Source organism: Neopsephotus bourkii, unplaced genomic scaffold (genome assembly GCF_033783945.1).
Source record: "Neopsephotus bourkii isolate Nb327-2 ecotype Australia unplaced genomic scaffold, CSIRO-AGI_Nbou_v1 NB_168, whole genome shotgun sequence".
Lineage (NCBI taxonomy): Eukaryota > Metazoa > Chordata > Aves > Psittaciformes > Psittacidae > Neopsephotus > Neopsephotus bourkii.
Window position 1 is genome coordinate 15,188,306 of NW_026900684.1, and position 72,089 is coordinate 15,260,394.

Genomic DNA, 72,089 nt, shown 5'->3' on the forward strand with positions numbered 1-72,089 from the left:
CCATATGTATTTTATCTTGTGTGCTACATCCAGCCTTATGCTGGGCTGCTTCAGAGTAATTTTTGCCCCATCCTTTCTGTGGATATATAAAGGACAGGAAAAGGTTCCCGCACTGTGTTTTATAATTCATGTTCCCTGCCAAGAAAGTAGCAGTAGGATTTTCTTAAAAGAAGAGAAGATCTGAAACCCCAACTGTCATTATGTATCATGAATAAGGTTAGAAAAAACTGAAAACAGAAACAAGGAGGCAGAATGCTGGAGGGAATGAAGCTTTCAAAGGTACAGGCTCAGAAAGAAATTAAATTCACAGACACCACCAGAAAGGGGACAAGAGTGGGACTAAAAGTCATTAAGCTTCTTGGTAGTTATCAGAGGAGGGAAAAAAAAGGCATAGAGGAGAGAAGAAATATTAAAGCAAGCCAATAACAGTGTTTTAAAGAAATTAATTGGAAAACTCAAAGCAGCTTTGATGCTATTGCAAAGAAGAAGAGCGACGCCTGAGACACAACATTCAGATTTGATCTAAAATCCCTCTTTTCATGCTTGATTCCCAAATGACAGTTCAGGAAGTGAATTCCTTGTGTTCACCATTTCTACATACATTTTTAAATCTAGACTATTGTTTGTAAACATCTTTGAGGACATCGCACCTATGAAAGTTGGCTTGCTTCTTTACAGGCAAAATTACATATGAGAGGGGAATTTCAAAGTTAAGTTGATAAATGTCACATACTAATAATTTATGTTTCATAGTAAAAACTGAAATAGTAATAGTGATGCTGAGAATTGCTAGCAAATATCCCAGAACAAATATTGTAAATACTGAAAAATCCATATACAGTATAACTTAAACCAGACAACTTAACCCCCCCAATCCAAATAAACAAAACCACCAAAAACCAACAATCACAGTTGATATACCAGTTGATCACAATGATAACCCCCATTAGTATTTCAGCCAAAATTTTTCAAACCTGCTAAAACCTGAACTTGTAAAAGCAGATGGATTTAGGCAGCACTAACTTCAGTGTCCCATTTCTTTATAACACATGTGGGAAGAACTAAGCACTTTAAAAGAAGGTGTATGTAAACTAGCTCAAAATCTCCAATAGAAAATGCTGAGAAGCTATGTCCTTATGTGTGTTGGACATAAATTGAATCCAGAGTTTATGACTACTGCACTGAATTATATCTTTTCTTACAGAGAAAGAACATTTTCTTAATATCAAATTTCAAATCCCTGCTTTGTAGCAGAAACATAAACCATTATCTTCCAGAGAACTGAGAATCATCTCAGATTATTCCAGATGAAGTCTAGAATGGTGGGATATTTTTTATCTAGAGTATATACTTTATTGAGGCAAAGGGCAGAAGAATGTTATCAATAAATTTTGCAGAGAAGAAAGGATAAAATTTTTACTGAAAAAAACCCATTGTGCCATTCCTCTGTTGTATATGGGCCAATGTATGTGTATATGGACCCAGCAGAATGTGTAGAAACATTGTGGGTAGAAGAACATGATGAGAATTCAGGTAGTTGGAAGAAAAGTCTCCGACATGTTCTTAAACAGACAAATCAGAATGGTTCAAAGAAATCCCGTGAACTGAAAAGAAACAAATACTGGATGAGCATTAGGTCTTCTTTCCCTAACCTTAGTCCCCATTAAGTGTTTGCTTATGGTTGTTTTGGTGGACAGAATACTGAACTGGATGAATCATCCAGTTAAACCAATAAAGCTACTATGGTTTTAAAAGAGGTTTGAAAAAGAACGGTATGAACATATTTCACATATTTACAGGAATCAAACTCCAGGATGGCACCATTGCAGACAAAATTCAGTGCTAAATAAGAGAATTTGTCCTGCCTAGAATCTGCTGAGGATCTTCTGATGACCCATTTTCCATTGTGGAACTCTTAAATAGTTTTTTTTCTAGAAGAAATTAAGTAGAAATAGGACTAATATATTTGGGTTACCTGCTTCCAAACTTGAGCAGTTCATAAGTACAAGCTTCATTTCAAAAACGTTGAAGTAATTTTCTGATGAAGTACCCATACTACAGCAGGTGGAATACTTTTTTTAGGACTGGATAACTGGATCAAAGGTTTTTTCCTGCTTTTCTTTTATTTCCAGGTTCTGATTGGATGGATGGATGGATGGATGGATGGATGGATGGATGTCCCTCAGATCTCTTATTTACTCCCAGGACCACTTCAGCTCTTGCTTAAACATGAATTGAGTTTTTCTGAAGATCAAAGTGTAGGGACTTATTCAATATGCCTGTAGCAAACGACACATAGATTTCATTCTTATTTAAAATATTCAGGCTTCTGCACCATTACTTATCTTGTAATGTGAAATGTATGTATAATTAGGGAGAAGAGTGTATATTTAGGTTCTTAAAGAATGTGGGTTTTTTTGAAAAAGATTTTAGGGCAGAATTCTGAACATTTCCTGCTACTGTTTATGAAATTTCAATTAGAATATTCACCCTGCTTGTAATGCTAAGCACTTTGGGTGATAATTTACATTGGTTCTTCTATATCCATTTATTTAGATTTTCCTCCTGAAGAAATCTGCAAGATGGGAAGTAACGCTTCATGAAGGCAGAAAAGAGTGGATTAACAAGTGAAATTTCATCTGCTGCAAAATGCCTCTACAATCTACCTTTGCCTTTCAGTGGCATAAAATATAATCCTTTATCCTTATTTCTTCATGAACTTTAGTTCTTTCTTTCTCTGTTCCAGTCAAGTTTTATTTGCAAAATTTGAGAAACTACAGCATTCCAGAAGATATTAAAGCAGGCTTGAATTTTTAATTATTGAACTCATTTTAACTTGTGTTGTATTATCTGTGTGTGGGGAAAAAAATAGTGGTGCTCCAAATTGCCATAACAACAGGCTGCATGCACTCTTTAAAACAAGATAAGCTGTGTGTCAAAGAAAAACTGTTGCCATGGTAACCAGTTGCATATTTAAACTGCAGCAGCCTGGTTTAATCAGTCAAATTTCCCCTTTTCAAGAAATCAACTGTAAAGACATTCTTACAGCAGAAATAGTGAAAAGAGGAAATGTAAATTTTAATAATAAAAAAAAATATAAGATCTCCCCTTTATGCTCTTCTGAGTAGTAGCTTTTGATTCAGAAAGGTCACTTATTCTGCTGCTTTCTTGCAAGAGTGCAGTTACTGGATCCAGTCTTTTATCTTAGGTTTCTCAGAAATTCCTCTCAGCTGTTCCTTAAGAGCTTCTCCTAAGCAGGTTAATAAGATATTAGTATCTAGGCATATAGTTGCGAGTTCATAACTACTGACCTGTGAGTTCACCTACTGATAATAATACATGATTATAACCTGTTTGGGAAGACTTTAAAAATGGCCAATGAAATTAAATCAATCCCTTAAATCAGTACCTGCTATTTCTACGAGCCTTAGAGCTAAAAGCTGTTTTATAAATTCTTTTTATTTTTTTTTTCTAATTTAAATACAATGTTTATGCACTGACTATTAGATTATTTCTCTTTGGGACTTTTTTAACAGGTATTTTATTTCAAACATTAAACTTGTTTTATGTCAAAAAACCACAACCATGTTGCAGCATAGATGCCTATTGCACCATAATTAGTTGCATCGTGCTATGTCTGATTCCTGTCCTTTTGGCCCTGAAAGTCAATGAACAATCAAGAAAGTGATACTTCAGCCTCAGAAGAATGCAGAAAAGCCAAAAAACAGCTATTTAAAGGCTACATGTACGACCCACAGTCACTGTATAGTTCTTGTGAGATTCTAGTTGATATGACAGAAGGTGAATAGGGTACATAACCTGTATGCTGCTATTGCACAAACCCTAGCTCACCTCCTAATGTCTCTAGGAAATGTTATTAACCTACCTTTCCTAACAAGGATTTTGAGTCAGAGAGCCTGACTCAGGCTCAGTGGTACAGTTACTTGTCCTATTTATTTTTTAGCTTACAGAACATAGTGGTTGCATAGGGAAAGAGACAGATTCTGCAGATTTGGAATGGTTTCCTTCTCATGAACTGCCAGTCAGTGCTGCAATAGGAATTGTAGCAAAACTTAGAATGAAAATAGCCTCCTTAAAAAACAATATTAATACTTTTATTAGACTAGACTATCACAGATGTCTTATTGCTTTTTCATGAAAAGCTAAAAAAAAAAAATCCCCATGAAATTTAAAGCAATACATTCTTTTTGCATTCCCCACAGAGAAAATATATACTGTTTCTATTATATTACTGTTCTTTCTACCAGTTCTATTAAGCCTTACTGAAAAAGAAAAAGCAGGATTTTAGAGAGTCTTTGCCATTTCCTGACGCAGTATCTCTTTGTAAGATAGTACATATGCTGGCAGAAAAAGAGGAAATATTCCTCAAAAAAATGCTGAAAAGTTATTAATTTCTAACACAGAACAAAGGCAGAAAAAAAACCCTAATAAGATTACATAAAAGGTTTGATTTTACTTTATGCTTGCATATCTTAGTGCTACTGTGCTATGATTATTTGAGGGTGACATAAAAGTTAAGACTTTCAGAAATTAAATATAGCTATCTGCTCTATTTTCTAAGTTGCTGTCAAAACACTTTTTTTTTCCTTGTCATGGTACTAAGCCTCCCTTTCAAAAGGTTTTATACTGCTACTGAGACATTGTTTTGCAATTGATATGTGAGAGAAACTGCTATTGCTGGCTGGCCAAAAAGAAATCAGAAATATCAGAATTAATCACCAGCTTAGGATCAGTCCTAAGGTCATTGATTCAGGCTTTGAAGGTGTTGGCATAACATGGTCTGAAATCCTTTTCCCCCAGCTGCAAAGAGCATTCATCTGTTCACTCCATTGAGAGACTGTCAGCTTTAGAGTTTGAATCAATCACATCAACATCTGCCACGCCACAGCAGATGTGGATTGGCCATCTTGTTGAAGGAGAAATTGGACAAAATGTCAGACTTTTTTTTTGGTAATATAGCAATATGACATTATATCTACATCAGTTTGTAAACCAAAGTAGTCACCATGGCATGAAAATAGCTGCTCTTAAGAACAGTGGTCTCAGGTACTATTTCTCTACTGCAGGAAGCAGATGGTTTCCAAAGGATTACTTGGAGAATATTTTTATATTGCAACCAAGGTACAAGTACAGCTTATGAAGATGACAAGTGAATCTGCAGCAACAGGGAGCTCAATGAGGTCTGTGGGAGGGATCCTTGATCAAGATGCACACAGGTATTTTATCTGAAACTCTCTGCCACAGATAATATGTCTGAAGCTGAATGTGGCTCCATGCTGTACTTGCATCACACCTGAAGGAGAAATCTAACAGTAGTTTGGGGGTGTTGGAATGAGTGGGGGCATCCTTTAACTGTGGTGTAAATTCCATCTCAAGACGGAAAACAAGCTTGCCTGCCGATTGCCTTAGCATTTCCAGAGAAGGACAAAGACCAACACCAGCTTTTCTTCAGACTGAATGCTGCTCAAGTGGAACCACTTTGAAACTATGAATAAAATACTAAGCTCATCCACGTACTGCCTAAAAGCATGGATATAGAAAGCTATCTGGGAATAACATACAATTACTGCAGGCGGCAAGAAGCCAAGCACATTGCCTAAGCTACCAAGGCTTACTCCATGGTGAGCAGCTAAGAGGTGTCTACAGATTCACAGGAACATACATGTCCTCAGGAAAGGTGTCCACTAGATGGTTCCACTGATACTCTGAGTGCATAGTTAGTTGGTTAGATGGTGTCAGTTAAGGAAGGCATCGTTTTGCATTTACCTATTGTAATAATACTGCTGTACTGATGTGATTAGAAATACATATTCAGGCTTAAACTTTTATATTTTCCCAGATTTATATTTCAACAAAATAAGCTCTTACACAAGAGGACCTTTGGTACCTCTGCTCTGTCCAAGTCTCAATTAGCAGCTGAGCTTTGAAAAATAATAAGCAAAGAAGTCCAGCCTTGGGAACAGTTTCATTTGTGCCAAGGACAGAAGTGGCTGTAAGGAGCACTCTGTTGCCTATCTCTTGGGTTTCTTTTACTGACACCAGTCTGGTCTGTTTTTCCTAAGGTGAGTGCTGCATTAATGACTGGCTTACAACTAAGCCTGCTTGTTTCAGCTGGGGCTTCTTCTCTGCTGGTTTAGCAAACAGTTAAACTTGGGCAAGTAGGACTTCTGTTATTGTCCTAGTCTTGCATTCCTCCAGCTGCAACTTCTAGGCCAAAGTCTAGACTGGGGCTGGCTTTGTGGCATGCTACGAGGATAATCGGGGGGCTGGAACACCTCCCATATGAAGACAGGCTGAGAAAGTTGAGGCTGTTCAGCCTGGAGAAGAGAAGGATGCTTGGAGATCTCATAGCAGCCTTCCAGTATCTTAAAGGGGCCTACAAGGATGCTGGGGAGGGATTCTTCATCAGGGACTGTAATGATAAGACAGAGGATAATGGGTTAAAACTTAAACAGGGGAAGTTCAGGTTCGATATAAGGAGGAAGTTCTTTACTGTGAGGATGGTGAAGCACTGGAACAGGCTGCCCAAAGAAGCAGTAAATGCTCCATCCCTGGCAGTGTTCGAGGCCATGTTGGAGAGAGCCTTGGGCAACAGGGTCTAGTGTGAAGCATCCCTGCCCATGGCACTAGATGTTCTTAAGGTCCATTCCAACCCTAACTTTCTGTGATTTTATGATAAGGTACTTTCTGCTGTAGCAGTGCATAGTTGCATGGTATAGTAGCATTTTGTTGGTTTTGCTTTATTTATTATTATTTTTTTAAATCTTTTTAACGTCTCTGGTATTTAAATCTCTCCCTATAATACAAAGTCATTTGTTTGGGATGAGTACAAGATTTCAATCTTTGATTTGCTGCAGCATTTGCTGTTTCTAAATGTAGCTATTACATGTAACCTCTTCACAGCACACATACTTTTATCTTCTTACACAAACTAGTAGCAGTTAGGAATAAAAAAGGAAGTGTCAGTCTCAACATAAATGATTGGTATGACTGGTACAGATTGTTGCTGCATGGCATTCTTCTCATTACAAGCCTAAAGACATACAGGGAGGAACTTGGGTGTTTGTGGTGCTGGACTTAGCACAAATCAGCAGAGAAAATAAAATGGTAATCTGTGGAGACAGTGTTCTCACGGAAGAACACATAATTGGTACATAAACTGAATAATCCTGAAAGATACAGCAAGGCCGTGAGAGGCCTGAGGAAGCTTAAGCAAGCAAGATAAGAAGAAGCTGTAATTCACTGAGTTAATGAGAACTGTTGACTGTTGGCAAGCTTTCGAGGTTAAGTTCTCACACCTGTGCTTAACCAATTGTGTGTTAGTCGCTAAGGGTCTTCAAGACATGTATCCAACCATAATAATCCAAATCACTGTAAGTGCCTGCAAGAAATGGTATATAAGGAGTTAAAGCTTTGTAATAAATTGGCATTCGCTGATCACATTGATTGTTCCTGCGTTGCCCGTGACTCCCACGTCGTATAGCGTGGTCCCAAATTCACTACAAAAACCTGATCTCCTGAAGGCAGATAGTACCATTTGTTGCGAGTAAACCACTATGCTAGTTAGATGTGTAAATGCCATTAAACCTTCTATGCAATGTTTAACATCACTACAACTACTACACAGAATACAGATGCAGTACTTTTTCTCCTCCACTTTTGCTCTTTCTATTGGACATTAATTAAATACAGCATTCAGACGCATGGCCCTTTATGAACGATTGTTCTTTACATATTATGAATCTCAAGCTGTGAATGCATGGGACCATTATATTAATTTCTAATCACCATTTTAACAGGGAGCAGCTAAGCAGCGTCTAACCAGCAATAGGTGTCTTTAGGAATTTAAATACTTCTGTCCATTAGCATGCAAATGTAGAACCAAATAAAATCTTATTGCTAGAATAGAGGATTTTATTTTTTAGAAAATATATGAGTCATCATAAAAAACTCAAAAATTAGGCTATGCTTCTCCTGGAGACAATCATTTATACTTAAAAACAAATGTCTCACATGTGAGAAGTTCAAATAGTGTAAAAAGATACATCTAAATGTGCCTGAAAAGCATATAAACAGTGGGAAACCGATCAGAAATATGTAACATCTCCGTCAGAATGTGACTAGATTACAAATTCTAAAGAAAGAAAACACTGTACTTCTGTAAAAAGAAACTATGTATGCAGTATAGTTAGCATTTCATATTGTATATTTTTACACTCAAACGGAATTGCCATCCTTTTGCTTTCTTTATTATTTTGCCTTCATTGGTGCTTGAAAGCACATAGTTCATTTAGGAAAAAGCACACTCCTTTATGTTAGTAAATTCTGCTACAATCAGTCCTTGACCTAGATTCCCCCAGTTCTCAGAAATTATGTTTCTGAAGTTGTTCAGAGACTCCATTTAAGAGAATGAACTTGTAGAATGTCGTATTTAGTGAAAACTCAGTATGTGAATCAAAATTGGACAAAATTCACATTGTTCTACACTCAAAAGCCATTTTTAGGCTGTTCAATAATTACTTCACAGCTGGCTTTAGTAAAATATGTGCTGGAAGGGAGCCAGGTTCATGCAATATTTAAATGTATGTTTAGCTAGAAAATAAAATGCATTATTGCAAATTAATTTTCAAACTGGTAGTCATGAGGCAGGCAGACCATGATTGTTAGTGCAGCAGTACAGAGCTTGAAGAAATGCGGCTCTTATTGTGAGCATCAAAATAACATAATGAAGTGTGAGTATTAAGAAAACGCCAGTAAATGGAACTGAAATCTCAGACCTAATTTGTAGCTGTGCTTCACTTTCAGAACTTCAGAAAAGAATATGTGATATTAAAGATACTTAAGGAAAAGAGGAAAATAAGAGTATTGTTTACCAACACCCAGTCTCAATAGTTATGGGGCAAATTACTTAGAACAATATTCTAGTGCAAGGTAATAATTTCTGATCTTTTCCCTGTTTTATCACCAAATCAGGAATGAGAGAGAGATGCATAATCAAGCCCAGAGATTAGGTGCGCATGAGGTTCCAGGTCAGGACAGAATCAGTTCTGTCAGTATACATGAGCTAAGATCAAAAACTAGTGTGAGTAGAAAATATTACAGACGAAGGGAAAGCCAGATGACATCAAAAACAGGATGCATTTCAGCGCATCTGTACCTACCACGTCTAGAGGTATTATTTTAGGCTAGAGACAGAAAGGTGGGTAAGAGCATCTGGAGCAGGGAACAAATTCAGGTCTGCAAATCAGGAGCTACTTTCCATATGGAAATGGCAGAAGAAAAGCTGTGGATTCAGAGAAAGGAGAAATAAGAAAGCTGAAATCTTACTCTCAAAGCGTTGAGAGGCTGACATGAGTTGAATTAGTTCTTTTAGTCTACAGACACCTATTCTTTCCTCAGCACCATGCCTAACATGAGCAAGTGAAAGAGTAAAGCACCCATTTGTACTTATGTCATGGTTCAGGGGAACATACAAATTCTATCATGTTTTTAGTTAAGGTAAAAACTTGAATACATGGTCTTTATTTTGTGGATAAGACTTAAGAAGCTGCATTGGCTCAGGGAAAAAGGTATGAATATCTTTGATTATGATATTGGGATTTCTTGATTGAGAGAACAGCATTACTAACAATTGCCATCTGAAGATCACATTAGATTGTTAGTAGCGTTTTGAAAGTTCAGGAAGAAGCTGTAGACAAATACAACTTGATTTTTATTTACACTTGGTCTGACAGATGCAATGCTCACATAGAGGAAGATCCAACTGTGGCGAGTTTACTACCATGAGCAGCACCTACAGATGTATTAGGAATGTCTGCTGGTGTAAACACAGATGCTATTTTGCAAAAGTTTCTAGTTAGCTGCTGAATAATTAGACATTATTTTTTCATTTAAGAGCTGTACAAGGTTTGAGTTGCAGTATTGTGAAATGCATTAGAACAAACATGTAACAGTGTAGGATTCTTTACTCTGAAATTTCATCCTTCCCCTCTAATTTTTGCCACAGTGCTCTCTGCAGTGAGCTATAATGTCTTCTGTGAGATAACATGCATAGCAATAAAAAGGGATAACTGACTTCCTTTTATTTAAATGAAATTTCCTTGAAACATGGTTTTCTTTTTGGATGTGATATGTCACAGACAGTGGATTCCGCAAACTTTTCACAGAATATTGTTTTTCATCCTGAGCCTTCTGTTATCTTTCAATGTTTTAGAAAATGGGAAAAGAGTGTGAGAGCAAATCTAGTAATAGTTCTTCATAGATATTTCAGCATACCTTTGATACTATATTAAGAAGCATTGCCTTGCACTTTAATACAGCTCAAAAGCAAAAAGAACACAACCCAAAACTTGCCATAAAACTGACAGAGCTTTAGTGTTAAGTATACTTAAACAGCTCTGGCTTATTCATCTTTCTATGGAAAGTTAGAGGAACAGATTGCTATCAGGGAACTTAAAGAAATTATCAGATTTGGAATCAAATTACAAGTATAAATACAAAGGACATACAGAATATCTTCTCTGAAATCAGAATCAGTTTCTGAACTTGGAAAGGAGACTGAGCATGAATTTTGTTCACAAGCGTGTACTTTGTTCTTAATTATTGACAGTGGTATTTTCAAGATTAAGGATGAAATAGCTATTAAAAGAGTTCAACATCGTCAATAGTCATTGTGAAAACAGTATGACAGACAAGAATGGTTTCAAAGGAAAACCTGATAGTGGAAACACAGTAATTAAAAATCTACACAAAATGATTCTATGAACTAGAGCTGAACTGTCAAGGCTTCAAAATCTGAAAAAGCTATCAACTGTTTTATTTTATCTAGCAATTTGCTAGCAGCATTTAGTTTACAGCAACTTAGATCCCAGTTCTGCCAATAAGAAAGAGCAAGTAAGATCTTTACTGATCTGTGGTAGGAGCTGCATAATCTTGGTGACACTATAGATGTACTGAATCCAGAAGAGTTAGGCCATGACAGAGAGATATTCTTGTTTTAGTGTTAAGGAAGGGAATTTAAAAGCACAGAAACCTGATCTGGAAGCACACAGGTAAAGATTATAGCAGCTTGAAATTCTTGATTGATACTACTTTAATTTAATTTTAAATTAGTATTTACTTATTTTCACATGCACTGTATTTCTAACACAGAATATACATTTATTAGTTTTGAGAAAATTAATATACATCTTCCAGAGAGATAGCAGCATATATTTGTCTCATGTACATGTATTTTCTTACTTACACATCTATTAAATTTCAATAGGTAAACATCTTAGGAAAAGCCAAACATTTATTTAGTTACAAGTTTGCTTAGTTTTTTGTTTTAAAAGAATGCATGTTAACACAAGTGAGTTCTGTAGTGTGGTTGTCTAGAATTTTCAGCCCATTTCAGATCACTGGTTTTACTAGCATTATTTACCTTTCACTATTTTTATTTATGTCCAAGCTTCTTAATTATGGTGATAATTTTATATAGTAGTTTTCTTGAATATTTCCCATTTTTCCTGTACTTTTAATCTCAGCCCATTTCAGGTGGCTGATATTTTACTGACCCAGACAAACAAAACCTAACAAAAAAATTACATAACTTGATGTAATTTTTGTGAAGTCACTTGAGTCAAAGTACAAAAGAATTCTTACCCAGGGCTTTGTAAGCCTAAGTTTTTAGCTCTCTGAGTCAGGGCATGTTAAATAGCACTTCATAGTCTTTCTGTTTCAGTTGGACTTGACAAGATAATTTCTCCTTTCAGCTCAGAAAAAAAAATACTGTTCTATGTGTAAATCTGTTTCACATTCATCTACATCAACTCTGCATATAGAGATACCAACTGTACTGCCTTAGAAGGGGTAAAGAGTAGCAGACCTAGGACTTAAAAAAGCTTATTGCAATTGTTTCAGAAAAGGACACATGAACTGATTAATGATTAGTCCCCTTGACAATGTAATTAATCCTAGTATTGCTGTTCAGTCTTTCAAAGTGCGTAGTTTACTATGACTTCCAATTTATCCAGCGTATGCTCTTTCAGATGACCTTAAACTGTAACTGAATGGAGTTCTAAATTCAGAAGCTGATAGTAAGTCATTCTAATGAGACTCTTATTTGTCATAGAACATGGCTATAAAAGGAAAAAGAAAGTTACCCCACATTTATATTTTGTTAAGTAGATGTTGGGTTTTTAAGTATTCATCTGACACCATAGGCATGATTTACATGCACAAGGGTTAGGTGCTTTGCTCCTAGTTTTTATCTGCCTCTCTGTCATTCCTTCAAATGTCACACATCATGGGAAGATTAAAAAGCTTTTCAGTGTTCAGATGCACTGCTGTTTTGCAAATACTCAGTCCAGTTAGGGCACTTGGGGTCCTTGTACACTAATGCCAGCAAGCAACTAAAACTTCTGTAAGCATTTTCACCTTGTAGCTACATTGTCTATCTATATTTTAGTAAGTTATCATGGTCCTGCTTGGTTTATCATTAAACAATTTATAGTCAATATATGGAAGCTGAAGAAGATAACAAATAACTGAAGATACATAATCATGACACAGTTATTTGGTTCATAATCACATGAACAAATTAGTCATTAATGTAAGTTCTGAAACTGTAATTGTCAGAACTTTATCCCAAGGTAGTCCATGCCTCTTTCTAGGTTTCACAAATGCCATCAAGTGACTAGAGTACCTGTGCAAAGAGTACACACAGAAAGTAAAGTATCAACCATGTTTCTGTTCAGAAATGAGAAAGTTAAGAAAGCACCAAACAATCAAATTTTCTAATGACCTCATAAATGGCCAAGCAAAATTTTCATATGCCAATAGGGACATCTAGGCAAATGCACATTACGAAAAGCTAAACCTGCATGTTATTTATGTGGTAGATTAAAGTGATCACTTGAGAGCTATTATGGTCTATTATGTAAATAAGCATTCAGGGACTTTCAAAAATTTTTAATTATGATAGTACAGTAACTCTAAATTGATTTTCCATAAATGTTTTAAGAGGCATTTGTTAATAGCACCATTAAGGTAAATCTCTTAGTGTCACTAACTAATGTCTTTACATCACTAACAGATTTTAAACACGCCAGAAGGATAATCTCTTATAAAGTATTTCTCAATTTAGTTTTGGATTCTGACACAGCACTTTAACTGGTTATGCAGTGGAAAAGAGGCAACAGAAAATCATTCTAGTATCAAGACTGAAAGGCTGTTACATGAGCTTTAAAGGTCCAGTAGTTGCCTTGTTTCCCTGTTTCTGTAGGGGAATATGGAAACATCTTTAATTTGTTTTGTGTTGAAATCTCAGGTGGTTTACTGGGTGTGTGTGTGGGAGAGCCAGGAAAGAAGGGGGGGATGACACTGGGAGTGAAGAGACATCCTTTGAATTTCACCTATGTCACCTTCACCTCAAAGATAATTCCCTTCAGGAATAGAGGTCTGAACTGGGGCGTATCCCTGGAAAAGACGTTGCTACAAGACAAAGCCTGGTCTGTAAGGTCTTATGCAAACCAGCTGTCTTGGAAGGTGGCACACAATGGTTTGATTTCTGATGCAGCCAGTGAATAAAAACTAAATTGGGCTTTCTAAATTCTCCCCAAGAAAAATGAACAAGGATACGTTATATTCACATGCTAACACTGGGTATTTCTCATTGAGAGGAAGTTAAAGCGAGGCTCGAGGGCATGAGAAGTGGCATTCTGCAATATGGAGTAAAGGATTCCCCACCACAGTTACAGAAATGTCAGTACTGTTTGAATCCACTCTGATCTTCTGTCTCATTCCATCAGACTAAAGAAAAACTAAAATATTGACCAACTTATTGAAATACATTGTTTGCTTACTTTCCTTCTCTTATCCCTGAACTAATTTTGAGATGATAACCCTTCTGATCATCTGATCACTTATGCATTACGTGAGAGCCATGATACCCCTTTCAATGCAGCCAGGAGATTTTTCTATTTCTCCAATATATGGAAGAGTTTAAGTAGGGAGGAAATACTATTTTATTGAGAGGATATACTATTTATTTATTCTAGAACTTATAATTCTAGGGTGGATCTGATATGAAGCAATCATAGCATCATAAGTTAGTTAGAATTCACCTCTTCAGAAATGGATAAGAGAGTTCCAGAAATAGAGAAAGGATAAATACAGACATCCCAAGAAATCATTACATGGAACAACATATAAGAGTTCACACACGTTAAATCTGATCACATCAGAGAGATACTAAGTAAAATCCTTTCTGCAGTGGAAGTTTATATTTTGTCCAAAGCTAGTAGATGATTATCATCATGTTTTATGTGCTTTACTCATCTTTAACCCTAACATTTAGATTTGAATATTTTCTGAACAAGGTGGCTCTTTCTGCCTGTCCTTTTCTTAAATCTTACAGTACTAGAAAATCATTCTCCCCTTGACCACTAAGGGCTTATCTGCAGCATAAACACTAAATAACTTCTCTGTCCATTTTTTCATGCTCTCATGTGCAGAAAGTAAGAAGATAGAAGACATAAAAGAGCCCCCCCCCCCCTTTTTTTAAAAGCTCATTGACTAAAACAGAGCTGCAGCAATGGTTCTGCCACATCTTCCTTAGAAAACTCTTTGTCACCTTCACTCAAAGTTGCTGACAACTTTAAGTAGATGCTTCTAACTAATTAGTTTCCTATAAACTTTGAGAAAGCAGACAGCAAAGCTGAGGAAGAAGGTCTGCATCATAGTAATGGGAAGCAGTAGTGAGAGGTCAGCTGCGGTTTCAGACAGTAGCGAATCCTCACTGGAAAGACCCACTGTCCATGGAACCACCTTTAAAATTTTGCATATGTTTTTTTGTCATCAGTTTCATGCTTTTAGAAGCCATATCCTTCTGAAAAACAAACCCTCCAAGTCTTACATCAACATAAAAGGCAATTGATAATTTCACAGAGGAGATGGTTAAAAAAAAAAAAGTGAAATAGGTAATACTGGATACTGTATTCTCCAACAGGAATCATACATGTCTGGATAAGGGACACAGACACTATACAGCATTGTATAGTAATGAAGAGAGGATTTTTTTTTCTTTAGCAAATACCATGCCAAAATGATAACAGTTCATGTGTTTTATCTTAAATTGCTGTAATTTAATCACACATTGCCTAAAATGCATAGCTTATCTGTCATTCATCTTTACAGCTTACATACTTTCTGGAAATAAGCAAAAACATTGCTAGAATTCTAATGACTGCTTTGCTACCATGTGTCATGAGAACTGTAAACTGTGGTACATATTGAATCTGCTCTTTGACATTGCTTAACTAGCACACTGGAGACCCTGTACTGTACTGTAATATCTTGAATTAATATATAAGGCTGTAATTCACACCCAGTCTTCTCAGAACAAACAGCTACCAGGAATTGCAACAGAAACTAGTCAACAAAAGCAGATGGGTAATCTGAGAATCTGAAGTGATAAAAATAATATAACAGAACACATTACCAGTGCATATAGATGGTTTATGCAGCTCTGTGATCTTATTGTTGTTAATCTCCTGTCTGCTTTTCCCTCTTCTCTTTAAAATCGCATTTGGTATGGAATTGGTATATTAAGCTATACCCTTCCCCACAGGACATGGAAAATAAAGAAACCTCAAGCACATAAGGAGCAAAGGTGGTTTAAAACACTGGACCTAAATCTAAGCAGAAAGCCAGTAGCTGCAAATCCAGCAAGAACATCCCTTCCAGCATCTGAAGAACAGAACATAACATGCAAGACTTCTATATGAGGCAAAATTTAGAGATTTGAGAATACAGGTGATACAATCACATCTGTGCTTGTGATAGAACCTTGACTGCTTGCATCACTTGTATTCTGAGATTATGACTGCCACTGATTTGAGAATACAAGTGATACTATCACACCCTGTGATCTGAGAACACACAAATCACAGGGTGTAGCAAACATCAGATTCCAACCATGTTTGGCACAGGGCTCTCTCTTCCTCCTGCTCAGCTTTGAACAGAATAATTAAATTCATTAGACCAGAGAGAATACATAGTTTAGTGGTTAGGGCACTCATCTGAGATCAGACTTCATTTCTAGTATTTGCTTCAGTTGATACTGAAGTAATAACTCCATCTAGTTGACTGTTGTCATCCAGAGCCTGCACACTCTTCTGACAAGCATCCCAAATGGCAGTGCTAATCATAAAGTGAAGGGAGGCTTCTCTTCAGAATATATCAGAACACATGGTCAAGTAGGTTTGCTGCAGATACACTTAGTGAATAAGGTCTTGGAAGCCAAAAAAAGATACAGAACTGAGTTACTAAATCCAGCTAAATGAAGCACAAAAACCTACCTATTTAAACTTGAGCAATACTAGGCATGCCCTGAAAAATAATTTTAAGTATAAAACAAGAATTTCTGGTGAAAACATATGTTCCTAAAGTTCTAAAAACTATAAACAAAGAGAGATGAATGAATTTCTGGTTTTGTGATTTCAACTTGAATACCTACTTTCCATTTTACTCTACATAGAATAAAAAAAAAAAAGAAATTTGCCTTAGAAAAAAAATACACCCAAATTTCTGCATACTTAAAGTTCATCAGCAAATAAACTAAATATATTAAGCAAAATTAAAGGTTTAATATTTATAATTTTTATTGTATGAATGATTTAGCATAGCATATGATAAATACTAATTTAATAAAAATATTATTTTAAATATATTCTGTCATTTTGGAGGCAGTAATTGTGTAAATCTTTTGGATGAAAGAGTTTTTGAGCAATTTGAAGTCCTGTTATTAGTTTTTCCTACAGTAGGTTAGCACAATATTTCATATTTGTCTATAATATATAATCTCTCCCTATAATACATAGCAATCTTGCAATAATGAAGAATCCGTAATTTTATTAAAAACAAGGTAAGCACAGTAAAATTTATCTTCCTTTATATCAACAAAGGATAATTAAGAAAGATAAAAGAAAGCAACTCTGCACTATGCTATCAAATTATTGTAATACATGTAATATTTCATCTACTCTTTATCAAAAGAGATGAGCTTTTGTTCATTTTCATCATAACAAAACAACAAATATGTTTCAATTAGTATTGGTACTTAAGCATTTGTTTTAGCAGTCAATTACTGTGGAATGGGAGATACAAAATATTTCAAAACTAAAGGACTACATAATGATATCTGTGACAAAAAATGAGAAGTACACTCGAAAGTGGTTTATTTCCATATTTACATTAAATTTGAACACAGACTTTGAAGTATTAATGTCTCTTCAATTTTTCTTCCTATGCCTGTGTGTATATGTTTTTATATCTTGGAAAATTGCTAAAAACAATAAGGAAATTAAATTTTCTTAGGAAACTGTAGTAGGAATACCCTTCAAGGCAAATTTTGATTTTTTTTTAATATTTTGATACTTTTAGATAATTACCGATCTGGTTTTCATGTTGACTGTCCTCCAGTGCTAGTGTAGCTAAGATTCCCCTTCAGATCACTACATAGTCTAAATGCACAACAACAGCAAGAACACTCAGACTAAAATCAATGTTAGTCTTAATTTGACTTACTAAAATAGTTTAGTGGATTTCGTTTTGTAGTTCATTATAACAAGCTTATGACTATATCAGAATTGCTCAGAGAAAAACAAGGATGAGAAATAAATTAGTATGCTTAAAAAAGCATATATGTGTTAATGTTTGTCTTCCTATTTCCTTGGGGTCTCCTTTCTGCTTAAGGCTGAAATAAAAATGAAACACAAGGAAGAAAGGGAGTTGTATACCATAGTGCTCTTTTTCATCAGTCAATAATCCGTTGATTTTTTTCTTCTGTTACTTGCTCTTTATCCCACTGTTGGATCCCTGGCAGTGAACTCCTCTTGTAAATGCCATTATCTTTTAACTTTGAAGTGATTATATTAATCCATTAATTATCTGCATATTTACACAAATGACAATGGTTACCACTTCACCGTTCTATATTATTTATCCCCAGTACAATTCCTGAACAGTGTTCATACAGCTAGCAATTTAGTATTGAGCACTCTTCACCATTAAAAAAGTAACCACAGTTTCATTCCATCACTGCAGCTGCATCTAGTTTTCACTTGAATATTTAATTTCAGATTAATCCAAGAAAGCAGGAGACAAAGGATAAGGATCAGGGAATTTCTACTCTCATGTCAGTCATGTTTGTGTTGAGCACAAGCCACTGAATAGAATGGGATTCAAGACAGTGCCAGCAAGGTGGAGCAACTGAAGTCTCCATGACCTGACTAACACCATCTGTCTGACAAAGAAATTCTACCTTCCAGACCTGTTCCGAGAACTGTTCCTATGTATTTTTGGATATGTCCCACAGCAAAAATTACCACTTGCCCTCATAATAAAAGCAGCAGAGAAACCCAATTTCAGGATTCTGATTAAATTTATACATAAGGGAGATGTTAATCTAGTCAATCTGGTCAATAGTAAGATGCTGTAGTATGCACTGAAAAACAAAACCATAGATTTGAGGTGCTTGAATTAAGAAATAAAGAATTTAGGAATTGAAGTTATATTTTCCTTTTAAGTGGAAGAGCATCATATGATTTTTTTTTAACGAGGGTAGAAATAAGGTTGTTATTGTTTTGACTGTTAATTCTTTATGCCTTTGTGTGTTACTCTCCATGTCGAACAGAGAAATAGTGGAGATAAAAATAGAGATTGGATGTTTTAGTCACTGAAGTCGATGTTGTAGCTCTCTGATCTGAAGGGTTGAAACTGAAATCCTATAAGCCCTTGGGGTATCATCAATAAAGGTATAATTTCCCATTGATCTAAGAGGATCAGGATGCCTGACAAAAAAAAAAATAAATATATATATAGCACACAAAGTTTTGTCAGTTGTGGGTGCTCAGATAAAACCTTATGGAGAGAATTTTAGAATATTGTAAAGGGGAGGGGAAGCTAGCTGCTCAACAAAGCATGAAAGAGATGCTGTATTCTCCTGGAATATGGTCTTACTTGAGAAGACTGAAAACTTCCTTTAGAAAGTGTTAAACATACTGAATACTACCCTGAAGGTGTAAAGTGGGATTTTGAATTTGCAGAGGACTACATCACAGAAAAGATACCTGCAGAATTAAAATCATAGAATACCAGATTGGAAGGGACCTCAAGTATCATCTGGTCCAACCTTTCTTGGCAAAAAAGCATGGTCTAGACAAGATGCCTAAACACCCTGTCCAGCTGAACCTTAAAAGTGCCCAGTGTGGGTAATTCTCTGTGCCTAGTCATAATCTTCCCAGGAGTAACTTTTGCCCATTACCCCACTTTTTATCCATGTGACTCCTTGTAAAAAGGAAGTCTTTCTTTTTTCTATCCATCCTTTAAATACTGGAAGATGGTGATAAGGTCTCCCCTGAGCCCTTGTTTCTCAAGGCTGAACAACCCAAGCTCTTTCAGCCTTTCCTCATCTGTCAGGCTTCCCAGTCCTTTGATCATCTTGGTGACTGTTTCTTGGAACCCTCTCCAGCCTGTCCCCATCTTTTTTGAATGAAAACTGTACACAGTATTCCAGCTGCGGCCTGACAAGCATCTACCAGAGATGTTGGTGTAACCCAGCATCCTGTTGGCTTTCTTTGACAGAGCTGCACACTGTTTATTCATATTGAGATCTTTGTCCACCAGAACCCCTACCTCCCTTTCCATAGAGCTGCTCCTGAGATGGGTAGGTCCCAGCCCTTGCTGCACTCTTGGATTATATTTTCCCAAGTGAAAGACTTTACACTTGTTCTTTTTGAACTTCTTTGGATTCTTGTTAGCCCACTCTTCCAGCCTATACAGGTCTTTGTACATGGTGGCTCTCCCTTCCAAAGCATCCACTTCCCCACTCAGTTTGTTATTGTCAACAAACTTGGTCAGGGTATGCTTGATCTCACCTTTCAGATCACTTTTGAAGACAATGAAGCATTGGGCCCAATAGCAAAGTCCCTGGGGGGACCCCGCTAATGACAGACTACTAGTTTGAGAAGGAGCTATTTACCACTTGCTTGACAAATAGTTTGTTAAGCACAATTTGCTGCTAGGAAAGGACAGTATGGCTTCATGAATCTTGTGTTTCATTTGACTTGTGATACTCTCTCGGAGGACTGGTTTAATAGCTTTCCTGAGGACCGAAGTAAGACTGATGGGCCTATAATTTCCTGGATTCTCCTTTGAGCTTTTCTTATAGATGGGGGTGACATTAGCCTTCTTGCAGTCTTGTGGGATGTCCCCCCATCCCTATGACTTCTCAAAGATTATGGAGAGTGGTCTTGCAACATCACCAGCCAGTTCTCTTAACACCCTTGGACAGATGTTTTCAAGACCCATTAATTTGTAAGGGTCAAGCTCCTCAGCTCTTCCTTCACTGAACAGTGGGTCTATGCTTACATCAACCTCCATTTTTGTTCCTAAGGCCTGGGAGCCAACAGTACTGGTAAAGACAGGTGAATAAGGTGTTGAGAGCCTCTGCTTTCTCAGTGGGTTTCGGTGACCAACTCCCCTCCCCTGCTTAACAGCAAGCCAGTATTTTCTTTCTGTTTCTGCTTATTGTTAACATACCTGAAGAATCCTTTCTGTTAGTTTTTGACATATCTGGCCAATTTCAGCTCAAATTGGTGCTTCATGCACACCCTGGCAATGCCATTGTGGTTCTCAAAGGGTATTTGCTTTTTGCTTGCCTTTCAGTCTTTGAGATATTTCTCTTCTGCTTTTTCTACCAGACTAAGAAGCTTGCAATTAAACCAAGGGGGGGTCCTACTCCTACCTTTAAAGAGGATGAACTGATTTTGTGCTTTCAGGAGAGTATTCTTGAAAATCTCCCAGTACTCAATAGCTCTTTTACCCTCAATGGAAGCTTCCCACAGAATCCATCCCAAAGAAGCTTTGAGTGAGCTGAAGTTCACTCTAAATTCAGAAACCTTTGTCTTAGTACTAACCTTCAGCATGTTCAGGCAGGTATTGGGATCCCTGAGACAAAGCAGGCTTTCTTGGTTTGTGTGTATCAAGTTCTTCCAACAGATGTCTGGGTAGCTAAAGTCAGCCATAAGAACCAGGTTCTGTTGACCTGAAACTTGCTTAGGTGACACAAATATTGCTTCGTTGGCCTCATCTTGGTTTGGAAAAATAAAAAAATGCCTCTATAACTGAAATGTAATTAGCGAATATAAGAAACTTGGTTTTCATTAGAAACAGCTTTATCTTAGCATGAGATTAACAAAGTTATGCATACAAGTATTAATATTAATGAATTGGACATAATTCTGAAGTGGGGGTGGGGGTTTGAATACAAGTCCCTCTATGAACTTTGCTTTTGTAAGAAGAGTGTACAACATTTGCTAAGCAGACTTCATAATTCTAGTTAATATGTGGTATAGGAAAGAATGCTGGAAACAAAACTAATGTTCTGTAATAGTATTTCATACTTCCTTGTTTAATTTTTTTTTTTAATTTCCCATTTTTTCCCTGTCTGCTACTTACTGCTAAGCCCATTTCTCTCAGCTCTATTTCTCAGTTTAAATCTATTTTTATCTTATTGATGAGTCACTTGTCTGTAGTTTAACACATCCTGGATGGTCTCGCATGCTTTTTATATAAAAGGAGAGGAGGACTCTGTAATTGCATCGTGACTATTCTGTTTCACTCTAAAAGGAAATTAAGGTGGTATATATTTATAGCCTGAAATATTCTTGATTATTTTTTCCTATCAAAATTTTTATCAGGTTCTTATGAGTGTATTTACCCAAGTCTGCTACTATGTTTTGCCTCACTCATAGCCTGTATAAATGCTGATGTTTATTTGGTTATGCTGTTTGTCAGTTCAGCTGCAGCTGAAATCATTAAAATCTCATATAATTAAAGTGGTGCCATTCAAACAGCTAGAGTTAAGGCTGTGTCAGCAATTCCATTAAAAACCCTTAATTTAAATGGTCTGCAATAACTCGACCATAAAACATGTTTTGAACTGAACCTTGGCTTGTAAGGTTTCAGGCCAGGAACAACTTCCTGAAAACAACAAATCAACTTCCAGAAACAACAAACCAAAAAAAAAAAAAAAACAACTACCCCACATGAAAATAGCTCTCTAATAATTTCAAGAATGAATTTAGTATTTATGAAAGGCAAAGTTTACTGCCCTAAGGAAAGAGCTATGGTAAAAGTCTCCTGTGAGAGAGAGGTGCATTACAAGCTTTCTCTTGTGCGTCAGTTTGATTTACAAGATTCCTATCCTGTTAAGTTAAAGAGAATTGTTTGGTCCCTGTGTAAACTCACCTCTGCTTTAAGGCTGGTAACAAGAGAGTCATTTCATGACACTTTTGATAGTATATTAAGGGACCAATTAAAGGCACCCATGACAGCCAGCACAGGCAACTTGTTCCACCAAATGCACTTCATATGCCCTCCATCACCAAAGGACCATTCAGGATTATGTGGGCTGAATCTGTACCTTAACCAAAAGATGAAAGGTCCTAATTCTTTAATTCATAAATAACCTGTCTCCCCAGTTGCTTGAAGCCTAATAGGGAGACAATAAAAAGAGACATAGACTAGGCAGAGGCAACACAACCACACAAGTGTGTTAGTTCAGATGCTTTTCACATTCCCGTTCCTGTCAATTTTAAATGGTGCAATTTTTTTCCTGATTTCTCGGCTGTACCAAAGCGCACAACCAAAGCAGAGCCTCTGTCACTGTATTCTGAGACAATTAGTTGAAAATGTCTTCCTAAAGATATAGCCAGCATTCTTGATCACAGGAGCACAGGCTGACTCCAAAAAAAAACCCCCCTGAAACCAAACCCCCCCCAACAAAGTACCAACCCTCCCCACTCTTAACAACTCACAGCATAATCTTTGCAGGCCATAGCTCACAAAGTCCCACTTAACATTGAAAATTAAATACCTTGTAAAGTTCTGTTGATATTTAGAGAGTATAGTCTAACATTAGTTTGACATAACTACAGCTAGTACAGTTCAAAATCTATCTAGAAAACAGATTTATGGCAAGTTTTAAAATGGATTGAGGATTTTCCTGGTAAAGTGCTCTTGCTTATACATTTCAGCAAGTGTCAGCCAATTGTCTTGGAACTTTGAACAGAAACTTACTTTGAACAGAAGATTTTGATCTTAAAACTACTGTCTCTGTTACAGTCGCTAACAAAACTTTGGTCATCAGTGAGTCAGGATCTTAGTGTCGGCATCTAAGGATGAAATGAAATATATTTAGTCTTTATTATTTATAGCAACATTGTCTAGAGAGACAGTGTGAAGGTAAAGACTGTGCTATACTTAGTCCAAATTATCAGATCATATCTAGTTCTACAAATCTGTTCTCATGGCAAATCTCACAAAGATGTGATATTATTTTCTGCTCCCTTTCCCCTCAATGGAGCAAGCCTTCAAAACTAGTCTTATCTCATTTAAGTTTATTGCACTGTATTATTTTCTTCACTTTGGTTTTACTCGATGCACCTGTATATTGGCAGTATAAGAAGAATACATAAGTATTAATTAGAAATATTTTTAAAGTCCCTTAAAAAAGATATTCCATAAAATGTCTACCTTCTGAAACATAGCTGATTAAGCTCCAATTCTTCCTGGAAAAATGTTATGCCATAAAGGAGTCCTTGCAAGCAGTAATTGTAGTAAAATATAGAACCAGACCTCATTAAAATCTAAAACTCATTATATTCCTTTAGTGTATGTAACTGTGCTACCTGAAAAAGCATCCAAAGTTGTCGTATTTCATGAAGTGATTGGTAATCTTACACACACTTTCACATTGGCTATCCCATGTTTTCAGTGAGTGTTTTATCTCCATCTATGTTATCTAGAAAGCAATACAATCATATTTGGGATACTATAGAAAGGAATGTTACAGTGATACCATCTACTAAATGTACAAGACAGATAAACTAGTGGTTCATTGGTTATTGATTTCTTCCTTACAGTGATCTGGTACTATAACATAAAAAGGTTTTGACATCACTACCTAGGGTGGACAAACCACCACAGAGGCACTGCAGTCACACAGATGACAAGTAGTGTCAATCTGGGACCAAAGCCAGCTTAGTTGTGCCTGTGGAGTGCACTGCTTGTGCACAGCACTGCTGTAGTGGGGCTTTCATTTTTAGGCTCAGTACAGCATTTCATCTGAGCATCAAGTTGCGCTGTGCCTTCTGAAGAAAGTTTGAGTCTCTAAAATTCAAGTGTCTTACACACAGGCATGTCCAAAGAAAAACATAGGTGGCTGCAGTATAGGAAGAATATCCAAGCCTCCTAGCTTTAAAACTGAGCTACCATTTTAGCCAAGTAAATTACAAGATCTATATAAAAGCCCTGCTGAAGTTCTAATTCATGTTTTCCCAGTTTCAAAATTGGTCTTTTGAATGGTTTCCTATGTCAGAACTATGACAGTAAAAGATGTGCAGCACTGAAATCACTCACAAGATTTTTCTGTCTTGCAATAACTCTTCCATTCTTAACAGTTTTTTGCAGTGATGTAGTTACTGATGGTTGATTGCACTGGCTGCATAGTTTTGGTGCTCACCCTAATGATATAAAGATAATGAACGACAGTTTATTGATGTGGACCATGCCAGTTGTATTTGTTCTGCAGACCCTGGGATCATTTATTTTGATGAGGGACTCTAAAACCATAAGAGAGTCATTCCTTACTTGCATAAGGGGTGAAGAGTACCATTACATTATGACATGGTGCATGAATAAGCAGCAGCTTGTGCTTTAACATATTAACTATTGTGATTCACTGCTTCAGGGAACTGTTGTCTTTATAAAATCACGATGAAAACCCAAGTATAATCAAGTTCCTATTTTTGCCTTCCCACAAATAGAAGTGAGGGGAAAAGTGACAGCACTTGAAAACAACCCAAATATAATATTCAGCTCAGATGACCTTTATACTTAGCAATTAACCAGTTGCTTAACATGGGCGACCTGCATATATGTGTTCCCAAAGATTTTACCATGCCCTGTGAGCAAAGGTGTTCTTCGGCTTCTATCACACAGAACTCTTAAGGTTATTTTTGATCATGTGGTAACCTTGATTTCAGTATAAGTGCAAACAAAACTAGTTCTGTTTATAATCACAAGTATCTGGCCACTTGTATAATCTCTTCAGTTCTACTTCCATTCTTCTTCAGCACTCTGTCAGGTTTTGAGACATTGGCATGTACAATATGATATCGGGATATGGGATTTCTTCCCTGCCCATGCATAGAACAAAATTACCCTGGCCAAGGTGACATTAGATAATTTGTGTAATTTGTGCAAATGCTGCTTAAGAGGCTGATTTAAAACCATAAAAACAAACTTTACAGTCTGATCCAGTCCACATATTCCTCCCCACAACCACCTTACTCTGTGTGAAAGATTTTATTCGAATCCAAAATTGCTTCTCTCCCTCAGATTCTTATTTTCTGCTTACTGCAAAAGAATCACTAGGGAGCCTCTTTTACTGCTGATTTGATGCAATAAGAGGAAGCTGAAAGTTATTGTGGCCTAGATGTGTGCCTATGCCTTAGAGACAGTCTCTATCATTAGCATCTGAGTCATTGTCAGTAATTACCCATTTCATCACCACAGGTCTCTTTTGTTACCTTATGGAATTTTTTCTAACCTTGTTTATATCAAGAGCTTTATCTGGTGGCTTTTCAGGTGTCCTTCAGTTATTGACAAGATGTTACTTAAAACTTCTTACTTTCTGGCAGTTATTCACCTCTCACAATAATGGTTATTTATTGCATGTTAGCTTTGTGAGGGCTTTTGATCAGTAGGAAGTTTGGTATAAACAGTTTCAAGTTAAGTCTTTTCCTCTACAGTCAATGGAAGCAGGCTTGACTTCATTTGCATAGTGTCATGACTATTGTCAAATTTGACTTCAAATCCATTCTTGCAGACAGAAATGCTTGAATATAGTTAGAAATTGTGTGCATTCATTTACCCCTAAATCCTACTACGCTCCATTTGTAAGTTTAGATTATTGATACTTCTTAGAACCCTAGAAACGACCAAGAATTACAGAACTACTTTTCTCAGGACAACTGGAGATATTTTAGTTGTAGCAAAAATGAGAAATACATAGTCAGTAATGAGGGGATACTTGTCTTAACACACCACCAGGAAGTTAGTCAGTGAAACTGGGTGTACAGGGAAACCTAGCCATGGGGGCTGCTAGCTGCTACTTGGTTCAGTTCTCTTTCTGCCAATATGAGAAAGGGCAGGATCAGTAATAGAGCTTGAGGCACTACTATTCAGGTCCTCGGCAATACCTTGCTTCAGAATTTCTGTGCCTCTGATAGTTCTGAAACAGTTATTCATCTGAAACCTGTACCTGTATTTATCCTCACACTTCCCATGGGGTTTTATAAGAAAAATTAAAAATAGTATCAGACTACAAGTAACAAGCTAACCTGTCAAAACACATGTAGTCAAAATAGTTATTCCCCTGATTACATGCCTAAATAAAAATAACTCTGTGGCTAAACCACTCACCTCAGTAGTGGAACACCAGCAAAGGAAGTTCTTCTTTTACCTTCTGTTCCCAAGGACCAAATTCTGCTGTGTGGAGGTAGATCCTAAGCCCACAATCTCCCACAGCCTGACAGAACAGGGTCACTGAAACCTTTCTACCTGTATTCAAATTGCTTCTCTGCCTATGCTCTGAGAAATCCTTAAAAACAAAAAAGAGGAAGAAAAAAAGGAGGGGGAAGCCTTTTTATTGACTGCAAGAGGACTGAAGTATGCCAGGTGAGGGCTACTGCTAGCTAGGCCTGAGGAAAAGCTAAACTCCTGCACCTGAGGGAGCCTCAGTGCTGGGGAACAGACAACAGATTGTTGGGGAAGGAATAGTAGGGGGTTTGGGTTGCATGGTGTGCACAGAATCTTCCTTTAGATAAGTGTGAGAGATCTAAATAAAAAGAGTGGCTAGAGATTAAATGGTAATCATTGTTATCAGGAAGTTTGGATCATTACCTAAGGAGCAATTTTGTTCCAAAGATACTGCTTCTGGGAATTAGAGCATATTGTACACTGAGGCGAGATGAACAGTATTAACATGGCCATCCCTCCAGGCACTTTTAAAAAATGAATTCTTCCACTTCTGTAGTATAATTAATATTATTTCTTATAGTTTATGGTTTTTGTTTGTCTAGGTAGTGTAAGCAACACTGTACTGCTTAGGGTTCTTCTTCAGAAAGTTTCACAAGGAATATCAAAATAGGGGAAAATGAATGCTCTTCTGTTAAATAGTTGTAACCAACTGATATTTATGCTTTTATAGATCCCTCTTACTTAAGAGGAATTGACAAGTTGAAACAGCCCATTAAGTATAAATATTCTTTAAGTGGTAATAGAGAGATGCTCATGCAGTAACAGATTTCAGAGCTTTGACAGTACACAATCTTGTCATGAAGATGGCATAGAACTGAGTTTATAATCTCCTGCAGTAGGCTGTTTTGATACTTGCTTACATACACTTCAGGATTACTTCCATGCTGGATTTCTCCTTTTTCTTCCTGTAGCCATTAAGCCTTGTTAAGTCTTTCCTACAACGTCTTTTTCATGTGCAAATAACTATATACTGTGATTAGGTCATGTTTCAGCATCTTGAATAAACAGAATAGTTAAGCCTGATCAGCCCAACATCACAAGCTTGTTTTATGTTTGTTTTATAATCACTTAATAATTACAGGCTTCTATTCTGCATTTTCTCAGTGTTTAGTTGTTTTCTTGGGGCCATTCTAGAAATACATTCTAGCACTGATTTTTACTAGTACTATGTATAGAGGTACAAGTGCTTTCCTACTTTCATTTGACACCACTCCTTAACAGTGTAAAGAATTTACTTGCCTGTTTAGCAAGACATTGCAGGAAGAGTTCACACTGAGATAGCGAACTATGCAATAGCATAGAAGTAAACTGTGAGGGAGTTTTTTAAGACATTCATTCTATAAAAACAGTTATTTTTCAGATACATTGTATTTAATTATACTGGAATATATCTGACTGGATCATGATACTCAAACAGCACCAGACCCTTCTGCTTCTTTTTTTTATTTTCCAGGATTCACATACAAAATTTACCATAAGCGTATTAATATAATTTTTTAAATCACTGCTAAAAGCAAAGAATATCACTGACAGAAGGACCAGTAGCCAATGGACTCTAGTAATTTTCTGACCCCTGCCTGTTAGAAAACATTTATTTTGCAGCAGGTTTTAAGTCCAAATATTTATTGAAGGAAACCATGAAATTTAGACTAGGGTTATGTAGAGTTACTAATATATTCTGGAGGAGAATTTTTGTGCAACTGAAAATATCCAAGGAAGTAACATCCCTTGAAATTTATTGAAATCTTCATTTTGCTGGTATATCCTATCACATTAAATGATGTTTCAAATACACTTTTTTCAGAAAGTGCCTTTCAGAGTACAAATGACATTTATTCTTGCTGGAGGCCAGCTACCTCTCCAGTATTTCATACATGCACAACACAGAAAGTGAAATACTGCAGCACTGTGTGAAATTGAAGCAGTACCAAGAGATTATCATACATACTACACTGAAAATAGGATCAAAGTTATAAATGCTGATTCAGTTATCAGGGCACTGTGGGTTTGTTCTTATTTATAAAATGACAGAGCAAATCACAAAGGCCCATAGCAATTATTAAGGGTGATGTGGTGAATTTATACGTCCTGAAAGTGGGCCATGTACTGCTGTAATACCCAGGGAGTATGTCAGGAAGGGGATTATGACTGAGTTACAACTCTGCCTAGTTCCACTTACCCCAAGCATGGAGCAATCTGTTTTGATCTCTATCTACAGAAGGGTATCTTTAGCTCTGTGGGGACTTGATTGTGCAGAGTTCTGTTTTAGTTATCAGTAGTAATGGAAAAGGGACAGGAACAAAATAGGGATTCTTGGTAACTTTGGTGAAGTTTTTGCTTCAATTTATGATAAACCAGTGATAAAAAGTTTAACTGAGAACACATCCCAAATAAAAGATGGTACTAGAGTAGGTAATGGCATGTAGAGTAAGTAATGTGGGGAATAAGGGACCCTGTCCAGGGTTTCTCAAATCATAGCGATGCACAGTGTAAGCACAGAACTGGAGAAACAACTGACTCCTCCGGAGTCCAATCAAATCGATTAATACGAAAGAATATTTGAGTACCATCTGGAAAAGTCTGAGCATGATTGTGCAGGTCTAGAGACAAAATAAAACTTCAGGGAATTACAGCTGTGTAGACAACGGTCTTCCAGACGGCAGAATGAAGAAATTAGTTCCTCTCTGAATTTAATTCCCTAACCATTCCACTCTGCTTACATGACAGTATGTATTGTTTAATTTTTTAGGAAAAATACATACAACCTAAACTTAATTTAGAAATAACTGTTGAATGTCAAGTCCTTAATTAACACTTCTTCCTTTTTTCTGCTGTCACCCAATTTTTAAATAACTTGCATTGCTGTGAGCCACTGACTCTAATGTTCAGTATTTCATTTACCTGAGGTGCTGTTTGCTGCCATGAAGATTAATGTTGTAGACTTCTATGACCCCCACTTTCACCATCTTTCCTCAGACTGACCTTCCCAGCTTCTGTCCTCTGTATTCTACTGCTGACAGCATCAAATACCCATTCTCATTGTCCTACCAAGTGTCATTCACTCTGTCCCAGTCCACCTGCATTTCCTCCTTTAAAGAAAGCCAAAAACTAACACAAACTATACCCAGTTTCATACGTCTTTGTAAGGGGTTTGCTATGCAAAGGCTTTAAAACCTCAGAAGTCTCTAAGTATTAATTAAATATTATAAATCCTGTTTGTGCTATGCTTTGACTTAGTTGAATACATCATGACAGATGTGCTTGCATAATTCCATCCAGTAACTCAAGTATGAAAGAACTGTTTATTTAAGGTATTGCCAAAGGTCAAGACACCTTGAGGGACATCCTGTTTTGCAGTTAGAATAACTCTGAATAAATAAATCTGCTTATTTTTTATAGTTAAACTGGTAATTGTAAGACTTGAATATTTGGCCAACAACCTAGTATCTATGGCCACGTTATTAAAAAGAAAATCAAGATATTTTTCATTCAGGCTTGGGTGCTGCTTTTTCCTGTGTTGTGCTATTACAAGGCAATCACCCTATTTTCCTCGACCACGTACAGACTCTCAACAACGCTGTCTTTCAGAAAGGGTATTTCTAAAGGATAGCTTCAACTGAAATACAAATAAATAAATAAATAACACCTAAAAATTTAATTAAAGCCTTAACTAGCTTAAGCCTTGGCAAGCAGGCAGAGTGCAGTTAACATTTTCCATTAAATCTGAAGTACTTGACATAATGTGGAGAGTTTGAGAACTACAGGATAGGCACATGTTTTATTCAGAAACCAATGAGAGTTTACTGCTGTGCCAAGTAGCTGTCAGAAAGCTGGCATAAGATGTCCCTTGTGATCCATTTTGGGATACCCAAAAGAATTGAGATACAAGAACAGATATTTGGGTTTTTTTTAATGCTAGTTCAACAAGTACTAGAGAGTCCTGAAAAAGTAGAGGCCTGCTAAGGTTTAGTCCTCCTTCCATGTTGTCCTAAGATCAGAGTTCTTGGTTTAGTGTTAATTTTTGGATATTAAAATCAACCTCCACTTACAATTTCAGTTCACTTTCTAGAGGTGAGGCCTTGTGCAAGCCTCAGTACAGTAGTAACACAAAATTTTCTATTGGGGAATGATGCAAAATACAGAAAATTCATGATTTCTGCCAATCATTTTGATTTACTCATTGCACTATTTTTTCCTGTTTATGTTCATCATTTCATTTCACAAAGTGTTGCCTTCCAGCTCTTCAGCTTATTACCCACTACTTTACAGTTTTCATGGCTTGAGGACCAAAGGAGTGCTCTCACTGTGTAAGCGGAAGTATAGTCAGTGTGTATACCAAAGAGATTTGGAACAAAATACACTAGTATCCAAATGAACTGTGGAGGCCTGGTGAGGCAAACATCTCTTGTCCTAATGTATTCTAGCAAGAAACAGGAGTAATTTAGGTGACTTTGCCTGGGAACCTGACTGTGCTTTGCACTCAATCTTTGTTTTCATGGAAATTAAAGGTAAAAAATAGTGATATTTGAACTTTATACCCAATATAAAGTCAGGGCCTTTCGGGATTTGTACCTTCCAGCCTGCAAGCAATGTTTGATGCATCAGACCTCTGCTAGTTTCACCAGTAATATTGTCTTCATAGAGTCTTCATTCTCTGCCACTACAGCTTCTTCTTCAAGAACCCAAGTTTGATACTTGTGAGATACTGTAAGAGTGCAGATCTGCTAAATTGATGAGGCATTTCTGCTCATAAGTTTCAAGTAAGAAAACCAGCCTTTCACAAGAATTGTGGTATCTTGTACAGTCTTATCCTGACATTGACTGAGATGCTGCAACACTCAGCCCAAAAAAAGACAGTTTTAATTAGAAAAAAAAGCCCTAAGTCTTAGTACATAAAGTTAAATATTAATTTTATGTTTGCAGAGCAGATTTATAGTGGAGGGCAGAGGGAACAAATTTTTGTATGCCAACTGAACAACTGAAAAGATAGTATACAGTAATCATTCATCTTAGTCTGGATGGACCCTTAGGGGTGACAAGGGAGGCAGAGGTGGTAGGACTGGGATGTGGAAAACCCATTTTGTCACCCTACAAGTGTTTCAAGCACTCTTTTACACTAAAAATATTTGTGACCTCTGTTTTGACAGTGTTTGTGTAGACAGGAAGGCAGATACGGCACAGGCAAATTTAAAATGCAGTAAAAGATATTGTGAATTTTTTGTGTATTCTGCCTTCCCTTCTGCAGCAGCACTTGCAATATAGATTACAATTTCTCACGATGTTATTGTAGTTATAAAGACCTTTACTCATGCACTGTCTTAAAGTTCACTATAAACACTAGTTATTTGAAATGTTTTGCAAGTTGTCATTAGTCTTAAGTAGAAAAGTATTGTTTATGTTTCTTGATTGGATTATGTTTCCTGGAATTCCTTTTCCTATCATGGAAAAGCACACAAAGGAAAAAGAATGACAGCAACTGAGGCAAAACAGAAAAGAATCCAACACCCAGTTTTAAAATTATTTTTACAAAGTGATTTTTTTGTGGATTTCACTGAGATGAAAGAATTTTTAGAGTATGGCCCATAGGGAATTTAAAAATTAAATCAGAAAAGAGCATCCTTTGCTTCAAATTAATGTTCTTCATGATTTATTTATAGTGACCATAATCACATTCAGAACTTAACCTTCAGTCTGCTTATTCTCAAATTTGCATTACAAAAGTGATATTCTAAAAACATGAGCATTTCTTTCTGAATATGTTTCATTTATTTAAATGCTTGAATTCCATGAACTGGGGATACAGGCAAGTCACACTTATCCAGCTACATTCTAAAAAAATAAATCAATCTGCAGCAAATTAACACATAAGTATGGAAGTTAATTGCACTTTATAAAGGCAGATCTTTGTTTCTAAAGCTGGTGAAAGCTGGATCCTTTTGAATGTGCTATATACCTAAAAATGGTGGTGAACATCTACTGAGATTTTTTAAAAGCCTACCTTCTGTTAAACTACCATGGATAAAACACCCAATTGGTTTAAGGCAAAGCAGATAGTTATGTGCTCTCCTGAGTTCAAACTCTAGACAAGTGGCTTGAGGCATTTTTTGCTCTCAGAGTATTGACACCCATCACCTTCCATTGAAATCCATTTGAAGTTCAGCTTAAGCATAAATAAAACTTTTTTACTGTGAGAACTTTAACAGGTTGCCCAGAAGTAGGAGATACACAAAATCTGGTGTTCTCCAGATGACCTTAGTCTGAGCAGGTGGTTGAACTAAACAATCTCCAGAGCTCCCTTCCAAACTCAACCATGCCATTATACTTGTTGGAAAAGATCATCAAAGAGGCTAGAATAATCTTCTCTGAGTAACGTAAAAGCCACCCAGAAGAGTCTGACTTTAAAATTACTGCTGGAAAAAACTCATCTGGTTTTGAGAGAAATGTCTGCAAATGCTTTAACGTGCAATAACTTGCCTCAGCTTGAGAGAATAGACAACTGGAAGCCCAGGAATACTATTGTTATGGTACAGTATTTCAGGAAGCATTTCCTAACAAAAAAGGCATCTCTATTTGCACTTTTTAGGCCAACCACACTCACACTTTGCTTTTGTAAATATAAAAACTTTAACAGAAGTAACTCTACTGACTAGATAATGATAATAAATGGGCAATTGCAGTTGAGTTTAGGAGGTGAAATTTAGCTCAATAAAACAGCACAACATACATGCATAGAAAATAATTCTGACTAATTTCTGTTGGAAAAGGAGACAGAAGTATTTACAAGGGCATGAGAGATCATGTAGTTTAATCAGTTTATAATCAGAGAGTATGCTGTCGATTAGAAGTGTCATTTGATAGGTTTTTAAGTACTGCTAATTAGTAGAAGGGTAAATTAAGTGCAGCTGTTGATGAACCAGCCAGAATCCTTAAAAATTATGACTTCTGCTGTATCTTAATGCTATTGCAAGAAATGCAAAAGCTGTTTTATCCCCTCATTTTTATCGTAAACACGGTCTTCACGCTTATAGCTCTGTTGAGACAGGACTACAAGTAAAATTTTCTGCTACAACTGTATGTAAATATTTTAAGCCTTGTTCTCATTGAAATCAATTAATGCAGTATGAGACTTATAGAAATATATTCCTATTTGAGCTTAATGCAAGCAAAGAAACATCCTAAGGGTGCTAAGGTAAATGAATGAGTTATAACATCTCTATAAAATAAATCACATGAGCATATTTCTAAAATCTGAGTGCAATGCTAGTGATTTTTTTTTTCCACTCTGTATTTGTAGGTGTTTCCATGAACTTTCAATGACATTTTAATGGAGGATGGAGTTTCTTCTTTAGTTTAAGGTACTCAAGAGAGCTATGTGTAGTCCACTTAAAAACCCATTAGCTAGCTGCATCAGAAATCCCAGTATTTCTTTTGGCTTTGACACTGACAAAATAATAAAACATTATTATATAGGTGGGTACTTAGTTTGCATTTTTATACGAGCATTATCCTGAGAAAAAATATTAAAAGAACATTAAGTTGCAGAGTAGAGAATTCACAATATAGGAAATGTCAGAACAAATTTTGCCCCTGCAATCTTAATCTGATATTTTGTGCATGTTGTACAATGTGAGGTGTCATGCCTTGTTGACTGCATGTTGTTCAAACACTCTCTGAAGGGAGAATTGAAAGTTTATTCAGGTGCTTTTCTGTATTGCCATAATACCAGAGTGCTTCACATCAGAAAGTGGTTAATTTACCATGGCACCTTGTGTATGAGAACAAGGATTATATTAATTATATTATACAGATGCAGGCCCTAAGGCATAGAGGCTGCATCTATCTGTACATGTAGTGCAGAAGGTGCCTGAAATTTGTCTGGAAGACAAATCTTCTAATTCCAGAGCTGCTAACCTCCTAGGGGCTGACCTGTATGAGTGACTGTGAATACTCAGAGAAAACATTTCAGATCCATCTTGTGCTTTAAAGAACAGATGTTCTACAGTGTTTATCAGAAGATTGGACTAGTAATGATACTTTTTGCCTCATCTCGTTACTTAGATGTGTTTTGTTTACCCCAAAGAGGATGTCATGCTGCCTTTATTAAAGGATCCCAGTGCTGCTTGCTACAAGGGTAAAAGGAGTTTCTGCAGGGTGGGGGGTGGAAGATCAAAAGGTGATTGTATGCTTTTATACATTTATTAATATATACATTTATGTATGCTTATAAGCATATATAAATGTAATGCTTGAGCTTTTACAAGTTTCAATCTCTTCGAGCCTTACAACACTGCGTAATATAATGTATTACTTTTTCAAACATAACCTGCTGAACCACTGCCATGTAGGAATCCCGTGACAGAAGCAAAGTTAGGATCCAGTTCCCCAGAGAATTGCTGTCTTATGTATGAGACCATCTTAAGTACTCCTGCTTTATTACTTTTCTTTCCAAAATGTGCAGTAAGTAAAGGTCCTATAAGCAGACTCCTTAGCACACGTCTTTGATTCCTCCTTAGAGCAGGTCTACTTTTTGCCCTGCTCAAGATGTTTCATGGATAAAAATAATCCTGTAGTTAATGACTTTTGTATTGCTTAAATGGCTAAATTAGCGTTGCATGAACCATCCTACTTCTAAGTCCTTGACATTTCTTTTAGCACAACATGCATGCATAGATTATTTTCTAGGAACTTGGGGTGAGGCTCCTCTGTCCCCCTTCTGTCCCAGCCTTGTCTTCTGCAGCCCTGAACATCCTCTGGTGACACTTGATCCATAAATACAAGGCAAGAGGCACCTTGGGGAGTTCTGGTATTTGAACTGACAGAACATTGCTGTTGAACAAGTGCTTTGCCCATGGATTTGACAAGTGTTTAGTGATGCCAAAGAAATTGTGAGGCTCAGGAGTCTTGGATTTAGCTCTAAATTCTGGAGGGAAAAATGTACAGCAACAGTTGCCAACTCATCTATCACTTGCCCCTGTAAACTGGTCTCAGCTCAGTCTCTTACACTAGCCCACAATTCCATCAAGCACCTTTTTCCTGGCACACTACCACTGTCAACCTCTTAACTCTAAACATTTCAACCTAATTCTCCTGTTTAGGGTCTTTTCTGATGCTCCACATCTCTTTGCTCCAGTCTTCTTAAGCCTCTTCGTGACACACTACAGTATATGGGCCCTATCATCCTTCAGCCCTTTGCTATTTTTGTCGCAGAGCATCCTTGGTGTAAATTTTTTCCTTTCATCAAAAGGGAAACATTCGTTCCACCAAAATGATTTCAAAGAGAAGATCATCTGGAGTTTTGGCAATCAACAAAATTTTATGTTTATTTAATTTCACCCCTTGTACCCATCTCATGAACAGCTTTATTTCAGTGGTGCCCAGTGACAGGACGAGGAGCAATGGCTATAAACTGAAGTATAAGAAGTTTCACCTCAACGAGAGGAAGAACTTCTTTACATTGAGGGTGCAGAGCACTGAGGTGGGCTGCTGTGGGAGGCTGTGTAGTCTCTTTCTCTGGAGACATTCAAAATCTGCCTGGATGCGTTCTTGTGTAACCTGCTGTAGGTGGCCCTGCCTTGGCAGTGGGGGTTGGACTGGATGATCTCCAGAGGTACCTTCCAACCCTAATGATTCTGTGATTCTGTGAATATTTTTGCTGAAATACTCACAAAGCATGTGTCCGAGACACACAGCAGCCAAAGCAGAGTTCAAAATTGTCTGAGCTTATCACAGAAGAACAGATTTTCAAATAGTTGTACTTTAGAAGTGGTATTGTGGAGCAATTCATGGTAAATGGCTGTGACAGAAATATCTTGGACATTACTCAACATAAAGGTAATTACTTCTTAATTCCATCTCTTTTTTTTAAGGATTCTGACAATTATCCAATGACTTATGAAGTTATGACATCAATTAACTTTTTATATAGCAATAATTATACAGAAATAACTGCTCTAAATAAACAGGATTACCAATCATAATTTTTACAAATTATGTGTTGTATCTTACCTTTTTATTAGTATTTCAAGAAAGTTGCCTTTTACTCTTTCAACTTGCTTTTTGCTCACCTGGTACAAATATCCGCATGCTTATAGCACCAAAGTAGTATAAGGACAACTGATAGACAAGATAATAAATGAAAGGGTGCATTGCATGATCATTTTGTGGCAGGGAGCTGGCTTTTTGTTAAGCATCATAACCTACATGTTTTCATACTGTTGTATGATGGACTGACAACCATTTCTTACCATCATACTACACATTTTCAGGTAGACCTGTAGCTGGCTGCCTCCTTCCTTTGTTCTAGAAAGTGCTTAAATATGAAAATAGAGACCTTTATGTGAGATTTATACACCATAACTAATCTTTTTGATGTGGCTTTTGTTTTTTTGAGCGTGGGGATCTGGTTCTTTCAAAACAAAAATTGTTTCTTGTATGTATTCAAGTTCAGTGGTATATTTTCTTAAATAAAGCTATTCCAAATAACTGAAGGAAGCTCACTATTCCAGTCTGCTCCCTTGAGTGGTTGCCTGACTTCTTAACACTTAGTAACTCCAAAATACTTCCAGTGCATACTGCCTGCATTTTTTCCATTTGAGACAAGGAGTTGATGCATTTCAATTAAAAAGTGTATTTAACTTTAATTAAAACAACATAATACTTGATACTATGCTTAAATTCTGAATGACAAAGATTGTAGTTCAGTTGACAGAAATTCTTGAATGGCGTCTTTAAGTACTTGGGTACAGCACTTTATAAGGAGTCCATTCTACCTATAAGGACATGCAAGATTTTTCTGCTGGAGAAGTGATCAGCATGAGATGCAAGATTAAATTTATTATACTCACAAAATTTGGCTTGAAATCAGATACTCTTTAGCATTTTTCAAAAGCTGAAAACTATAGCTGAAATCAGGAAAGGAAGAATAGTCATCACTCTCCAGGTGCTGAGCTTGGTTGAACAAACCAATCAAGCTTATTGTTACAGCTGATGAATATCATTGTACGTATAAAAGGAATTATGTGAATGGATAATTTCTGCTGAGATATTGTCTCTAGTAAGAAGATAAAATTCAAAGTAGTATATACCACTGTGGAAATACATTTAGAGAGTCTTTTATGTGTGCTAATGCTTCTCATGGTCTCCTAGGATTATGCCCTAATCAGTGGACTATGGAGGGGCAGATGCTTCTTGTTTTCATTTACTGCAATTATTCTAGTTTGCATAAATTTTTTAATTGGGTAAGAGATGAGGAAGGGAGATTGACATTGTAACTCTGAGTTATTGGAATACACGTGTAAGCAAATGTCATGCAACTTCCTGGTGTGATTCAGATGTATTTATGTAAATTGGAACATATTAAACAACAAAAATTGAGCATAAACAAGCTTAGATTTTCTGTTCCCCAAATTTTAACATTATTATTGAAATAAGGCAGGAAAATGACTGACCCCTCCTTGCATATCTAGGGGTTGTTTGTTTGGTTTGACCTCTGATGATCTCATATTACAAATAAAGGGGTAAGATCCATGCCCAAAAGGTATAGAACTAGTGTTTGAATGATTCGTTTATGATAAGACTAAAATGTATAGCTCACATATTAAGCAAATGCCTTAATCACCACCCTGAAGTTAAACCAGAGAGAACATATAAGACCTGTCTCATTGTCCAAGAGAGAGACCAAGTCTGTATTTAACAGTTGGTTCTGGTTGGGGAAATACCTGCATTCTGATTCCTGCTTAAGTAACATCTTTTTTTCTTTTCAAATTATGGGTTGTTTTTTTTTTTTTCCCAGTTCAGTCAATAAATATATGTATATGATTGTCATGGGAGTGTGGAATATATTTACCAGCATAGTATCTCGTTGCTAGCATAGATGCTTGGCAAAATTTCATAACTGATTACACTAAAATAGATGTTTATTTGACTGACACGACACCCACATAGTACAATAGATAGTATGCCACAGTATCTTTAGTTATGGGTCCTGTTTGAACTTGCCCTTGATTTGCTTAAGCCAATTACTTCTATTGGTTCAAAAAGTAATTATTGCTTGCTGTTATTAGATAGGTTTAGGGTCAGAGAGTATATTTCCTGACTTTTCTGCTCTTTATCCTGTTCAAGAACAGATACTGCTCACATATTGCAGTTCAGATTCATAGTCTGAATTATTGAGGTTCTTCCAAGCTAGAAAGAAACTGAGAAGCACTGGAAAGTGAAGTTTTTTTTAGTAAGAAATGTCTTTCTACAAATAAGTAATGGGCTACTCTACAGTAAATCAAAAAATACTAAGAACAAAAAAAACCCAAACAACCCAAACCATGACCAACTGAATAAATACTGGGACTGACAATAAACTGAGAACTGTAAAGGAGTCTTTGCTTTAGGTATATCTATAAGCCCCCATTTGTTCTGGTGTTATTGCAGGTATTCTACTAGCCAGCAGAAGTGTTAACCTAAATTTTCTCACGTTGCTCAGAAATTCAGATAGAGTATTTAAAATTAGATGGAAATTTAACTCAGCTGCTGTAATTCAGACTGCCCCTTAAGAATAAGACCAGGAGCAATGTCTGGAGTGTTCCATATGTGCTTCAGGGTGCCTGTCTATGTGTGTGCATATGTAACAACAATTTTAATAAAAGATATGCTATTCTTCTTTAGATACTATAAATATCACCCAGTCCTGCTTGTAAGCAATGAAATAAAATTAAGTGTATGATTCACAGCCATTGTGACTTTCAGCTTCATCTTAAAATAGGTGAATGACCTTAATGTGCACATTATTACTTTACATCCTAATTTATACCTAGTAGCTTCTCATCAGATGCTCTAGATTTCTCTGGAAACCAAAGAAATAGGAGGACTGTCTGTAGGAAAAGAAAACTTCAGAGTGGTGCCGTTGCTATCCACCCAAACACATTCTATTGCTATCAGAAGTGGTTCTCCCCACAACAGACATTAGCATAATGTTTATGGGCAGTGAGAATGTTTAAGAGCACTAAAATCATGAAGTACTGTATGTGCTCTTTAATTAGGAATGTAATATACTCCATCTGGAGTGACTCATTTTTGCAGTCTTCTGTGGAGCTTGGATTTCCCACTTCCCCCCTTCAATAAAAAGAGATGAAGCTTTTTTAGTGACTTCACTTAGAGCCTAGTTAGCTGAGTAGTTTGTAGAATTTGTTCATAGACTGTAAACTGAGTTTTCTGAAGGAAGTGCATAGTTCTCATTTCCAAAGTCATAATAAAAAGTGTATCAGCGCTAGTAGAAATCTGTAGGTTTAATTCTCTATCTATTGACATGGGACCATTGGAACACTTAAAATGTAAATCAGCTCATGTTGCAATATATTCATTCATCTCAGTTGTATTTTAGAAGGTAAACAGGGATGTCTGAGACTAGTTCTGAATAAAAAATGTCTTAATTTAGATTTTGGACAAAAATTGAAAATCTGCAATTGTCTTTTGCTGGGGTTGTGTGTAAGCATGAGAACTAACCGAAATGGAGGACTGTAGCCATCAGAGAATTAAACTATCTTTGATTCTGGTTTTTAAAAGGATGGATTTACTGTTTTATCCTTCATTCTAACTCACCACTGAAATTCCCTTTCTCTGCATGTAATGAAATACCCACTTGATAGAAGCACATGTCAAAGAGCAGAATCTATCAGAAAAACTGCTGGTTGAGTTTTGTGGAAAAAACAGATTTTTATTAAGAGTCACCAGATGATGCTGGGGGTGTAAGCAATGAAGCCTCCTCAAAAGTTTCCAATATTGCCTTTAAGGGATAGCATGAAATAAATTGGTGATCTTGCTGTTCCTGGACTGCTGAGCAGAACTCAGCATATTTGGAGCCTGGTGAGCAATTAAGTTATATACATGTATAACTGGTATACATACACATATAACATGTACAATTATATACTTACATATAAGTATATACTTATATACTTACACTATGTCACACATTTATGTCACTTTTCATTTGTTGGTGCATTTGACATGTTGGTCCATTTCTGTTTGTATGGGCTCCATTTACTCAATAAACAGATTTTCTGAATTTGGTAATTTTTCCTTTACTGTTCTTCAAACAATGCAAATAACCTTGTGTAAAATTTTCCTTATGTAAACTTTTCCCCCAAAAAACATTTATCTAGAGCCTAACTCTATCTCATTGAAATCAATGTAACTCATATTGATTAATGTAGAGTTTCTTTAAATCCTGATTTACTCTGTTAGTAAGCATGTAGGGGAATGTGTATTTACATCGCCTAACTTAAAGCACTTCAGTGAGGGATGCCCAGCCTTCAGGTGTAACACTAGTGAAAAAGAGATGTTTTTCATCTCCTTGTCCTGGACTGCATGTAGTCAGAATGACACATAAGCAATTCTGTCCTTCTGGATGTTCAGCTCAACAACAGTGATCAGTTCCTAAAGGTCTACCCTTTTTTTGATTTAGCTCCCAATGGAAATGGAGTACAGAGAGGAAATCCTGTTTTTCATACTGTCTCACTTTTACTAGCTAGTTCTTTAGTAATCCTCCCTTATACAAAGTTAACAGCAGACTACTTATGTCTATTTTGTGATACAATCAGTAAGATTATATTTTCTGGTATCTCATGACTTTAACTGTTGATTAAATATCTTGAATCATCCCACAATCACATCTGATTTGACATTCTTCACGTTATGCAAAACCTTAATGTACCTGTAATGACAGGGAGTAGAGATAGGGAAACAAGTTCTTTATCTTGTAAACCCTATTCTGTGTGCCCTGGTATAAATTTATGGAACTAACCTGATTTTCACCCTAACTGGGAATCTGGATCAAAATGTGCATATATGCAGATATTTCTGTTTGATTTGCCTTCTTTGAATCCAGTATGACTCTTCCTTCTAGTATCAACTCTCCTTATTTGAATATTTTTAATCAGTAGAAGAGATTGGTCAGGGGAGGGGAGTAGCATAAGAAAATATTTAAAGCTCTAGTCCTGCCAGCACTGATTTAGAAATGAGGGAATCTGGGAGTTCACTGGAGAATTCACTGAGACCATAGTTCACTGGCATGAATTATGGATTACACTGGCATTTTCAGTTCAGAAGATTTTGGGAGTGTTTCAGGAAGGAGAAAGTTTTTCATCAGCTTCAGGTAACAGTAAAAACAGTTGCTCATTGCTCACATAGGGGTAAAGTGAGGTGTCAGAGCCTGACAGTGTCTTCACCAGTTTGCTAGTAAGTGAACGCAGGCAGACACAACCTTGTCCTCCCTTTTCAAGGAAGAAATAATATGAAACAGTTTACTGGAGGGGCAGGGAGAGCAAGAGGAAAGAAGAGTGAAATAAAAAGGTCAAACATTCCTCCACTAGTCAAACAAACAGTCCAGGCACAGAAACCTTTCAGAACTATAAGGAAAATAACAAATAGCATTATCAGTATAAGTCTAGACCTGGTTATCGTCTGAACTTTTGGTGTCAAAGTAACCTTACACAGGTGCAAAAGATGTCATTGTACTGGTCCTGAAGTGAAATTCAACCCTGTAGAGAATGTCAGGAAGGTAGGTCTTATCATCATTTATGCCTTTTAGCTGACTCTCTGCACAGCAAGGATTCCATACTTAAAGAAATTGCTTTTGCTGTGTTTCTAGGTCAGTTTACATAATGTATAAAGCTTCTGTTGAAGAGTATTGATGCATTTCTGCATTTTTTTTTTGTTTTACCATTGTTTTGTGGCTTTTTTTTTTTCTGTGAAGATTCTGAGATCTTCAAAACAGAATTTTAGCTCACAAGGTAAAAGCAGTAATAGCAGGACACACGTGATAAAGATGGGGCAATGATTGTTCAATTAACAGATCAATAAGTTGCCTCTCACATGGTTGCCAATGATGAATGCCCAGAGGTTGGTTAAACTACGTATTTGAATGTTTCATTGTAAAAATCAATGTCCAGAACACACAGTGCTAAGCAGATAAAACAGCCTCTCAAATCTGTACCATGACAATAATACAAGCCCAGCAATCATAAAAATATATCTTGATCCTATTTGTAGCTCTCGTATGTTGCTGTGGGCCATTCCTGCTTATCCATCCACATGGACTGCAGAAACTGACTATGCTGAATAAACAGCACTGATCTGGATGAAGAAACAAAATAGTCTTTCAAATTTCTGATTTTCTCACATGCTGCCAGTACAGTGACTGCTGAAAAGGCAAAGGAAATTAGGCTGAGTGTTCAGTCAGGAGAGAGCAAGTCCTGCAGTTGTGCTATTTAAATGCAAAGTATGTTGGTGGGTGCCTAGTGTGAATGCAGTGAGAAAGGAGAAGGCTGCAGAGCACCTCCTGTCACTGCAGCCTGTTTAAAAATGTGCTTATAAAGGGGCTGGAAAAGTTCTATTTGCCAACCTAGATTGCTCCTGTTAATAATCCATAATAATGCAACCATGAGTGATTATTGTTTCCAGAATTTGCTATACATTTAATAAATTTGCATACAAGTATACTGTGAAAGGTTTGCCTTTATATTGTATTGCTAGGTGAACATATCTATGACAATCATCTTTCCGAATTTATATTGCAATACAAAAAAAAACACCTTTTCCCTCCATGACCATAAATTTAAGGATAGGCAAGATCATTTTAATTAAATTTGCATTTATCTGTTTCTGTCCTTTTATTACTTTGGAGTCACATTTTACAAGCTATTCCATACTACAAGTGTTAGGGGATGTTTTATTGCCCTAAGCAAACTCTGAGTACACTTAAAAGCTACGCATATGCATATAATTTCCAAAAACTTTTTTCATTAGTAAAAACAGTCTCTGTCAGCTTCTTAACATCACAACAAATGCATCACATGGGCAGTTTTCTGATGAAAGGTCCTACCTGAATCATTTTTTTCTTCATTCAGCAAAGCTTTTGAGATGATGATAAAATTTCTGCATTTGAAGAAGCATCATTTTCATCAGAGAATTCCTTCAAGAAGAGAAGTTCATGGATTTTCATACCATTATTAAAGACAGCAGCAATCCTGTCTTCAAGACCACATTGAGAGGATCTAGCCTACAATTTTTGTGTCCAAACACTGCTTGAAAAGATATAAACAGATGGATAAAAGTCATTCAGTCATGTCTTTCTGTCATCAAAATAAAGTTTTTACTGTTGTTTCTATTGTTAGGGTTTTTTCTTTTGACTAAAGTTAAACTTTACTTTCCGTTCCTGCATTAAAATGTTACACAGTGGTCTGGGGCACTTCAGTATTATTTCTTATGTGGGAATAATGAATCTGCATAAGATTCAGGAGTACATGGATTGAGATCTAGAAAGCCTCTGAGAGCTGAAGTGGGTGGGAAAAAATACGGTATACAGAAAACCAAAAGCAGATTACATTTAAGGTATTATTCAGTATATAGGTAAGAAAGTATTCAGTAAGCAAACAATGCTTAACAAGATATAATTGGGATTGTGAATAATAGGTATTAAGTCATTTTGCATTGTGATTATCACTGTCTTGGACATGAAAAGTTTAATAAGATTGCAGCTTGTATACTTTGCAATTAGAGAAAAACTCCAAGTTCACTTAATTCCTTCATCAGCCTCTTTTGATGTTGTACAACATTTTCTTTTTGATCTTCAAACAGGGGGGAAAAAGCTTTATGTAACAGACTTAAGAAGCAGGGCATCTAAATGAACATACTGAGGCCATTTATCACTCTAATATATGCAGCTGTCTCTAATTACTGTTATACTGTAACTAGACAAAGAAAAACAGACATAAATGAAAATCAGAACACTTAAGAAAGGTTTTCTTAATTTCTCCTTAATGCAAAAGGCATTAATCTACCCTTCCTGTTTCAGCTCAACCCATTCAAATAAATATATTTATCTTTTCATTTAATTTAAAATTTTATTTATGCTTAACAAAAAATGCACCTCTTCTTGCACTGGCGGTATGCCAAATGGCTCTATGAAAAGGTTGCTACCAGGGATTCTTCGTCCTAACAAGCAGGTTCATGTAGGTAATCTTGTGGGAAACTGTGGAAAACTTGTGTGGGAAACTAGCAAAAATTCCTATTTTTAGAAAGACCAAACTCATCACAAAATTCAAATCAAAGCTTAAGATGTGAACTTTAGACTTCATTTATTAAGAATGTACCCTATAGTTGATGAACTATATTTAATTAAGCTTTATATGTATATATATTTCCCTATACTTTTATAGTAAAGGGCTATATATACTTTATAGAGTGTATAAAGGACTACAGTATAAATATTGTTGAATTTGCTTCAAGTAGAAGCATAACAAATGTTTTGAAGTGTTTTATTTACTGCAGTGTTCCTCATCTGCCCTAATAAATGTACAGCCTACAATCCTACCAGTCCTCAATCAGGAGCTACCAATCCTCAGTTATTTCAGACCTGGATATAGGCAAAAGGCTAAATTGAAGGTAGGAGAGTAGGAGAGTGAATGAAGCTGATCAGACTTTCCAGACTGTTATTACATAGCTTTTTTAGTCTTACCAATGACATGGATTCTTTTAGCATGTGTAGCAAGTTTGAGAAGGAAAATAAATGCTCAGCTAGATGGTTAGTCTATGGTCTTAGCTAATTACAGAAGAAATGAAAAATTACTAGCTGGAATACAGCATCTATTCATATGAGTGTCCTTTGCAGCTTTCAGCACTGATTTATTTCTGCTACATTATAAAAGCATCTGCATTATCTATTAAAGCCTAGAATATTACTTCATTATGTCTAAAATATTCTAGCTGACGTCACCTCTCTGTTTAGTATGTCCTGCTAAATGCATAGAGAAAACAGCTGTCAGCAAGGTGCTATAAGCATAGTCAGCATCTTGGCAGTGCTCTCACATTTCCCTCCTGGTTGGTCCTGAGGAATATTTGCATTTTTTATCTAATGGATGTGAAAAAATTCCAGCAGTCAAGGAAAAGATATTTTAAATACAAACCAGTATTTGATTGATGGCAAATTGGCATCACTTGTGGGTAAAAGGTAAAGTCCAATTCAGAACATGCCTTTTTTTTTTTCCCAAAAGTTACAACTTTGAGATTTCTAAAATAAGATCAGCAAAAACGCGAACTAGTAGTCAGGGTGACTTTCGAAAAACATTAAACTAGTTTCTGGGCTGAAATGGAAAAAAAAATCAACCCAAAGTATATCTATCCGGAGGGCTGAACTTGTTTGATGTACTCTTTATGTAGAAGAAAAGAAAATTAAGCCATTTCTTTTAAACTGGTGTATGGTCTGTAAGATAATTTCAAACAAATAAGCAACTGGATTCATCAGCAGTTTAACCTCTCTGTAATCTAGTTTTGAAATGTTATATAGAAAATGGCTAACCTCCGTGTGGTATATCAAACATGCAAAGTGACAAGGTAGAGAAGTTCCTCTTACTTTTAATGTTAACCATGAGGCTAACCTCTTAATTGAATCAAAGCTGCTATACATAATTTTCCTCCTACAACATTTAGCCTTAGTGACTCAGTGTGAGCTCTAGTAGTCAAGCTGACTCCTTTCTGTCTTGTTCATCCTAACCATTACTAGAAGCCAAATTAGAGCATCAGTGATAGCTGTGCGACAAACTCCTTGTTATCCAGACTTGCTTTGACAGCACATCTAAGTGTTTAGGTATATTACAAAAAAACTCTTGAAGATGCACAGGAAGGAATAAAATCTAGTTCAGTCTTCTAGCTGTGATGTTGTTACAGGGCAAATGGGAACACAAAACATCAAACAGCTATTTTTATTTCCAGACTCAGCAAATTCAGAATATGCATAGAGACAGGTTTGTTGTTTTGCTTTTTTTTTTTTTTTTTTTAAAAAGAAGATCCAGTTTTTACCAAAACATCTTTTCAGAACAGGACATTTCTTTAAGATTTCTTCTAATATTGCTTTGAGGAATTTCTGCCCTTTCTGCTTGAATTCAGAGTTACTGAAAACATGTCCAACTTGCTGCATCATCAAATGGAGCCATTTCAAGAGCTGTCAGGTCTAGGCTCTATCTTTGGCTACATGGCCTGTCCAATCTCTCTGACTGTCAATCAAGCTGCGAAGAAGCTAAACCTACCAGGATGGAGGCTGAAAAGATATGCGTTACAGTGACTACAGGGCCAGTGCACAATTGTCATAGATGTCAATCAAGTTGAGCAGTCCGAGCTTCTTCATCTGAGCAGGAGGAAGTATCTGAAGGCTAATGGAAGTGTCTTGGTGTAGCAGGGCACAGTGGGGGATCTCCTTGGAGGCAGGCAGCACTGGGAGCCAAGGACAGCCCCACCTCAGGGGGCATCAGGCAAGTCTGTGGTGAAGAGGCAGGTCCAAGGTCAAGCTGGGAAGTCAATCCATAGGTCAGGATCAAGCCCAGTGAGGATAACTAGGGTCAGACAGAGCCTACTGATCAACAGTTTCACAGGGATAAAATCAAACTAGGACACCAGCTGGCAGAGCTGAAGACTGTCATCCTATGGTATTGTTGGGGATAACTGTATTAAATAGACTGGACATGTATAAATAGGTATCATTTTATGTCACTGAAATGATTTTTGAAGAGAAGCTAGAGTCTACAATGTAATCTGTTTATAGTACCCACAGGGATCTTTGGATACTGGCTAAAAATCATAACTGATCGGTATATTTACTTTTCTGCCTTCCTATATGCTTCATTGCCTACAATATCTCTATTAATGGCAATCATGCTATATATAAAAACTAACCCATTTCTGTTAGATCATATCTGTTAAGTAAAATTTTTTATTACTAAATAGTAATAATAACAAAACATGCATGTGACAATGCAGTGATTATACTGGATTCGTAGAGGAGCAACCAAGAACCTAAAACAACATTTTGAAAATGAATTCATCTCTAAAATCAACATTTTAAGTGAACAAACTTGCATTTAGCTAAACTCTTTTCATGTAATAAACTAACCTTATTCTGCAGTTCTTTTCTATGTGTTTGCTTCTGTGATCCTATTTACTTCTGGAGTACTGTTCACATCGTTACACATAAAGGTACATAAATGCATTTTAATGGAGATGGAATCATACAATGGTTTATCTCTGTGTTTTGTCCATCCTTATTCTCAGCATCTCAGCAGATGGAAGTCAACTTTTGGAAGACACTTAAAAATTGAGGTGGAGCCACATGGATTGTGGGTTGGGATTTTTTTTTTTTTTTCCTAAAGGAGATATAATGGCTACACATATTTGAAATTATGTTTACAGGACTTATATGTCTTTAGTTTTCCAGTTTCTGAAATCCAAGCCTGTTTTATTTTTGGAGCTTTAAATACCTTTGAGTATGTTGTTAGTTCCTTTTGCTCTTTATTTTTGCAGTTTGTTCAGAATTTTTACAATAAATGTTCATGCTCTTTTTATCATGAATTCATATGCAGCCAAGCAGACATGATGGTACTGAATATTCCTGTTAAGAAACTTTACCTGTATTTCAGAAACATTATTTTTTAATGCAGTTGGTGGAAGCAAACTTCTGCCATACATACTACTCTTCGTGTGAGGAAGAAGAGGGAAGTAACAACAGATGACAATGTGCTGCACCACAACGAGAAGTTGCATTATGTGTCAGAGCAGTATCAGGTAGAATACAGCTAGCCCTTCAGGGTTTTCTGCAGTCTCTGCAATGTTCTTACGTAGCTATACCTGCATTCAAACAGTCCAGAATATTTGATTCTTGAGTTGTACTGAAAAATCTGTCATGCCAAAGTTTTTGTGTGATTAGAAACTATGCTCTTCTCTGAAAAAAAGGAGGAAAATAATGTGAATAAGCCTTAAAAGTACAAAATTGACTTATAAAGCACTGATTTGGTGGACTAATACTTCAGGAACATGTTTTCTGTTTTTCAAAGAGTTTATACATGTTCAGTTGTCACCATGATAGTCACATAGGTAGCAGAAAGAAACCTTTCAACAGTGGTCTAGGCACAAAATGCACTTTGCAGAACTTTTCATCCACCCATGAACTGGGTAAAAGAAGAAATAAGAAGTGGGTGGGAGATGGCATGACTAGGGACATAGGACAGGGACTTTTGATGTATAATTGCTAGATAGCTATTTTTTGTGTCCAACACTAACAGCAACTTCTGAAAGTAAAATATTTTTTCCTGGCTACAGAGAAGACCACTTTCTGCAGAGCCACACTGCAGCACATCTACCCTCGATCATCAGTCTTATGCTGGGAAATGAGAGAAACAAAGTAAATTAAAGATTAAAGGGGTTTTATTACTGGTACCTGTCAATTTGATGTCATACCTGAAGCTGTGTTGTGTCCTCCCTAGAGTGTTTTCTGAGGAATGACAGCAAGGTATCCACCCAATAATCAGAGCTTTCTGACAGATCAAGGAAAGAGGCTGATGCAAGTTCTGAAGCAAGGTGCTTTCAGACTTGAAATTCAGAATATCTAACCAATGTGTTTTGAGGTGGTTTACTAGCTGGTTTTAGCAGTGAGCATGACTAACTCATAGTAAGCACATAAACCAGACTATTTTCAAACAAGCAGCGACAGAGGTGTTCATTGTCCCTGTTATATGGATTACTGGAAAATAGAATCATAGAATATTTAGGGTTGAAAAGGATTTTAAGATCATCTAGTTACAACTCCCCCCAAACAATTCTGCTGTACATAGTAATTTTTAGTGTAGTCTGAAATTTTTCTTTTTCTGTGCTGTTTATGCTTGCTTTGTAACAGTTATTGTTCTATTTCTTTGCAGAGATGTAACGTGTATTTAAATATATTTCCCTTTAAACATAAACGTAAATACATATTGACTGTCTCTTTCAGTTATGTGTGTGAGACTCTCTGTCCTGTCTGGCACATGATACAATAACAGTCCTGCCCAGAGCAGTGTAACACAAAATACTCACTAAATCCTTTCCCATCCATTTTGCTGAAAGCGAAGGGAAAAGCCTGTATCATACTGAAAAGGGAAGTGTTTTCTTTTTTTTACCAAGGTTAGGTTTGAGCTCATTTAAGAATGCCTATTTTGTGCTTGAGTAAAATCTTTGGTGAGGAATAATGCAAAGTGTATTCTAATACAAATGACTTATGATTTGACTAAGAGCTTGAATTCCTCCCATTGCCAATGGGCCTTGGAACCACCTGCATGCATAGCAGATTTATCCTGAGTTTATTAAGTGTTTTGTTTATGAACTGTGCACTGTCTGCATGTGCTGGTTGGGTACTGTACTTCATGTAGAACCATCAAGCACTCCAAATGACTTCTAGTCAGGCACAATTGCTTTATGGTTGATTTAGGAATGCAATCTTGTTTAAAAGGGCATCATTAGAAGAGATCATCGTTCTTTTCTGGGTGTATATCAGTATGCTTTTTTGCCTCAGAAATGTGATGAAGGCTGAGGAATAAGAGATCCTGAGATCTACCCTGACTGGCACTGATAATTATTACTTACCCAAGGCCCAAAGTGGTGACTTTAATAGCACCAGATCACAGGAAGTTAACAGGGAAATGGCATGAATTATCTTATGAATTGAGGCATCAGATTCATAGAGAGGTGGTGTGATTTATACAGGATATTTGTAGCCAAAGGTGGAATAAAATTCTACAACCACTTCTAAATCCCAGGCTACGTCTTCTTAATGCATTTCCTGTTATAAGTATTTATTTGCCAAAATTTTAAGAAACTGTTTTAGGGGGAAGAAGGATCACAGTGTAGCTCATTCTGGGAGGTTCTGCAGTCTGATCGATTCTCCAGAAATTCAGACTTTTAAGCAAGTGGGTTTTGGTCTTCTTGCTGATGCTTGCCTGTCATGCAGCTTTGGCCTTGTTATGTCCTGGTAGTTACTTTCTAGCAATATGCCCAGGAGGCACTATAATGTGTCTGCATTATAAAGAACGCTCACTTGAGGATAGAACTTTAAGTCTATCAGTCAGTCCCAATTTTGAAATGGTTCATCAGGTAGATTTATGTTGTGTTATCATATAATATTTTCATTTAATTTAATACATTTTCTCCTCACATTCTATATGCTAAGGAGGTATTTGCATCCCTCTAATACAGTACTTTCAAGTGAAGTAAAACCATGCACTCTTGTATGGAGCCTTGCAAAATGCACAAGAGCTTAAGGGCACACCTCAATCAGATGTTTGTGTCACACAACTGACTGTGAACGAATAAATAGCCAGGAGCAGACACTTTCATTTCCTCATAAATTGGCAATTTCTTATGTGAGTTTAAAAATCAGAATGAGAACCTGATGTGGGAGAATGGGATTTCATTAGTATATCCATCTATCTCTCCTTCAGCCTCAAAGGAAGACTGCATTGTGGAGCCAGTAAAAAAGAAACAGATAAATTACTTTTACCTAGATTTTCAAATGGGAAATTCACCCTTGAATGTATTGGTCTCACCCATGGTGATTTGTTTTTTGTACGAGCATAATTCTCTGCTCTAGTCTCTGTCAACTTCAGCTTTGTTTCAGTTCTGTTCTTTTAATATTTGCTTCTGTTCTGTGCCTTTATTCCACTTTCTTCCTTTTTAGTTCATTTCCCTAACAACCTCCTACACCCAAATAGCGCAATGGCATTACTCACTGAGCTTGGATGTTCTTCCATTCCTTCTTTTCAAGTGAGATTGAGTTTAAGAATTAGATGCCTGGCTTTCAGCATCTGTGGATGAAGTAGGTGGTTAAATTCTTAATTGCAATATCACGCATACTTTGTACTCGGTTAGTGGATGGTCACAAACATAACATTTGCACATTAGAATAAATAAGCAGTAAGATAGGATAAACCTTGAAGAATAGAATACTGTTCCCTTTTGAAAGATTAGGGTGCTTGTGCTGGGATTTCAATCACATTACCATATAACAAGAGTAGCAGAATTATACTGAATTGGACAAAAAATCCCCAAATTACTTCAGTCAGCCAAGCATCCGGTAATGTGTTTCTTTTGGTCTTATAGTCGCATCTTTTTCAAACACCTTTAATTTCAAGTGCCCTGTTAAAGATCCGACATTTTTTTCCTGTTAATATCTATGAATAGTTATCTAGGCTGTAACATTTTTTGTTCAGCACAACAGAAATATCTACTAATGAGCTTTTATTAACTCTCTAGTTATAAAACTAACAAGCAATTTAAATTGAGCTGCATTTTAGGAGTACATTTCTACTATTAGTTTGACAATTATATTAACACATTTTCACTTAGATGTAGCAAATGCTTTTAAAAAATACTCTATTATTATGAATGGCCAAAACTGTATATAAAAAGGGCTAATTAGTGGAAGAACAAACCCCTGTGAAAGTAGAACTATATTTATTCCATTAAAATCCCTACCATCACATAGCATTATCTTGATAAACAATTCATAAAACAAAGAAATTTGAATGTCACAACTTAGTACAACATTCTTACCTCTCATTCCATTAACTACAGTAGCACCATAGAGATGGTAACAGCTCACAGTTGCTACATCACCTTGGTAGGACCCTTAGAAAGCAGCCCTTTCAGAGAGCCACAGCTCCTGAACCATTTTAGGTATATTTAACTCTTTATCAAATAGAGTTATTTCCAAATTCAGTGTTACTGCACTAGGATGCATTATTTTTTAAAAATAACATACAATTGGAACAATCATATACAGCTCTTTTTGTTATGGAATTAAAAGGGTGATTTTCTCCCCTTGATCTCTTTAAATAGAGAATTTTAAAACTATAGAAAAATAGAACTGTAAATAGATTTTAGGGAATAAAATACTTAAACATCACTAAGCGATAGATAGGCTTCTAATCATACGGTTGGAGAGAGCACAGGTATGAGTTTCTGCTGATATACATTTACCATTAAATAATAATTACTGATGGGTAAGTAGATGAAATACTTTGCCAGCATGAACCACTGCAAGTGTTAGCAATATGCTCAGAGGCCATTGGGTAACTCAGTCAGGTAATGATGTTCTTGTTATAAGGTAAAAAAGAGAACAGCTGGAGCATTGTAATTTTTATTTTAGTGTAACAATAAAAGATAAAATGTAAATGGAGAGGAATTATTTTCATGTGAACTTTCTTAACCTAAATTAAACATTGATCCCTGAACACCAACCAGATCTGTATTAATGCAAGGAGAATCATTTTGGTGGCAGAAAGTTAACAAGCAGTCTCCTTTACCATACATGTATTTGTTAATACTCTCATCCTGCTACCACTGAAAAATACAACCAAAATGAAAAAATATTGTGAACCTACAGTGATATCTATTGATGGTTTTTCTTTTTCATGTGCATAATAGCTAATATATATCAGAGAACCAACTAATTAGATTTACTGGACATTCAGAATTGACCAATATATTCAACTGATCTTTGGCTGTATGCATTAGAACTGAAAGTACAACTCTTTTCTTTGCAAAGATATTTTTTTCTCCCTCTGGAACTTTACAATTGCCAATAAATTTTGTCACAGAAAGAGTAAAAGGAAAAGCTCCCCAGAGCCTAATTTTTTCCCACAATCCATAGTAAGATGGCATTTTTCTACTACCAAGTCTTATTCTTATTTTGAGTTATTCTTAGTAGATTCAGGTAGCTGTGCCTTCAATTAATTCAATTTAATATTATCAGCACATAGACTTTCTATTCTGTTACTCTTAGTTGATTCTGAACTTTGGAAATAGATTGCAAGGCAGGTTTTCTAATGATGTGTCTACAGTCTTATAATCAACTCTTTTATTCACTTTTATGGGCTTTCCTAGGGAAAAAAAAGAACTCGTGGCCATAAGGTCATTTGAGTTATGTTAGTTTGGATATATTATTGATTGGATAATTCATCTGAGTGTTGGTACCAATTCACCTGGCAGCCTAGTTTTCCTTGAAGGAGATGGAGACAAGTCATGCTTTTCGAAGTTTTTAACTTTGTCTCCAGATGTATTATTCTTTTACTGATTTTTTTTTCTATCTTTTCATATGTTTCAAAATACAATTCTTTCCTTGTTAAAATACAGTCAACATCTACCTTCTGTTAAAATACAATCAACATCTAACTTCTGTTAACACTGAGAAGTTCTTTTTATAGTTTGTTTTTACAGTGATAAAAACCTCTGTAGATCCTGGATATGTTGATATGAAGAGACATGACATAGAATGCTGACTATAAATTATTTTTTCCATCAAGCATCCCTTTAATGTTTAGAAATATGGAATCTCAAAGAAGAGCAGGCATGGGAAAACTGGCAAACAGGTGTATATTGCCTCTGAAGAATAGTCTCATGATACAAAGTACAGACATTATATGTTGAATAGTGAAGAAGAAAACCATAACAGTTAACTGCAGATATAAATTTGGTGAATGATTGTATCATTCATATCATGATGAAATGTTATGAAATGAAAGCATTTCTTCACAGATATGTAACTTTCTTTTGAAGGCTGTAGTGATGTGCAAATTTAATTCATCTTTCTTTATGTAACACTTGGAGAAGAGGATTGCCGTGGTTTAAGTCCAGTCAGTAACTCAGAACCATGTAGTCGTTCTCTCACTCCCCCACCCCTTTCCTCCTCTCCCCACTCGCACCCAGAGGGATGGGGAGGAGAATAGAAAGACTGTAACTCCCACGGGTTGAGATAAGAACAGCCCAGTAACTAAGGTATAACACAAATCACTGCTGCTACCACCAATGATAATAATGATAAGGGAAATACCAAGGAAAGAGAATACAACTGCTCACCACCTGCCGACCGATACCCAGCCTGACCGAGCAGTGATCTCGCCATTCTGGGTAACTGGCCCCAGTTCCACATCCTGGGCATGATGTGCTGTGGTATGGAATACCTCTTTGGCTAGTTTGGGTCAGGTGTCCTGTCTCTGCTTCCTCCCAGCTTCCCCTCCTCCCTGGCAGAGCATACGACTCACAGAGTCCTTGGTCACAGTAAACATTACTGAACAACAACTAAAAACATTGGTGTTATCAGCGTTGTTCCCAGGCCAAAAGTAAAAAAAACACACCAAGCATCAGCTACTAAGGAGGAGAAGAATGACTGCTACTGCTGAACCCAGAGCAAGTATAAAGCTAGATCTTCCCATGTCAGGTTAGTGCCTTCAGTGTTGAACTATAGAATCATGATCCGTCTTTCTTTCTTCTCTGGTTGAGACAGAAAAAAAGATCATGACTGATTTTATTTTATTTAGGCAGTGCTATCCCTTTCTACAAAGAACTGGTAAATGATCTTCATTTGTAGGTAGCTGGGGCTTTAGGACCTTACAGTTTCCAGATTATATGGATCTGAACCAATTCAGTTAAAAAACCTGGCTCAGCTATACATTGAGGAAGACTTTCTAACTAGCAAATTCTATGAACAAGACAATACTGTTCCCAGGGTGGCTGATATAAAAGCAACCGCATATTGCCATGTTTCTTGGTGTATTTATTAGTGGGTTGGTGGGCCTCATAAGACTTCAGTTACAGACCTTATTAACATTAAACTTAAATAATGAATGTTAATTAAGCATTAAACTGTTCCTTCCTGAAAAGATAGAATCAGCTTAGGGTATGCACAGAAGCAAATACTCGTGCAGCAGGGGAAATTTTCTGATGAAAATATGACATTTCTTAAATTTTACCAAACTCCATTGCTATATGCATAATTCCTTATGCTAATCAAATCTTGAAATTCCAGTGATTACTGTGGTGGTGAAGGACATACTTTAAATGCAAATGTGATTTATGTCCCTCAAAACTTTAGTAGTTTGGAACAATCTAAGGAATACACTTGTTAAAGAAACAATAGTGTCAGAAAAAAAGCACCATCTCCATTCCCAGCTGTCCATCAAGCTTCAGCTGTACCAGCTTTCAAACTGATTATCTGGTAACATCAGGTAAACTATTCATGTAGGAAAAGAGGAAAAAAGGTATTTCGGAATAAATAGTTTCACTTAATACGTTGAATGTAATGTATAACATTATATGATAGTTTCATAGGTGGTTAGGTGGCCCACAGAGACATATCAATGAGATGCTCTCTACTTTTTTACTATTCCTCACTGTAATGCAATCTAACAAGCAAATGGCCTTGTAGAAGAAAATTGCGACAACAGAAATAATCTGCATTCTTTCTAAACTCTTTTGGTGTAGTCTATTTCTTTTTTTAATTAGATATACCACCTAGGTAAATATCACCTCAGGCTATGCATGGGACCAGAATGGCTGTATGAAAAGGTAATCAATCTTATGGCACTTAAATAGCTCAAGTTTTGACAGGCAGTTTTACCCAGCATTTTGTTGCCAAAAGGACCATGCCTGGGTATATGACCTATAGCACAGACCTGTTGCCACAGAATGAGACAGAAGGGGCTGCTGGGACAAATGCAGTATTCCAAAGTGTTCAGGTCCTTCCAGTTCAAGCCCATCAGGACCTTTCCCTTTCCTCAGCTGTCCAGCATATGGCCTATGATGAGATTCTTAGCCACATGCAGATTTTAGTGGCTACAGAAAGAATGGATGATTATGGAGTGGACAGTAATAAGATTTCTGTTCCAAAACAGTATAGGTAGAAATAATGGCTTTAACCACTTTGTCAAATCCTAAAGTAATTCAATTTTCTCATTGTATTGCTCTGCCTGTCTTACAGCATCTCTCTATGGCAGACTGCAATGTGGAGTTGTTGATAGATTCTTGATAGCTTTGGTCCAGGCAGCAGGCAAAACACAGACAAGCAAAATGCAGTTGCAGACTGCTTTATCTGACTTTTGGAAGTTTAACACTTACTTGGGTAACTGCTACATTGGGAGTTATGCTATGGATCTACCGTTAAAAGAAGGCTAAGAAAAAATATCATTTGTGTCTGGTCTGCAGTGGAGAGAAAATTTATATCCCACAAAACCAGCTCCACACCTTTACAGTGTCAAAAGCATTGAGTAATTCTGTTGCATGTGTATTGAGAAGAAGGGACCTACGACAGATTAATTGAGGGTCTCATGAAGGAAAAGGCAGTCAAACAAAACAGTGCAGAATAATAGCTGCATGTTGTGATTGAGGTGTTCAGTTTCATTTGCATTGATTTTACTTTAAAAAAGAGATTACAGGAGCTCAAGTTCTTGACGAGTAATCAATTGTTTATTTCATGTTTGTGGTTAGTAAGTACAACATAATCCTTGGTGAGGATGAGATTCTTCACTTTGCATGCTTAACTAAGCTTGATTTGATGATGTCGCAGGAAAATGTCAGCATATGCTCCCATCTGGGTATTTCACTCTGATTCTCACATGTGGGTATGTGGTAACTATATTTACTTTTTAAGTGATGCAAGTGCTAAATTGTACTGTTGAAAAGATCACATTCATGAACAGAATGTTTATTGTCTCCTGTGATCTTTGTAGGTCAGAAAAAAAAAACATTTTGCTCCTATCACTGAAAAATAGGTATACTGCAGGTAACTTAAAATTTAGTGAGGTAATGCAAGGTTTAAGGTGGCAGAAAGATAAGACCTGGAGAAAAGAACGAAAAGTAGACTGCTGTCACTGGTTGTTGCCTTGGTCAGAAAAATGGGATACCTTTCAGCCGTAAGTCTACTTCACTGCTTAAGATATTATTTTGCTGAACACAGAAATTACAGAAAAGCAACCCAGTTCTGCCAAGTACTTCATCACTTGAAAAGAAAATATGAGTAGTTGTGTCTGCAAGTATCTGTGTCCTAGTAGTTACAGAGGTTTTTAGGAAAGCATAAAACTCTGATAAAGGGCTGATCTTTGTTGTTTTTTTCTCATTTACCTGACAAAGAAGACTTTGTTTGCATGGGTGTTGTCTTCAGTGCATATAATAGAAGCGGGTGACATTAGATCATCAGCAGAGACAGCAGAGAGGTCACTCTGGTCAATGTAGTGTCACTGCCATAACACTAAAAATGTGCCCAAATGCCCCTTCCTTATATTGGACTCAATTTTATTTCTTAAGATGTGCTTTCACCCATTCTAATTCTTCCTTTTCTCTCCTGAGGTTATTTGGCCAGGAAAAGATGAGGAAGTTGACACAAATTGTTACAACACCTATGGGAATCTAAACATTTTCACAGTAAAAAACCACATCTAATACTTATGCATTGGCTGAGAAAACAATACTACGTCAGAAAAATTAGGTACATTAATAATGTTTTCAGTTTTAAGACATATTAATGTCTTAGGGTCTGCATTCTACCAATGTTGCAGCTGGGTCTTGACTGAGAAGGACATTGTCAATAGAAGACCTCCACCTGATGTTTAAGCAGTTTCTAAGTATTTTGTTAGGTGATTAATGAAATTTGCATATTATTCTTATGATACAGACCTTTGTTCACTGGAGAAAACCAGAAGACCATGTGCTTGTTTTCAGAAGTGATTCTTCCTTATTCATTCTGAAAGGTGACTCTCTTGACATTCCTGAGTGGTAGCATAAGGAGCATAGGCATATTTTACAGTGCTCTGGCAGGAGACAGATGGAGGCAGGATTTTGAGTCTCAAGCTGCTAGACATATCCCCGAGGCAGCTTCCAAACTACTGTAATGTTCTTGAATGTTAATACTTGGATTCTGACCTTTGTTGGCAAATATGAGTGTCAGATATGTCCATCCTGTGACCCTACATCTGAAGAGGCTAAAACTTTCCTCACAAAGAAGGAATAGCCTTCAGCTTGAACTAGTATTGACTGAATCTGTGTTAAGATCCCAGAAAATAAAACAGTGCGCTGTAGGTCTAAAGGCAGTATTATTTGTCACTTGTTATAATGAAATAACTAGCTTAGTAATTCAGGTATTGAACAGCAACTTAGACCAGAAGGAAGTTCAATAAAAAAAACATAAAAATTACCAAGCCTTGCCAAAAATGTAATATCTATCATTGCTGACCTGAGCAATGCGGAATGTTTCCTTCTTACTAAAATCAATATTTGCGTTATCTTCTAAATGCAATTTAACAATATTAAAACAGAGAATATCCTTTTGGCATGAATCTTTGCAGAGCACTAATAAAAAAAGACCTGCTTAATATCTATCTAATATAATAGCTAAGGAACAAAGTCTTAGTGAGTCTCTCAAAGGCAAGATAATATACATTCACAATGAATCATGTCTTACATCTTCTCACACTGAGCAGATTTCACACAGTGAAATTAAGGTAAACTTTTAAAAAGGAAAGAAAAAGACCCTAAAAGGACCGTAACAGCACAAAACACAACACAGAGGTTACATTTTGAATCATTGTTGCAGTTCTTTAACAAGAATCATAATTGGACAGTTTAATCTGTTATATTAGAAAGGTGCCTGATGTAAATCTCAAAGGCAGAGAACTGATTCAGTGATGAACATTTCCTTTTGCCATTTGCATTGATAAAATTAATGCCTCTGCAGTGTAGGTGGCAACTCTTGAATAATTCAAGCTGGCTTATGAAGCCATACCAATGTTCAGACTGCACAGATGCAACTCTACTTGTCCACATAGTGAGATGATAAAAAGAAAAAAAAAGAGGATTTTAAGGATATCTTGACTTTTTTTCATTGATATTAGTATTTACCTGTACAATTTTTAGTGGCATACTTTACATATCAAGAATGTGATTTTTACTGGTCTAATTTGACCACAACTATGAACAGCTGCTAAATCCTACTAGAAACAGAATTAGGTGTTAATAAAGCTTATTCGCCTTGCATTAACTATAGGTATACATACTGATTTAAGTGCTATGGAGGACTGCTGGAATATGCATTCAACCTGAACGTTATTCTTTCTTTCCTTACCAAGCAATATTTAAAATAATGACCTTGGTAATCCAGCATTCCCTAAGCTTGGGAAAGCAAGGATAGTAATTCAAATGGCAAAGTACAATGAAGTAGCTAAGGTAGTTGTGATGATATTTTGGCAGCTAAGTTCATGATCAATTTGCTTGATGCATTGTTAAGAATTGTCAGTGTTCAGTGTGTGTGGGTGTCAGTCTAAAACCTATCTATGGCCTTTCAACATGATTCTTTCAGTAGATGCCCTTTGTTGCTTTCATATCTTTTTTTTTTTTTTCCTGCCACAGGGAATGAGGAAGGAAGCATGGAGCTGAATAATAGAGGACTTCAGCTCTGAGTTCAGTATTCAGGGAATTGTAGTCATCTTTGAGAAAATTCATATTCAAGGACTGACAGGAGAAAGCAAAGTTCCTTATACTAAATTGTTTCTTGATCGCTTATTATTGACAACAGCAATATCCTTGGGGTGTGGACACTGGCGTTCTTTCAGGAGCCCTTAAGCCCTGACTTCTACAGTGTTTGCAGAAAGGCCCTAGACATTTCTTCCCTTTGTTCTATGACTCAGAGTTTCAAACCTTTCCTTTCTTTGTGACTGCTTCATCAAAGTTTTTTGGTAGAGACAAAATACGTGGAAATTATGAAGGGAAGGAAAAACATCCTCTCCACAGCTCCTTTCTTTCCTAGAAAAAACAGAAATCTGATGTGAAACGAACATAGTATTGTGGCTAGGTTAATTTATTAAAAGTAAACTGAATTACATCATGAGCTAGAAAAATGTTTAAGACATATATAGCCTTTTGTTATGTATAATTAGACAAATACAGGTAAAACACAAGAAAAGCATACTTATATTTATGATATGAATGTAGATCCTTTGCTTTCTGGTAATGAAAAATATAGATTATATTACAGATGGAGATATTCTGCATATGAAATATGTATGTATATTGATATGACATACAGATGGCATTTATCTAATTTTAAGAGAAAATACGATGGCTGGAAATGTAATATCAGAATTGTTAACTTGTAAACAAAAAGACTTTTTTTCTAGGTCTCAGAATTAAAATGTAAATAGGTACCAGGTACCTAACAATGAAGGTTTGAAATTTAAAATGTTAGAAAACTGGAAAATGAACAAGATATGTGTTGGCACAGTGAATTTAAGAACTGAGCTTTGATTTGGTGAAATGAACACTGGGGCTGTAAGTTCCTGCAAGTGCAAGTTTATGAAATGAAACAACTTCATTTCCTGTTCTCATCATTTACAGGAAAGATATTGAAGGACTGAAAAGCAGCACTTATAAAGCTTTTTTATTATTATTTTAAAGAATACTTCTGAATTAAAGGAGAAATTATTTAGAAGAATAAATTTTCACCTTTCTTATTGGTCATATTGGCTGATAGGTCAACGGAGCGGTCTGCCTTAGTCGATGAGGAATGGGTTAAAGACGAGTTGAGCAATCTGGACATCCATAAATCAATGGGTCCAGATGGGATGCACCCGCAGGTGCTGAGGGAACTGGCGGAGGTCATTGCTAGACCGCTCTCCATCATCTTTACCAAGTCTTGGGAAACGGGAGAGGTGCCTGAGGACTGGAGGAAAGCAAATGTCACTCCCGTTTTCAAAAAGGGCAAGAAGGAGGACCCGGGTAACTATAGACCAGTCAGCCTCACCTCCATTCCTGGGAAAGTGATGGAACACCTTATCCTTGGTGCCATCTTAAGGCATATCAAGGATAAGAGGGTTATGAGGAGCAGTCAACATGGCTTCACCAAGGGGAAGTCATGCTTGACCAATCTCGTAGCCTTTTATGAGGAAATAACACGGTGGATGGATGCTGGCAGAGCGGTGGATGTGGTCTACCTTGACTTCAGCAAAGCGTTTGACACAGTCTCCCACAGCATCCTTGCGGCTAAATTGAGGAAGTGTGGTCTGGATGATCGGGTAGTGAGGTGGACTGTGATCTGGCTGAAGGAGAGAAGCCAGAGAGTTGTAGTCTATGGGGCGGAGTCTAGTTGGAGGCCTGTATCTAGTGGTGTGCCTCAAGGGTCGGTACTGGGACCAGTATTATTTAATATATTCATCAATGATTTAGATGAGGGAATTGAGTGTACTATCAGCAAGTTTGCTGATGACACTAAGCTGGGAGGAGTGGCCGACACGCCAGAAGGCTGTGCTGCCATCCAGCGAGACCTGGACAGGCTGGAGAGTTGGGCGGGGAATCATCATGGCTTGAATTCGCGAACGAAGATTTGGGAAGGGCTTTTACCCACGCTTACTACAAGCGCACTGATGACTAAGAAGGCCAATGTGGGATAGGCAAATCCGGCTACAAAAAGCACAGCAGAAGGTCTCCTTGGGTGGAACAGGTGGGACGCGATTCTTCCTGCGTTGTCTTTTCTCCTCGAGACTAGTCCTTCGTGAGCACTCAAAGGAGTCAGCAGCATTATGTATGGTGTGCCTCCAAGTTTGCTGATTGGAGGCCAAGGTGGACCACTGATGGTAGTCAATATGGCCAAGGCTAAGGTACTGTTTCAGGGAGTCCTTATATCTCTTCTTTGGGGCACCTCTCTTGCGGCTACCGGTGGCAAGTTCACCATAAAACACGATCTTGGGGAGGCGGTGATCCTTCATTCTAGAGACGTGCCCTGCCCAGCGCAGCTGCAATTTCAGCAATATGGCCTCGATGCTGGTGACCCCTGCCTGTTCGAGGACAGTGACATTAGACACATAGCCAGTCCAATGGATGTTTAGAATTGTACGGAGGCAGCGCTGATGAAAGCGTTCCAGGAGTCGCAGGTGATGACGGTAGATGACCCATGATTCAGACCCATATAAAAGAGTAGACAATACAATGGCTCTGTAGACACTGACCTTTGTACTTTTCTTCAGGTGTTTATTACACCAGACTCTTTTATGGAGTTTTCCAAAGGCTCTATATGCCTTTGCTATTCTGTTGTCTATCTCTTTGTTGATCGTGGCATCCGAGGAAATGATGCTTCCCAGACAGCTGAACTGCTGAACTGTCTTAAGGTCTGACTCACCGATGGTAATATGGGGATGGCGATGATCTTCTTGGGGTGCAGGTTGGTAGAGGACTACTGTCTTCTTCAAGCTGACTTCCAGCCCAAAAACCTCAGCCGCCTCCGCAAAGCAAGATGTTAAACGCTGCAGAGCTGCTTCTGTGTGGGCAACAAGGGCGGCATCATCAGCAAAGAGCAGTTCACGGACAAGATGGTTTAGGGTCTTAGTGTGGGCCTTCAGTCGCCTTAGATTGAATAGGCTACCATCGGTACGATATCGAATATAAATGCCGTCTTGTTCATTGAGGTCTGCTGTAGCCCTTTGGAGCATCATGCTAAAGAAGATTATGAATAAGGTCGGTGCGAGAACGCAACCTTGTTTCACACCATTGGTTATTGGGAAAGGCTCAGAGAGTGCATCGCCATACCTGACTTGGCCTTGCTGATCCTCATGTAACAGAATAATCATTTTGAGGAACTTGGGGGGACAACCTAATCGTTCTAAGATCAGCCATAAGCCTTTCCTGCTCACAGTGTCAAAAGCTTTGGTGAGGTCCACGAAAGTTATGTATAACCCCTTATTCTGTTCTCTACACTTTTCTTGCAATTGTCTGAGAACAAATACCATGTCTGTGGTACTTCTATTAGCCCTGAAACCACACTGACTTTCAGGTAGAAGTTCTTCTGCGATAGCAGGTACTAGTCTGTTCAATAGTATTCTGAAATATAACAAGGGAAAGTGTAGAGTCCTGCATCTGGGCAGGAACAACCCCAGGTTCCAGTATAGGTTGGGGAACGACCTGTTAGAGAGCAGTGTAGGGGAGAGGGACCTGGGGGTCCTGGTGGATGACAGGGTGACCATGAGCCGACACTGTGCCCTTGTGGCCAAGAAGGCCAATGGCATCCTGGGTTGTATTAGAAGGGGGGTGGTTAGTAGGTCGAGAGAGGTCCTCCTTCCCCTCTACTCTGCCCTGGTGAGACCTCATCTGGAATATTGTGTCCAGTTCTGGGCCCCTCAGTTTAAAAAGGACAGGGACCTGCTGGAGAGAGTCCAGCGCAGGGCAACTAAGATGATTAAGGGAGTGGAGCATCTCCCTTATGAGGAAAGACTGAGGGAGCTGGGTCTCTATAGTTTGGGTAAGAGGAGACTGAGGGGTGACCTTATTAGTGTATATAAATATATAAAGGGGGAGTGTCACGAGGATGGAGCCAGGCTCTTCTCAGTGGCAAACAATGAAAGGACAAGGGGAAATGGGTACAAACTGGAACACAAGAGGTTCCACTTAAACTTGAGAAGAAACTTCTTCTCAGTGAGGGTGACGGAACACTGGAACAGGCTGCCCAGGGAGGTTGTGGAGTCTCCTTCTTTGGAGACATTCAAAACCCGCCTGGACACGTTCCTGTGTAACCTTATCTAGGTGTTCCTGCTCCGGCAGGGGGATTGGACTAGATGATCTTTTGAGGTCCCTTCCAATCTCTAACATACTGTGATTACAGGAAACTGCTGTAAAACAGGTAGAGGTATTTTAGGCATAACCTATTGAAGAATCCATGGATTGAGTAAGGAAGCTTAGAAAGAATTTGTCAGTTGATGGGTCAATAGGGTGTGCATACAGAATTGATAGGATCCCTTTTCCACTTGCCAGTGAGATGGGAGTGTCTGCAGCAATACATCTCGGAGATGACAAACAGTGAACTACAGCGTCTTGATTGGCAGCCAGAAAGGCCAGACCGCAGCACAGTTTTCAGTCAGATGAAAACAACAACCCCTCAATTTTATGGAATTGCCTATTTCCCGAGTGTTTCTTAACACACTTCTTATCTAATATTTTAAGCCAAAAAAGATGAAAGGTAAAGTATAGACACTCAAGACAACTCAGGAAAAGAGTGTTTGCCATCGGGCTTGGCCGTGCTTTGAAGGATGGCTTCTGCAGATGCCAGGAGTGGGCTAAGGGGATGTGGCAGTTCTGCTGGGAGGAACTGCACTATAAAACCCCGGCACTGCTAAGACACACACACATGCTGTCTGCAGCATAATTGGACTTCATATTTAGTTGGGTATAGGAGTCTGTCAGCCTGAAGTAGAAAGAGCATTCTCAAATGTTCAGTGAAGGACAGGAGACGGGGCTGGGGGTGAAGGAGTGTTTTCTCCCCCATTTATTTTCCCTCAGTTTGTTGACCTTCCCTCAGTCCGTACTTACTAAGGATTTAGTAATGCTACAGCTGTAGCTGGGAACACTCAAGATGTCTGGAGTAGGAGGGCCAGGAACTATAGCATGAAAAAAATAATTCACGAACAAAGCTCACTCTCATGTGCAGAGAACCAGAATTCAGCAATGTCAGGAAAAGACTGAGAGAAAATGCAGTAGATTCCAGTGTAATAGAATTCACTTTCATCCCTATAAACAAACAAATATATGCTTATGCCACAATGAAATGGCAGAATAAAGTCAACCTTTATAAATGAGAAATGTGCTTCAGCTGCAGGCAAAACTGAAAGAGAACTTAATCAATATAATCACAAGGATTTTGACAGAAGATAATTATAAATAATCAGCAAGATGTCAAGGCTCATCTTTATTTTTTTGATGCTTAACATTAGGTATGAAGCAGAAGACAGAACAATAAAGTAAAACAGTATCTTAGGGGCTGTTCCTAACACAGTATGTTCATATTGCAGCATTAGACAGTATTCAGTTTTTCATGCTTCTGAACTCAAAAGAACCCCCTATTTCTCCAACGTCATTTAGATATTTTAGACATAATGCAAACTAAACCCATAGCTGAGCATAACCTGTTTTTGAGACATACAAAATTCCTTTTATTTTAAAAAGTGAAGGTTGCTTAATAAATCTGAAATTAGTAATTTATATTTAGTGTTTAAGTGTGGATTATACTGTACCAAGACACCTACAGCTAATTTCCTGACCATTTTCTGCCCCCATTGATGTAAAATTATGTTAAATCGATAGAGTCATACTAGGGTAAATGATGTCAGTATTAGGATTGATTCAGGCTTCAGTGTTATAGAGGAAATTAACTGTGGTGTTTAATAATCAATTTGGGACAGGGTCAAAGTTGTGCTTTGCTTGGCTTTACATAACCTATGGTTCTGCATTGCATAATGGGGACCTTCTGCACTGCTTCCTTCTAGTAGCAGCAAAACCTGGACATAAACAGAAGGCCTAGCAACAGCTGTTGTACCACTTGCCTAAGCATTTTATTCCATAATGGATTTCCTTGGTGTTCACCACTGCGGTGTCTGAACATAGTGTGTCACATGAAGGAAATAGTTTTCACATGCAAGATAAGAAAATAGTAACTCAACCTGGGAAATAAGGCATTGAAGGACTGTCAGAAGGGCTGTCGCCTGCTCAGCCTGACAGTACAGACTACCCTCCAATAAAGTCTATTCACTTTGAGGAGTGAAGGATTATTGGCAGAACTTCTCAGATTTAAATGATGTTTGCAACAAGTACATTGCTGAAAGATGCTGTGATTTTGCAGCTCAGGAGATGTCTGAGAAGGGGAAGAGGAAAAGGAAATTAATGAGACTTTTTGCTGAGTGAGGTGTCACTAACCTGAGCAAGAGTGATGGGATTTGATCTTTGCAGAACCCAATTTTATGAAAATGTGTGTAGGAGTTGTGTGGAAGAATATAAAATATTTTGGTGAAATGTGGTCATTTGTAGTTTAGGATTTAGCCAATCATGAAATGAAGATGTTTAAAGGTAAATTAATGTTAATAATTTTGGACAAATACTTTGATACTTGTTCTAATGAGGCCCAGGTAAGATATTAGTCAATCAATTTTTCAAAAATCATTTAATTTGATAAAAAAAATTACCTCTAAATTATGTTGTGTCTATTTGCAATATTGCTTAGGTTCTCTAAAAGGCACTTTTAAAACAGAGGTAGGTTACAAGTCATAGGAAACTCATACAGATCCAAGCAGGGCTTAGGAACCTCACATGAGATTTGGTCACACATTCAAAACCAATCCACCAGCTACCAACTACCCCTGCAACACACAGATTCCACAGATACTTCCGTTCTTGATGTGCTCTTGAAGCCCCTTTGCCTGGAAACCTAAAGGCATTTCAGGTTTGATGTGGTTGCAAATCATTCTCTTGTCCTCCCACAGTGCAGAAAAGTAGCCAGGGTTCATGGGGTGAGAGACCCAGCTGGATGGCAGCCTACACTTTTCTTCTGGGTCCTACTTACAGACTTCACTCTGAAACACAGGCTTAGTATTTAAGAATGAAGAGCAACTGCATGAAATGGATGACCAAGCCTAGCTACTGGAACCCATCTCTCCTTTTATTTCAAATGAATAGACACCCAACAGTCTGGCACACTTTTCCTGCTCCAAGGAACCTGAGTTTTTTGCAGCATAAGGTTTCAACAAGTGAGGAAAAACTCTTGAGCCTCAGAGCAGCCTTTGGCCAAGGCATAAGACTACTTTACAAGCAGACATGTGTGCGCTTAAACCCCCTTGGCAATTCAACCTGGATATCTTGGTTCATAGAAGCACGGAATGGTTTGGGTTGGAAGGGACCTCAACGATCATTTAGTTCCAACCCCCCACCAGAGGCAGAGACACCTTCCACTAGACCAGGTTGCTGAAATAACAGATTCTGGATTTAAAAGTTCTGGATTGGAATTTGCGCCCCAACTACTGATTTTCTTTACAAAAATGTTGTTTGCTTCTCCATCGTGCATTAGAAAATTACCTCTCTCCTATTTTCTTTAAGTAAATGGTGGATGCTATTTTCATAACATCAAGCTGTGACTTTCTTGTCTTTGGAGTAATATAGAGGGGGTTATAGTCAACAAAGTGCTTAAGCCCAAAAATGGACTTGGATCTGTTAAACATGTATTTCATTATTTCCCTTGTTAATGGAGCGCTGGCACCAGTGGATTCCTTTCTAACTCACCCAATTTATCATGTATTCAGAGTTCATAAGTTTTATCTGACAGCTCAGAACTGCAGAACAAACAATATGGACTGTGTCAGCCCTGGTTCATTCCCACATCTCATAAATATCATAGAATCATAGAACAGTTTGGATTGGAAGGGACCTTCAAAGGTTATCTAGTCCAAATCGCTGCATGTAAACTATACATCTACTCACCAAATTACTCAGGAATTCATTATGAAAAAAATCATAAAACAAAAAGGAGTAAAATTAAAGTTTCCAGACAGCAGAATTTTCTGTTTCAAGTGTTAAAGAATCTAAGTGATGTCTCACATAATTGACAAATCCTGTCATATCTCCATCTGTCTGTGCTGAACATTTCCCTACTGCATTTTACAGTGGTTCCCCCAGTTAATTGAAAAAACAAATACAGAAAAGGACTAAAGTCACTATTTTTACAGCTATTTATCCCGAACTTTCTCTTTGTTGTTTTGAATCTGTTGCTTTTATACCCTCCATTAATAAGCTAACTAAAACATTTCCTTCCAGAAGCAAATCTGCAATGTTTCTTCTGCAAACCCACCTCTTTCTTTCTTGGAGGAACTTCTGAGCCATATAATTCTTTTAAACCCCTCTCTATGTATTCTGGGGATAACTTACCTGAGCAGAAAAACACAGTCCTTCGCATCATTTTTATTGACAGAAGAATTGCATGTTAAATCTCTTTGAGACAGACTCTAGTCCATGTAACAAATTCCTAGTTAGTTCTACTGCATAATTCTGCAAACTATTTTGTCCCAATTGTTTGCAGTTTACAAAGTGATTTTTTCAGTGCAAACACCATATTCTTCAGCTGGCAACTAAAAACCTGACCCTTCTAGGCCTGCGTACACAACGTGTAAAATCAGATGGAATGACTGACAGCTTAGCTGCATGGTGAATAAAGTGCTGAGAGAAATATCACTATCTCTTATAGTGAGAGGAAAAATATTTAGTGATGCTAGCTTCTATTGCTTGCGCATTCAATTTGGAGCTGGAAACTGAAGACATTTATGTCTGAGCCTATAGCCTCCCTTAGTATTAGAAAGAGGATTTCTCAAAAACACTCAGTTTGGCTGAATTGTCCTTCCCATAGTAGGACCCTAGGGAGAGCCAAGCTGAGTAAGTATCAAAGCCCAAATCTTCAAAAGCTATCTGAATTCCTAGTAACATTCCAGAAATATAATTTACCACAGAGGACTTAGTTTTTGAATTTGCTTCCATGTTTCCATCACTGAAAACATTTAGTAATTGCTCTGTACCTTGAAATATAATGAAAGTTAACATAATAAAAAACACCAGAAAATGAACTATTAATAAGCATCATGAGACTTTTTTTGTGCAGATTATATGCTCTTATTTATATGTATCATAACACCTTATTCTGAGGCAAACTGATCACACCACAAGCCCAGGAAGGAGAATGCCTGCTGAAATCTTCACCCATAACTAATATTTTGACTTGAACAAAGAATTTGTATCCTGTTTAGACTGGGATTTCTATAGTATTGTTGTAACTCGATTTTAAAAACAATTTTATATTAGTAATCTGGAAACAATTGTATAGTATAAATACCAGGTATGAGAAAGAAAAAAATATCTCAGAGGAAAATGTACTCATAGAAGATAACAGCATGGAAGAACACACTAACAGAATATCTTAAAAGAGGCACCATAGAACTTAATAATATCACAACTAGCTCAGGAGAGATTGGCACAAATTCATTTTAATTTGTAGCACCTTCTGGCTCATCAGCTTGTGCAGGTTCATTGGCCCTGCACTGAACCAGGGCTCTATATGATCCATTTTAATTCAGGACACCACAGACAAAATCACATACATGTCGAAGGATTGTCACAGCTGGCAGACAGTGATAAATATTAAATTTAAAAAGCTTTCTAATATTGTAGACAGTCTTGCATTGTGCTTATTTGGCTTGCATTACTGTGCTGCCATACAACAAGTGGCAGCACAATTAATCATCAGCATCACAGGGTAATTTATTATGACAGAGAGCCATGTGTGCTCATTAAAGACAGCTTCTCTTTTATCCTTTCATATTATGTTCCTCCCTTTGTGATTCTTGTTGAGGAACTGGATTAACGTCACTCTGAAATATTTCCAGGACTATCTGAAGGTGAGGGCTCATGGGTGATGGTTTTTAGACCATCTATCCTGCTTAGCTTTCAGGCAATGGAGGAGACAGAAGTTGTACACTGTTATGCAAAATGAGGTTTGAAAACCAAAATGAGGATTAAAAAACATTCATGAGCTAAGATGTGCTGTTTATCAGTGCAGGTTCTGTTACTGCCACATAGGCAGCCTGTGGTGACTCCTTCAAGTTCAAGAGAGACCAGATGACTACCATTGCCCAGCCAATTCCATCTGCCAGAGAGGAGGTCAGCTTAGCAGATGTGTGGGACATGTGCCATGAGTATGCAATTTCCCACATCATTAGCCTGCTGACCAGCTACTGCAATGATCAAACCCATTGATCAGATGGCTTTTCTGTCCTCTGTAAGCAAGTTTTGTGGACGTCTTCTTGCTGGCATTGCATTACTGTGATTTAAGGCTAATGCAAAGATTATAGCTTGTGCTTTTTTCCTTATAGCCCTTATGGCATAGTTGGACTTATGCACTTATCCCCTTCAGCCATCTAATTGTTGACCTCATTTGCTAATTAGTCTAAATGTATGGTAGGCATAAACTGTAGCCATCGAGCACTCACCTCTAGCATTGCAGTACTAAGGAATAAAAGAAGACCTTATGACACTTCATCTTTTTACATAAACATATTTTTTTGCAAACTTTTTTAACATTAAAGTTTAAATACCTTAAAAAAAGAATGTATATGCCAATAATAAAGACTAGCTATGTGATGCAGTTGCATAAATAGGTAGGCATTAGCATCAAATATTTCTAGAAGTTTATTTTTTAGGTTCAACAGAATGCAAAGCTGTCTCACAAGGTGCACTGCTTATTTAATTTGTTTTATTCAGTAGCATCTTTTCTCTAAAGAACTTAACAGCCTAAAAGCTCAAATGAGCCAGTAATAAAGGGGTTATAGAGAACATAAGGGGTTTTGCTTCTGATTTCATGTTTGTAATTGCTGGAAAACAGTAGGATATTGTTAAAAATATCCCACCATTTATATTCACTTTCTAAGAAATTCTCATATTTAAGACATAGGAATAAACATGTTTAAGGAAAAGCTTTGACAAATATACTTACAGTGGAGCCACTTAAAAAATACAGTTCTGTCAGAATTCATTTCTTAAATAATATTCTTATTATTACAAAAATCCATCAGAAGGAGGAAAACATTTCAAAATAGCAGACTACAAAATCATTTTTGCACTCTGACTACTTGTGCTTTGTGTGACAAGTGACAGGTCTCCATTTGTCTTTCTCATGCACATCTCATTATTTATTCCTTCACCAGTAGCCCACATCCTCACAGCTTATTTTAGCATTTAAAATGCCTGGCAGAGGAGCTTCACACATGATAAACATCAAAAAAACCCCTCACATCAAGCTGACAGACCGGTTGTTAATCTGCCCTTTCAAAAATAGGGTTTGCCCTTTCAAAAATATAGGTTCCACTAGTCTGAGACCTACAAGAACTAACACCTAACCCTCTTCCAGGAATATGATCAGCAGAATATCATCAGTTTCTACTGGGCCACCTGGGTAAGTCTCCTCCTACCAGATCATCCCCCTCTTGTCTGCCTATCCTTTGGGTATTGAAATTCAGCAAAATGCATTTGCAGGCAATTTGGAAAGCTCAAAGCAGTATTGTGCCTCCTTAGCTGAATGGTTTCCCTGTTGCCTGGAGTGAACACTGATAGCTTTTAACTCTTTTAGATCCTGCATGACTAATGAAGGTGAGGAGAAAAAAAAGACCATATATTTCAATACAGATTATGTTGTGGGTTTTTTTCAATACAGATTTATGTATATTTAAATGAATAGGTAGATCCCTGAAGACAGAGGCAATTCTTACACTGGAAAAAGTGAGCTTTATCCCTTCTGGGACATTACAAACATCACTAAAGTCTTTGTATGCCTGTCCTGATCTACAAATTTGTTATGGTGTGTAACAAGTTGCAACACTTAACGGACTCTTACAGAAAAAAAACAAAATCAAATTGTCTGTTTACCCAGCCCACTCAAATGCTGAAACGTCGCCATCATCAGACATTCCTGTGTGACACCTTTTGGGATTTCACTGACCATCCCTAAGCTCATGAAGAATGGCACATGGCAACTGATGCCAAGCATGAAAGGAAGTTTACCTGAAGAAAAAAAAAATACAAAGTGCTTGATAGATTAACAAATTTTTTCTTTTTTTTTTTTTCTCCTGTTTTCCAGAATATCACAACTAAATGACTGTCTTGTTACTATTGCTTTACTAATAAACAAATGATACTGGTTTTGTTTTGTAAGAAAGCATTCCCTTAGACATCCATTAAATTATCTGCACATACATGCACATATACAAATATACACAGAAGTCTACTACTGAATTTTCTGTTGAGAGCCCCATTAGCTAATAAACATTAGAGCCCCCACCATCTGAAATTATTGCATAAAGTTTATGGTGACTGGCCCTGGGTGGATATCAGGTGCCCACCAAAGCTGCTTTATCCCTCCCATTCTCAGCTGGACAAATGAACGAAAACATAATAAAAGGCTCATG

General features: G+C 37.1%; 1 long non-coding RNA gene across 1 annotated transcript; it reads right to left on the minus strand.

The window, feature by feature from the left end:
* Positions 1–2,162: 2,162 nt before the first annotated feature.
* On the minus strand, positions 2,163–26,733 carry LOC133221367 (uncharacterized). The gene is made up of 3 exons (XR_009727990.1): positions 26,554–26,733; positions 2,491–2,575; positions 2,163–2,279 (listed from the first exon to the last, which is right to left on the minus strand). It is a non-coding gene; the product is annotated as an uncharacterized LOC133221367 (long non-coding RNA).
* Positions 26,734–72,089: the final 45,356 nt, after the last annotated feature.